The sequence below is a fragment of the Anabrus simplex genome, chromosome 3 (genome assembly GCF_040414725.1).
Source record: "Anabrus simplex isolate iqAnaSimp1 chromosome 3, ASM4041472v1, whole genome shotgun sequence".
In the NCBI taxonomy this organism is placed as follows: Eukaryota; Metazoa; Arthropoda; class Insecta; order Orthoptera; family Tettigoniidae; genus Anabrus; species Anabrus simplex.
The window spans coordinates 52100860-52172948 of record NC_090267.1 but is presented as its reverse complement, the minus strand read 5'-3'; positions in this window follow the sequence as shown (position 1 = coordinate 52172948).

The following is a 72089-nucleotide window of genomic DNA, read 5'->3' as shown; positions in this document are numbered from 1 at the left end:
AGTACTTGTGTACCATTGTTTCCAGTGGAGGTTGAGATGCTGGAGATGCCCTGATTGTGGACGTATTATGAGAGAACGCTGTGAAATATTACGAAGTGCAGTACATTCGTTTACAGTGTGGCATGTTATTGTGCCATTTATGTAAGAATATTTAGGTTTTGATTTGCTGTAAAATGTAAAAAGAGAATTTCCTATAACCTTGCTCGCTTTATAGATTAGTCCATAGTTATCTTCTATAAATATCGTGAACTTAAGAAGTGGAAATATTTTACAAAACTGAACTTTCTTTCAAATCCAACTCAGGTTGGGTATTTCTTTTTGTAGGCCTACCTATATTGTAGGCAAAAATTAATATATTTCTGGGTATTGCCTTTCTAGCTGGCTAGACTCTCAGGTGACTGGTTCACTTGGAAGGACGTGGATTCAATTCTTCCTTGGCAATTGAGAAATTTAGAAACAAATCTTCCACTTCTGGACAGGCACATGACCGTGGAGTTCTAAGTCTTCAACAGAAATGAGTACCCGCGGGGGGGGGGGGGAGGTATCAACTTAGTACATAGAACTAACCGCACCATAGCGCCGATGATACGGATAATGGTTATCTTCACTTCCATACCTGTAATGGTTACGGTAGTTTTAAAGAGGTGCCTTTGAGTTTCTACTAGTCCTTTAAAAAATCACCTTGTAGTGGTTTTGTTATAAACATAAATTGACGTGCGTTTATTGTTGCCAGATCCTCCGTTTATTAATTGCGCGGTTTGGGCAATTCTTTTTTATTTGTTCTTGTTTCGAAGCGAATATAACTGAGAAAGAGTACACGAAGACAAAATATCTTAGCAGGAAGAGTTAAGAAAATCATTGTCATGCTGTCCGCTTCATGTTTTAACGAAAGCATCAGTGACGCCGCTGTTGCCACGGATGATTTAGTGCTGCACAGTTTAAAAAGTCGCAGCTTAAATGTGAATCAGTTGTCAGCATATAGTGTATGCCAATTTAAACTTCGGGGAAAAGCATTCAGTGTCTCAGTTATTGTCAAGTAAAAATGAGACTATCATGAAGGCAAATTTGTTGTGATATCCTAATTCGGGGCCTCTTAGGGTGCATGCGCCGATGCATTGCGGGGCGCAAGCTGCATGAGGACGACTTCGCTAGAAGTGCAGATCCCCCCACTCTTCGTGTTTGAGCAATTGCGCTGTCTCTCTTTCCGTACGCCTGTCTCGCTCGCTCCACCTGTTTCCCCCTTCGTCACTTGCTCTGCAGCGCTCCACCATCCGAGCCGAATTGAGCCGAGCTTAGCCGAGTAGGACCGATGCACGGTGCACAGAACCTCTGCGCCTCGTTTTGCACGCGTGAGATTTTGGGCGTTTGAGAGGCCCTGTCCTAATTCATAACTTCTTCACACTCTAGGTGCAAAAAAAGAGGGCCTCCGCTTCTTAATTATAGATTAGTAACTACTTGCGTTACGTGAACTGTGGCTATAGAAATACACTTGCGAATCCCTGACTTCATGAAATACAGTTAGCCTTACGGTTAGGTGCCCGCAGCTTGCATTCGGGTGATAGTGGGTTCCAACCCCACTGTCGGGAGCCCTGATATTGGTTTTCCGTGGTTTCCCCATTTTCATACCAGGCAAATGCTGGGGCTGTACCTTAAGACCGCGGCCTCTCACTTCCAACCCCTGTTCCTTTCTTATCCCATCGTCGCCATAAGAACTATGTGGCGGTGCGACTTAAAGCCACTTGCTATACATTATTGCCAGCTTACACTACTGTAGAGACCACGCTGGACGGAAATATTCAGTAACGTCAAGACGGCGGACAGGCACAACATGCATTCGGGTCAGTTTATATTGCAAATATTTGTTTCTAGGTTGTTGTGTTCTACTTATATTTTTCTCATGTCTTCCTTTTCGACTGCATTCATTACATTATTGTTTCAATAATGCATCCTAAAATATTGTAAATAAATGCTAGAATACACATACGCACAGCATCCACCACAACAGTCTTGCGAAATGAGTACCCTTTCTAATGCTACATTTATGTAATTTCTACTATTTCGTGTTATGAAAGAACGTAAAAGAACTTGTGTTTCACTTCTAGTCTCGGATCTGAAGAGGATGATGCAATGCAGTTCGCTGCTGACATCTTGAATATTGACCTGGAGAACATTGTCTTTAAAAAGTTACAATCATTTCTTATTCTCAGTCTCTGTTAAAAAAATACGGGAGTTGCAGCAATGTTTTGAATTTGTGAATTTATATTGGGCTGAAATTTTAAGGCATACTCTTATCATGATGAAATATTAAATGGCGCATTCAGCTTGTTTGTACTTCATGCAAGGCTTAATGATATCGGGGCCTGGCTTATCTTTTGCGCCATCTGCTGGAACGAGATATTGCAGATGTTAATCAAAGAACATCTAGCTTGTTTCAGGTTATATTTTGACGAATTGTTACATACGAAGTAAAACATATGATGTAGGTTAATACATTTTAGTTGTAGGCTATATAAAGTGCTTTTGTGTTATTTCTATCACCAAATAACATACCAGATGGATCTATTCAACTCCAACTGTAATTAGACAAATGAAGAATTGTCAGTAATAATAAAGTAGAATCATCATCATACACTAAAGACTAAGCGTTGTCGCTGCAAACATTCTCCTTTCAATCCTGCTGTTCTTTTCATTTCCTTGTAGTTTTTACGTCCCATCAGGTTTGTCTCATCCTCTAAGTATGTCTTCATTGGTCTTCCTGTTCCTTTCTGTCATAGTATTTTCCTTCAAATACGTTTACTAGGAAGTCATTATGTCTCAGTATATGATCCACAAGTTTTATCTTCTTTGTATATCCTTTATCAGTCTCCAAATCCACATTTCAGTTTTTTCCAATAGTTCAGCTCTCACAACCGTAAAGTAGCACACTCCAGACAAAGGATTTTACAAAAGCCTTTCTTGTTTTAAACTTATATGGGTATTTGTTAAAAAGTAGGCTACGCCTTTATTTATTTTGAAAATCTAGTAGCCCTGCCTGCCTTATACTTGGACCCTAAAATGCCTCGAATGTTTCGTTTTTCTTGCTCTTTCTTTCATGCGTTGAATATGCTGTTTTTTGTGCCTCGTATTATGATGGTATTTAGGGGATTCCATCTTGATTACAAAATGACAGGGCAGTCCTCTTTGGGTTATCAAGAGGGGTGCAAAGACATCTGCATATAAATTATAATTATACGTTGGACCTCATGGAAATGAACCAGGCTCTGTCCTCAGACACGCTACCTAAGAATTCCGAGTGCGTCCCAGGGATTATAACAAGCATATCTGGATACGCGTAGTCGGGTTGGTAATGGGTCCAGCGATTACGTAGTAGAGGATCTAAGGAAGATTTATTTTATAAATAAGATCCTTCTATGGAAATTTCTCCAGAGCACAACTGCTGAGTTGGCTTCATGTGTTTTAATCGTTGGTTTGTTAAGAAGGAAGCCATACTTTCCATTGTCGACTCAATTAATGTAACTTAAAAGCTTATTAGTAGGGCTCGGATGTTCAAGACCTATAAATTGCCCAGAGAAGACCTATAAAATCTAAAAATGTATAAAAAAAGACATAAAATTGTCAAAAAGGACTTTAAAATGCTATCCAAATCTATATAGACCTATATAAAATAAGAGTTTTGTCTGTACATTGCTCAGAATTTAAAAAGGATGGTATTTCTGTATCAGTCATGTCCACAGTAACAAGGAAATGCACTTTTAAAATTTCCGTAATTTCTGTCTATGTATCTGTATGTCTGTACACGTATCACGAGAAAACGGCTGAAGAGAATTTAATGAAAATCGGTATGCAAAGTCGTGGAATAAGTCGCTACAATCGAGGCCATAAATAATTGTATTCGCGCTGAGGAAAATGGTAGTTTAGGGGAAGGCCTACAATTTAATTCTCAAATATTTATGTTATTAGTCGTCCTATCTTCATGAAAATCGGTATTTAATGTCGGGGAATAAGTCGCTCTAATCTAGGCCATAAATAATTTTATTCACGCTGAGTGAAATGATAGTTTAGGGAAGACCTAAAATTGAATTCTCAAATATGTGTTATTAGTAGTAGTATCGATAAATACCACATAACTAGAGTTATATAGTATTAAATATCAGATGATTTATGTCTGATACATTGTTACCATACCGGCTATGATCACAGAGAGATTCATGGATTCGGTTTTTTGTTACTAAGTCCATATCACCGCCGAGTCGCGAGAAAATGGGTGTATGTAAATTCGGAGAATAAGGTACTACAGTTCACGCTATGGAACTTTGGACTGTTAGATCGGCACCGTAGTACTGTTCGTTAAAAGTGAGAAAATGTGCGGATTTTCATTTGATCGAGTATTTTATATAACATTGCTTTTAATCGCTGCATTGCTGTCGTTTTTGTAATGACCTATGTCGACTTCAATTAGGAAAACCACAAGGTCAGTCTTTCTAAGTATCCCCATATGTTCAGTTTGGACACCCCTTGGGGGGGGAGGGTGCCGGTTGCGGTGCCAGTACCGGTGCGCTATGCCGCGCTCCTCACCTGGCCTGTTTGTGAAAATAAATATAAAAAGAATAAAAATATATAAAAGTTGATAATGGTAATAATAATAATAATAATAATAAAAATGGTGAAGGTTGTTACTGTCAAGTGGGTGCTGTTGTGTGGAAATATGGTGAAAAACGTGACATTATTCATTTCGTGCCATGGCTGGATGTTAAATAGATTTCTGAATTTGCTTTTGAGCCAGCGGCAAGGGCAAATATGGGTGGTCACCCATCCATGTTTTGACCACGCCCGGTGTTGCTTTGGTTGACCGGGCTTTGCCGCTGGATTGTTCGCAGGAATATCTCTATATTCCCGAGTATCCGTTGTTTTTGATACTTGAATTCAGAAAATACTTGAATTTAGAAAATACAGCATGTTGTATTGCAGCTTTTAGTTAGTTATTTCCGCCTCGGCTACCGGTGTTTCCAGTGCTTCGTTATTGTGGTGGTTCTGATTTATTGTGGATGTTTGAGCTGGCTATTGGGAAGGCTAGGCCGTTGAGCTGGCTGTTGGGGAGGCTAGGCCGTTGCATTAGGAAGTGAGACATTATTACTTGTTTCTTACACTGTACTTGGCTGGGTGGGTTCTGGGGTACTTGGGTTCGGGGGTCCTGGTATGAGTTGTGCTTGTGTGAGGTGGGTCTGGAGTAGTTTCAATAATGACTGTAATAGTGTGTTTGTGTCTGTGGTAGGCAGGTTGGATGAGGTAGTGTCTGTAGTAGGCAGGTTGGATGAGGTAATGACTGGTCTTGGGTTCGGTTGCGGGGGCTGTAGAGGTGGTAGGCTGAGTAGTGGTGTTGGTTTTGCTTGTAAGTGTCGTGACTGCTTGTAGTGTGCTTTAATTGCTTTTTTGATGAAAGGGCAGCCAGGAAACGAAGCGGCATGACTGCCTTGGCAGTTGGCACACTTCGCCTGGGCCTTCGGTACCTTACAATCTGTGTGGCGGTGATTACCACCACACCTATTGCAGCGGGTATCTGCAGTGCATGTAGCTGCTACGTGATTTAATTTTAAGCACTGTGTGATGAGGGTTCGGTTCTGTGAGTGTGTTTTAAGGGCAGGTTTTTTACGCCTGCGCACTGTCTGTGCGTGAGAGTCGGTGGTGGTTGCTGGCTGGTTGGTTTGTGAGTAGGTGGACTTGGCAGGTGGTGGTGGGAGCGGAGGCGGGGGAAGGGAGTGGGTTGGTTTGTACTTCTGTTGATTCGGTGGGTGGCAGTGGATTGGTTTGAGTTTCGGTGGTTCTGGTTGATGGTGGAGGGTTGATTTTGATAGGTGCTGGTTCGGAAGATGGTGGCTGGTTTGTGGTGCTGTTAAGTGGATTGATTACAATTGGAGAGGGTATTCCGGAACTTGAAAGACGGTTTAGGATGGTATTGAGGAATATGTTCTTGAGTGGAGTTATGATTAGCAGGTTGTTGTGTGTTTCTTCTATTATTGCAATATGGCGGTGGATGATTGGTTTGATGGATTCTATGACTAGGCGGCGAGTGATGGGGACTGGTCCTGGGTTGAAGAGTGGAAGGATGATAGATTTACATTTTGGAGAGATCGGGAAAGGGTAGTCAAACTGTTGGTAGTGGTACGGATTTTCATAGTTTTCTTCTTCTTCTTCAGTGGATGCAGTATGGTGAGTGGATTCGGTATAGTGAGAGGATCTGTATGGGTCCTGGCTACTCGATCCACCAGGATTGTCCATACTTGCTTGGGATGGTGGGGTTCTGGGTTCGGTACCAAGTGAACTTGCTAGTTCGCACAGGGTTTGGTAGGTGTCTGAACCTGAGGGAAAGAGGTTCATGTTACTGAGGTTACTTGGTTCTGGGGTGTTGTGAAGCACTGGAAACGGTCAAACTCTATTGAGGACCTGCGTCTTACTTGGCGTACTCAGTGGGGACTAGTCGCACCAGGTGTAATTTTTAATTGGATCGCGCCAAGACAAGGCGCGAACTAAGTACCACACTGAGTACTAGACAAATTGCTCGTGTGCCCGCACAAGGTTTGGCAGGCTGGCTGGTATGGCTAGCAGTGTAGGCAGTATGGAGTGCTGCCTATTCTTGGCCGACAGTTGTCGATTGTTGCTTTTGAATAGGCTGGTGCTGGTAGCCTATTCTCTTAATGCAGGGGCTCGTTGGTGGTTGAGCGTTGCTTGGCTGGCACGGAGTACCTCGTATTCGCAGATAGCGGCTGTGTGACTAGTGTTCTGGGTGCTAGTCTCTTGATGGCCGGAGCTTGGTGCTATCAGGTCTGTTGTGTTGTGTTGTGTTGTGTTTTTCTAAGTATCCCGTAGCGAAGCACGGGTACATCAGCTAGTTTATTCATAATTTTAGTTTTAATTACATATTTAATGAAGGAATATAGTGTTCAGAAATGCAAACTTCTGATGGTATGCAACGTACAGTGCGAAAATATGAATGAAATGCTTCTTCTATCAGACATATATTTAAAATTAAAATGAAAATCCACACCCTGTTTCCTGTCATTCGACTGGGTCAGGAATGGAATGGATGAAGCTCCCATCTAGCGGCGAGGATAGGAATTGTGCCGGTTGCCGAAGCCTGTCGCATTCCTCTGGGGCAATGATTAATGAATAACAGATGAAATGAAATGGTATTGAATTGTGTTGCTGGAATGAAAGATGACAGGGAAACCCGGAGTACCCGGAGAAAAACCTGTCCCGCTTCCGCTTTGTCCAGCATAAATCTCGCATGGAGTGACCGGTGTTTGAACCACGGAACCCAGCGGTGATAGGCCGGCGTGCTGCCGCCTGAGCCACGGAGGCTTTTACACACATATTTAGATTAACGTGAAAAAAAATCCGTGTTTGTTAAAAAGTACGTGCGGAATTTAGAATGACATTTTTTCCACTTACAATGAATTCAGCGAACCCGCAGTGGACATCCTGGAATTGGCTTGTCAGTATATCACAATAGTCATCTCCAGGTTCTTAGGTGTAAAGATCGTCGGTTTTCAGACAGCACGTTGCGAAACATCGAGAAACGGGCTCACTCTTGAAGCAAGTGAGATCTTCCTCTTCAAATACATATCAATGACTTTTCCTTTCAATATTTCACTTATCTTGCACGTAATTTGATACCCCTGTTTATTTCAAGCACTTTCGTTTTATTTAATTTAATGTCATTTTCTCTCTTTTCAGATATGGTTCAAATATGTGCATTTACTAGAGAAAATTTTAAGAGGTGTTGGATGAGCTAATGATTCGATTTGAGGCCACAGTCGAAAGAAGGTGTAAAAAAAAGCCGTTAAGACCTTAAAAAAGCCAGAAAGGACATATAAGCAAAAAAAAAAAAAAACACCGAAAAAGGCAAAGAAAAGTACAAATAAAACCCACCATTTTCCGACCTACAGTAACCCAGAAATGAACATATATTATGTTGGGCCTCTTCTTCGGACACTCGAGAAAAAACTATTTTTCCTCAACGTCCGACCCCTAGGTACTTATTAGTCTGTCGAAAACACTACTGAATTTTTGAAATAAGGAGTTACATTCCTGTGATTTAGATTCCACATGAAACTGGAGGCCCTGCTGTTCTTGGTTTTCCGTGGTTTCCCATTTTCACACCAGGCAGATGCCGGGGCTGTTCCTTCATTAATGGCACGGCCGATTCCTTCCCACTCCTAGGCCTTTCCCATCACATCGTCGCCATAAGACCTATCTGTGTCGGTGCGACGTAAAGCAAGTTGTAGGTTCTTATCGCGTTATCGACAGTCATGTATATCTACAAACTACTTTGCTTTGAAATTGAAAATCTTGTTAATGTAGTGCTAATTGAAGTAACTCAAGAGTGCGATGCATCTTAAAAATTATACAAAATATTACAAGAAGATGATTTTTAGAAAAGAAATGGAACGTGAAGAGATTTCAGAACTTATTGATCTTACCGCTATAATACCTCAGAAATGGAGAATTCGAATACAGTTTGACAGCAGAAGAGGAAGAAATTTTGTCAGTAGTGATGCGCAGCCTGAGACGGGGTCTCGAGATATCTCGAGACTATCGCCAGCACCCGTTTCTCACGAGAAATTTCGAGAAATTTCGAGAGTTGTCCCCACATTCTGCGGCGAGCAGCGTGTCGTAGACCTACAGGTAGAGAGAGCTGGTCGTTGTTGGTGGCTAGTATGTGAATAGCCAACTACGGGCCTTCTCCATTCCGTAAATACATTTCAGCAAGCGACTAGGCCATTCATTTCTATCGAGGTCTATTATTGACGTAGTATAACATAAAAATAAAGGATACGCGTTCAGGTATTGTATGCAGCGGTAAGTACAGAAACTGACGGCTACTGTAGGTATAGGCCTACATCGTTATCACTCATAATTTATCAGAGCTCGCATTCAATATCCATTTGACCAGTGCTTGCGTTTACCGACATTATGGTGACAAAGGAAATACTTCCTTACAATGTTATAAGAGTATTCGGGTACTTCTGTATAGAAGCTTTATCTGTCCCTGTAAAAATTAAGAGGGGAATTCCTCAAGGCAGTATTATTGGACCTTTATGTTTTCTTATATATATAAATCAGAGATAAGGCTTTTCGCAGATGATGTTATTCTGTACAGAGTAATAAATAAGTTACAAGATTGTGAGCAACTGAAAAATGACCTCGATAATGTTGTGTGATGGACAGTAGGCAATGGTATGATGATAAACGGGGATAAAAGTCAGGTTGTGAGTTTCACAAATAAGAAAAATCCTCTCAGTTTTAATTACTGCGTTGATGGGGTGAAAGTTCCCTTTGGGGATCATTGTAAATACCTAGGTATTAATATAAGGAAAGATCTTAATTGGGGTAATCACATAAATATGATTGTAAATAAAGGGTACAGATCTCTGCACATAGTTATGAGAGTATTTAGGGGTTGTAGTAAGGATGTAAAAGAGAGCATATTTGTCTCTGGTGAGACCCCAACTAGAGTATGATTCCAGTGTATGGGACCCTTACTAGGATTACTTGGACCGGGCGAGTTGGCCGTGCGTGTAGAGGCGCGCGGCTGTGAGCTTGCATCCGGGAGATAGTAGGTTCGAATCCCACTATCGGCAGCCCTGAAGATGGTTTTCCGTGGTTTCCCATTTTCACACCAGGCAAATGCTGGGGCTGTACCTTAATTAAGGCCACGGCCGCTTCCTTCCAACTCCTAGGCCTTTCCTATCCCATCGTCGCCATAAGACCTATCTGTGTCGGTGCGACGTAAAGCCCCTAACAAAAAAAAAAAAAGGATTACTTGATTCAGTAACTGGAAAAAATCCAAAGAAAAGCAGCTCGATTTGTTCTGGGCGATTTCCGACAAAAGAGTAGCATTACAAAAATGTTGCAAAGTTTGGGCTGGGAGGACTCGGAAGAAAGGAGACGAGCTGCTCGACTAAGTTGTATGTTCCGAGCTATCAGTGGAGAGATGGCGTGGGAGGACATCAGTAAACGAATAAGTTTGGATAGTGTCTTTAAAAGTAGGAAAGATCACAATATGAAGATAAAGTTGGAATTCAAAAGGTCAAATTGGGGCAAATATTCGTTTATAGGAAGGAGAGTTAGAGATTGGAATAACTTACCAAGAGAGATGTTCAATAAATTTCCAATGTCTTTGCAATCATTTAAGAAAAGGCTAGGAAAACAACAGATAGGGAATCGCCACCTGGGCGACTGCCCTAAATGCAGATCAGTAGTGATTGAGTGATTGACGACGGTGTAATGTGTAATTGTGTCTAATTGTACGTGACAACTTTAAGACGATGTCCAAAACGCATTGTACTGTTACGTATTTTGAAGAGATGCCACATAGTACAGCCCGCTGTGTTGTTCGTTCAAAACACTTAAAATACGCCAGTTATACAATTTATAAAACTATAACAACCTGTTAAAACACACTGTTAAACATTTTCATTCTTGAAAAACTATCACCAGAGTCCATCAAATCACACTTTTTTTAAAAATTGAAAAAGTTGTTTAAACATGTAGAAACATTTATTCAAATTATATTTACGAGTATATCCTTTAAGACTTGAAAGTCAGAGCTTATCCTTTATCAAGTGCTCAGCAGTACGCCCTCTCTCCTTGCTTGTCCAACGAAGAGTGCAAGGTGGTGTAATGTGCGATCATTGGCGTGAGGCCGCTGCCTACGCCGAGAAATCGGCATCAAACACAACCGCACTGCGGGTTTCAGTCGGTGTCACCGTAGCGTACTTGCTATGGCGCGATACTGTTAACTCGGAGGTCCGTGTTCAAATCTCTTCCTTGGAAAAGTTGTTTATTCTTCGACTCAAGCCGGCCTTCGGGCGCTTGACGATTGGCAACACCGCCTCGCATAGCCCATTTGAATTCGCCCGCGAAGCGATCTGATTGGCTAACTTCAGTAGCTGATAAAATTATAACGGCGCAAAATATTGAATAATTTCTTTCAAATTATTTATTAATATGGCCAACTTTCTAAAACACACGTTGTTTTCGACCACCATCTATATAAAGCAACTTGGTGAGCTCATTGCGGGGTGGGTAACTTGTATCTCTATGGACCAGAGATGTCTGTCATAATCCCAGCAACTCCTGCTGTGCAGGCTTTAGTAAAGTATAATAAATTCTTTTAACTTTCACTTGGAGAAGTTCACACGTAGCTAGATGCGCGCTACACTTTCCTTTCTGGCCGCATGAGAGCGCTCTTATGTTAATCACGGTAAGTGCGGTTTGGTGTAGTCAACTTTCCATTTCTCATGCTGCTAAATTAAACCAGCAGTTACGAGAGAAAAATGCGAAGTCTCTGCCATATTGTGGCGCTACATGTCCTCACGTAGACCACGGCACGGCCCACGACAGCAGCGGATCACGACCCAGATACTGCGGCCGGGAAGTGGGCCAGAAATTGTAATGCTCTCATCACTTCTACAACATGACCAGTCGTTTTCTTGGAAGATGAGTTTGTACACACATGAAATACGCATTGATATGTTTTGGCCCTGATTATGATTGATGTTGATACAATAATAATACAAATATCGAAATAGCCCCTCGTCACTTGAAGACAGAGCATGGTTAGGATAGAAAGAGTTCACACAAGCAGCTCGGAGAAATCGTACAGCTGGAAACTAGCGAGAGGGAAGCAAACTGCACCAGGCGAGAGAAGATGGCCACTGCTTTTCGTAGGACACATGCTCTGTAGAAGAGGGAAGCCATCTCAAGGCGAGCTAAAGTAAGACACTACAATACAGTAATCAAAACAGAGTGTACCGGGCGAGTTGGCCGTGCGGTTAGAGGCGCGCGGCTGTCAGCTTGCATCCAGGAGGTAGTGGGTTCGAATTACACTGTCGGCAGCTCTGAAGATGGTTTTCCGTGGTTTGCCATTTTCACACCAAACAAATGCTGGGGCTGTACCCTGATTAAGGCCACGGCCGCTTCCTTCCAACTCCTAGGCCTTTCCTATCCCATCGTCGCCATAAGACCTATCTGTGTCGGTGCGACGTAAAGCCACAAGCAAAAAAAAGTGTGTCTGTAAGCTAGTGAATGCCTCCGAATGACGGGAATGTCGGCACTAAGAAAAGCCGAGAAATTTGAGAGGAAGATCCTCCGCAAGAGAATGAGTCAAAAATCGTGGATGGCCAGTATAGGTTACGAGAAAGGGAAAACATAAACCAAGAAAGGGACTGATTGAGTCAATGAAGAAAAGAAGACTCAAATGTTACGGATATCTCTTTAGAATGGACGAGAAGAGGCTGACAAAACAGATTTTTAGAACACCCGACAGTAGACCTAAAGTTTGCCACAGATGGTTCAGGGAGGTAAGAAAGGATCTTGAGCAGTGTGGATTAAATCGGGAAGACATCCTAAGCCGAACAAAGTATTGATCAGTGATCGACAGCTTCAGAGGATTCCATGACGAACAGAAAATGAATTAAGGGATGGACAGAGGAAATAAGATACGCTGCCAGAGAAAGAATGCAAAGATTTTGGGCTGCAAAGTCCGGCCCCGCGGTGTAGGGGCAACGTGTCCGCCTGTCACCCGGCGGCCTCGGGTTCGATTCCCGGCTGGATCAGGTTTTTTAAAATTGTAAATGATCAATATCCCTGGCCTGGGTACTGGGCGTTTGTGTCGTCCTTAACGTTCTTTTCCTCATATTCAACACTCTACACTTCCTCCATTCCACTTACACGCAGGTTCATATCACATGGTGCAAGTAGGGGCAAAAGATCTCTATAGGTCGACGCCCCGAACAAATAGCATTTTAACAAACAATAGGGCTGCAAAGAAGGCTTCCAGTAATGTGTGATTGTTGCTTAACGGGGTCTCAAATGGCCGTAAACGAATATTATAAGAAGAATAAGTATAGCTAACTTTGGCAGAAGTAAGGAGGACGTAAAATGCAGACTAGCACAAGCGAGGCCCTTCTTAAGAAAAAAGAAGGAAAAAACTCACTTCGTACATTAATAAAGGAATTAGATGTTCTGAAGACTTTCATCTGGAAAGTGGCATTGTATGGAAATGAAACGTGGATAATAACTCAGAAAGAAAGAGAATAGATGCTGTATATTCTATTCCATTCCATTCTCAGATATAGTAAGTCGGACTTGGCTAGGAGACACTAGGTCGCTTCTCTGCCCGACATCTTTCAAGTGGTGTTGGCACAATACCACATTCCATTATTTATTTTATTTATTTTATTTATTTTATTTATTTATTTATTTATTTATTTATTTATTTATTTATTTATTTATTTGTTTTGCTGGTGCCACGAATCTACTACGCTGGCGTAGCAGGGGGAGAGGTGATACTCCCACGTGGCGCATCCCAGGTGGCGGATAGGGGCGTCCTAACCGGCTTGCCGGCGGACTTGAGGGAAATAAAATACCTCTCGCGGACCAAACACACAACCCGCTGTGGGCGGGGGACGCAAACGAAGAATACACCCACGCTATCCCCTGCCTGTCGTAAGAGGCGACTGAAAGGGGCGACCAAGGGATGATTGTATTAGAACCATGCAACTACTTGTGATTAGTACCACTTTAGGAGCGACACCATGGTTCGGGCTTGCCTATGATTAGTATCCACTACACGAGGAACACCACGGGATAGTGCGGGTCCCTGTGGTTAGTACACGTATGTGATGAACACCATAGGTTTGCATTGCCTGTAAATGGCGCCGCACTGTGGGAAACACCATAGGTCTGTATTCCATGTGCGAATTTCATTACCTGCGAGTATTACCATACTGTGTGGAATGCCGCGAGTCTACGCTACTTTTGATTAGTCCTCACGTTTTGAATTCTGGTCAGTGGAGGATTTTGGACTTTTAATGTGTCATTCCATTTCGTTTCATTTCATGCCATCATCATTTTGCTGATGTTTTAACTTCGCGCTAACTCGGGTAGATTTTCGGTGGTGATGCGATAGGAAAGGGCTAGGATTGGGAAGGAAGCGGCCGCGCACTTATTAAGGTACAGCCCCTATTATTAGGATGGTATAAAATGGGAGACCACGGAAATCTCTCTTCAGGCCTGCTATTGGTGGGGTTCGAACCCACCATCTCTCGAATGCAAGCTTACGGCTGCACGGGCCACAGTCAACTCGCTCAGTGCATGCCATTAGTGTTTAGGCCCCACTAGGGTAGATTAAGGGTAAACTGAATTAGTAACAGGAATTTCCTACCTAATTTGTACGACCCCACACATTTCAAAGGGCGGGAGTTTGCTAGAGTTATGATATAATGTGAAGCAGTTTGCCAGTCATCGCACTGTCATTACTTTCATACTTGTGGAGTTTAAATTTAGAAAAGCTCCTCCATTAGTGGGAGAAGACACATCTCATCTGTCAGGAGAGGAAATGGAGAGGGCGGGCCCGTCTACGGGGCGATATATTGCACAGGGGAAGAGCAGCTCCACAATCACATGAGAAAAAAACAAAAAACAAAGAGGCGAGCGAGTTAGCCGTGTGGTTTGGCTCGTGTAGCTGTGAGCTTGCGTTCGGGACATGGAGGGTCCGAATCTCTTTGTCGACAGCCCTCAGTGTAGTTTTCCATGATTTCCCATTTCCACTTCAAGCAAATGATGGAGCTTAATTAAGGCCTCGGCCGCTACCTTCCCCCTTCCATCCCTTTCCCATCCTTAAGTGGCCGAAAAACTTCAGTGTGTTAATGAGATGTTAAACCACTAGCAAAATTTTAAAAAATAAGAAAACAGGCAGACCTTTAACAACATGTACCATTTTGTGAAAGTGGTATGATGATGATGATGTTTTAAAGTGGAAGTACCGTAAATTAAATTAAATGAACGAAGCTGAATTTTCCTTTCACACGCAGTTTCTCTCCAGAGTCTTCCTATATCTCCAGGCTTCAAGTTTCATCTGTGGTAAGCCTTCATCCGTTGATGCCACAGTCGTGGTTCATCATGAACAAGTTAAGTGAGAAGATCTCGGTCAGTTTTGCTTTCACACGCTGTTTTCTGGTGTGAACGAAATTCACTCAGTCAGGCGAAAGATTAGGCTGCTGTCTTGCATGATCGAAACGGGAGAGTCTGACGTCCAATGTAGGTGCAGCCTAAATGAGGTTATTTCCAAAAGGTACCAAATACAATAGTAACATTTTATAGGAAAGAGGAAGGACACTCAGTGTACAGTTTGAACTGAAGATTTACTTTAGCACTTTCATTATGTTCAGATGGAATGAATGCATGATACAAAGTATTTTTGTCAAAAATTTTGCACATTAAGAAATAGTCAAGAAAAAATGTACCCTTTGACACTGAAAATCTAAATACTTCCATCCGAAAGACATACATTTCACTGTAGTCATTACAAAATTGACCGTATTTAAAAATGCAATTATCAAAATTATTTGTAATGAAAGCACAGATAAGCTGTTAATTCCCGGTACTGTTAAATGAAATCATCGAATACAACAATGTAAATTAAACGAAGTATTCTGTTTCTGCTGGTCACGTGCCCTGGAAACGGCTGCTCATTGGCTGCATGGATACCGTATGTTTTGTTCAGTTCACCCTGTGAGATTTGGTACTTACCAATACAGCAAAACACAGCCAGCCAAACACCCGTTTCATGTTTCATGCTCTGAGCAGCAAAGACTCCAGAGAGCCCAGTCACCGAGCGTGCCCCCTGTTAGCCGCTAGGTCGCCCACGTCTCCGGTCAACTTGCTGTTTCTGCGGTACGCTAGTGCCGCACCCTGCCGCCAGGAGCGCTTCACCGGACTACCTGCCAGCGCGAGCCCCGGCTCGCTCTCCCGTATATTCAGTTTGGACACCCCTTAAGGGAGTGCCGTTTTGCGGTGCCAGTACCGGTGCGCTATGCCGCGCTCCTCACCTGGCCTGTTGTAGAAAATAAGTATAAAAAGAATAAAATATATTTGGGTGATAATAATAATAATAATAATAATAAAATGGTGGAAGTTTAACTGTATAGTGTGTGCGGTTTTGTGGTATTATGGTGAAATTCAACCTTATTCTTTGCGTGCCATGGCTGGATGTTATTAAAAGTTTCTAAATTGCTTTTTGGGCCAGCGGCAAGGGCTAGGCCTGGGTGGTCACCCATCCAAACGTTAGCCACGCCCGATGTTGCTTGGTTAACCGGGCCTTGCCGCTGGATTATTTTGCTAGAATACGTTTGTATTCATGAGTATTCGGTGTTTGTAATACTATTAATTTAGAAATACAGCATATGTATTTGCAGCTTAGTTAAAGTCCCGCCTCGGCGTCGGTTATGTTTCCAGTGCTTTTTGGTTGTGGTAGTCTGACTTTTGGTGGTGGTGGTGGTTTTAATTGGGTATTTTGGCTGTATTATGGTATGGGTGGGCTTGGTAGGCTAGAAGGTCGCTTTTTAGGAAGTGAGAGATTTCATGGTTCTTGCTCTTGTCTTGGTGGGGAAAATGACTTGGTGGGGGCGGTTACTGGGGGGTGGTGTGGTTTTGCGGGGTGGGCGTGGGTAGTGATCCGGCCTGGGTTGAAATGAGGTTGAGTAGGAAGAGCTGTAGGAGTGCGGTTATGTCTGGAGTGGGCGGTGCTGGGTGGGTAGTCATGGGTCCTGGGTTCGTGTGCTTAGGTGGTGGGGTCGGTTGGATGAGTGGTGGGGGTGGTTGAGTGGTAGGATGCAAGTGTCTGGAACGTCTGTAGTGTGCTTTAATTGCGCGCTTGATGTAAGGGCAGCCAGGAAACGAGGCGGCATGACTGCCTTGGCAGTTGGCACACCTCGCCTGCTCTCGTGGTACCTCGCAATCTGTGTGATGGTGAGAACCGCCACACCTATTGCATCTGGTAGGTTTAGCGCAGGAATTTGCTACGTGGTTTAATTCCAGGCAATTAAAGCACTGTGTGATGAGGGATGAGTGTGTAGGTGCCTGGGTTCGGTGGTGAGGTGGTGCTGTGTGAGCTGGTTTTCTGCGTTTGTTTTTTGTTTGTGTGTGAGTGTCTTTGAGTGTCGGCTGTGGATTTGTTTGGGATTCTGTGGATTGGGTAGGCGGTGGTGGTGGCGGTGATGGAACTGGTTCGGTTTGGACGGGTGGTTCGGGGTCGGTTATGGTACTGACGTCTTGTGTTTCTGGATAGGATGCGGGGGTGTAATTAGGGTTTGATGTACAGTGGATGGGGTTAATCATGATGGGTGGCGGGAGTCCTGAGTTCTGGATGGTTTTCATGATAATGGAGGTGAATTTATTTTTGATAGGAGTGATCAGGAGAAGGTTGTTATGAGTTTCTTCTGCCACTGCTATGTAGTCTTCTAGGATGGGTTTGATGGATTGTAATACGGCTTTTCTGGTAAGTGGTACTGGTCCGGCTGTTTGGAGTGGGATTATAAGGACGTCGCATTTTTCAGAGGTAGGAAATGGGGAATCAAAACGTATGTAATGGAACGGGATTTCGTAATCTTCTTCGGTGATGAGAGTTTCAGTTTTTGGATTGCTAGGAGATTTCCAGGACCAGTTGCTGTAGTCAAAGCTGGAGTCTGTAGACATGGCTGGATGGGAGGGGCCGGGGTTCTGGCTACTCAATCCACCAGAATTGACCCGGCTCAGGGTTAGGGAATGTGCTTGGTGGGTTCTGGGGTGCTATAAAGCACTGGAAACGGTCAAACTCTTTCGAGGACCGGCGCGCTGTTTAGGTGCTCACTCAGTGGGCACGGTCGGAACAAGTGTAGGTTTACCGTGTCGCAACGGGACGAGTTCCGAACCAGTGACCACACTGAGGGCTCTGACAAATTGCTCAGTACTGGGTTACTTGGTTCTGCCTATTCTTGACTGGCAGTTGGCGATTGTTGGTTCGAACAGGCTGTATGGCAGGTGGCCTGTTCTCGATGAGCTAGGGGCTCTCTGGTGGCTGGGCTTCGTTGCTTGGCTGGTACTGGGTACCGTAGTTATCGCAGTAAACAGTTAGTGGGCTAGCTTTCAGGGTGCTAGTCTCTCTGGAACTTGGTGTTGGGAGCGTCTGCACAGTGCGAGCGCTGGACTGCGAATGTGTGTTGGCACCGCAAAACGGCACTCCCTTAAGGGGTGTCCAAACTGAATATATGGGAGAGCGAGCCGGGGCTCGCGCTGGCAGGTAGTCCGGTGAAGCGCTCCTGGCGGCAGGGTGCGGCACTAGCGTACCGCAGAAACAGCAAGTTGACCGGAGACGTGGGCGACCTAGCGGCTAACAGGGGGCACGCTCGGTGACTGGGCTCTCTGGAGTCTTTGCTGCTCAGAGCATGAAACATGAAACGGGTGTTTGGCTGGCTGTGTTTTGCTGTATTGGTAAGTACCAAATCTCACAGGGTGAACTGAACAAAACATACGGTATCCATGCAGCCAATGAGCAGCCGTTTCCAGGGCACGTGACCAGCAGAAACAGAGAGCGAGCCGGGGCTCGCGCTGGCAGGTAGTCCGGTGAAGCGCTCCTGGCGGCAGGGTGCGGCACTAGCGTACCGCAGAAACAGCAAGTTGACCGGAGACGTGGGCGACCTAGCGGCTAACAGGGGGCACGCTCGGTGACTGGGCTCTCTGGAGTCTTTGCTGCTCAGAGCATGAAACATGAAACGGGTGTTTGGCTGGCTGTGTTTTGCTGTATTGGTAAGTACCAAATCTCACAGGGTGAACTGAACAAAACATACGGTATCCATGCAGCCAATGAGCAGCCGTTTCCAGGGCACGTGACCAGCAGAAACAGAATACTTCGTTTAATTTACATTGTTGTATTCGATGATTTCATTTAACAGTACCGGGAATTCTTAAAATAATCCTTCCATAACAAGACACATCCCGACACAGGAAAAATAAATAACTCTAAGCAGAACAAATTCACGAAGGATAAGGACCGTTTTTCCTCCAAACCGAGAACACAGCCTGAGACGGGGTGGGAATCACACTCAGATGCACTTTTATATTAAAACATTTTCCATACAATTACAGTGTCAAGACCACCTGACACACGGGATTACTTCAAATCCCGTGCGCGCTACAGTGACAAGGCCAGCTGTATGCTTGACGTTAAAAATTTCCGTTAAGCAACACTGGGCACGTACAGTCATGGACAGACAACCATCCTGACCTCACCTGTCACTGAAACCTATCACATAGGAAAATTAATAGAACAGCCATGGTCATGGAGAGTCAATCACGCTCCCCAAATACGCAACAATAATAATACCGCCATAGAAATGCCAGCTCAACAATTACACCGATTATTAATATTATTATTATTATTATTATTATTAATATCAAAAACAATATTTATCATTCTTATACTTATTTCCCACTACAGCCCAGATAAGGATCGCAATGGCGAAACCGGCACTGGGACAAAAAGTAAATTACAGGATATTTGGTGCGGTCCCCCATATTGGCACCAGCTACTCACCAGTCCACTCGTCCAGCCCAGCCCAGCCGACCGCCTGCTAGCCCACAGGGCCTGGGTTCCACGAAAGAGCAACTTGTCAGTCCTAAAAGAGCTATTTTGTCTTGCGCTCGGTGTGTGCCTGTTCGTGACTTGTCCCGGCGCGACCCGGTTAACAACTACACCTGGCACGACTGGTACCCCCCGAGTGCACCCAGCCCTGGTCCTCCACGGAGTTTGACCACTAGTGCTAGCTCCTGTCTTTCCTTCCTTCCAACCTCTGCTTTCCAAATTTTCTCTTTCCAACCTTTTTCTCTTCTTTTGTCTTCAAGAATATGGATTTCCCCGGTGGACCGAGCAGCTGGGGCCCATATTCCAACTTCAACCTTCCGCTCAATATTCAGTTTCTGAACTCTGATCCTTGCCCCACCTCCAACTATCTGGTCATAGACCCCCCCACCCCTCCCAACCTCGCAAAGCATGAAAATCCTGAGGCAGCGAATAGCAATCGCCCTTCGCTCCTCCACCAACCTGATACACAGAATTGATGAAGATGAAACCTCTCATTTAATTTTCGTTCTCCCCATAGTCCAGGCCTCTATTCCTATCCTCTCCAAGCGTCTTGCTGGTAAGGGTATCCCCCTCACTCCTGTTGATCAGTTACCTGGACTTGAAGAACAACTGACGGAGGCGCTCTACCTCGAAGAAGAAGAAGAAGAAGAAGAAGGAGAAGGAGAAGAGTACATCGTAGATGCAGATCCACCCCCCTACGAAAATCCCTTCCATTACACCAGGAAGAATACCTCCTCCCCAATCAGTCCAAATAATAGCATTCTGATCATTCCTCTCAGCAATCCAGGGCCCATCCCTCTTACGAGAAGAGCAATTGTCGAGGAACTTGAACCCATATTAAGCAGCCACATCGCAGTCGTCGAGGAGACGCATAATAACCTCCTCCTCATCACCCCACTCAGCAACAAGCACATCCCCACCATACTTCAGAAACTCAAACCGGCCAATATACCTTCTCCGATTTTAGTCAACCCAGTCATCATGTCAGCTCAACCTACTACATCCAACTGCAGTATTCTACCTCCTGACGCAGAAAACCAATCTGATGCCACCCCCAGCACCCCCCAGCCTATTTCTGAATCAAAGGAAATTCAAACGGATCCAGAGCTCCAGCACTTTCTCACCCCTCCCACCTCACCTGTACCTCCCCCAGCCCCTGATTTTGATACAGTCTCCATGGTTGTCCAGTCTTCTCCTACACTCACTTCCAGCGCCACCCAGACCCGCCGCAGGAAACGAAGAAGAAGAAGAAGAAGATGTCGGACCCCTGCTTCGAAGCCCACTTCGAACCCTGACACTGCACCCCTGCCTAAACCCACCCTCGGCCCTCACCCCTCCCTGGTCGTCCAATGTTTTAATTGCCTGCAGCTTTATCACACAGCTGCCATATGCACTAACCCCACCAAGTGCAATAGGTGCGGCGGTCCCCACCACCACAAGGACTGCGAGAAACCACGCGGCCAGCCGAGATGTGCAAATTGTGACGGAAAACATGCAGCCTCGTTCCCGGGATGCCCTTACCTCAAGAAGGCCATCAAGCAACACTACCGCCACTCCAGGCACCTGCAACAACCAAGTTCTCCACCACCACATCTCAACTTTCCCCCTCCGTCCCCCCTACCAGCCTACCAAGTAAATCAAGTTACCCCCTCTCTTATCTATCTCTTACTAAATCTTCTCTCTACTCAAGTCCCCGCCATGCCCAGTCAGCAACTCATTGTCCCCTAACTAACTACTCCCGGCAACATGCCTCGCCTTGCCATACTCTTCTCCTCTAATATCATGCTTCTCCTCATACACCAGTGAAAATGAACATCATGTCTCCCTGCCTCTGCCCACTAGCACTAGTTTATTTGATTTGTAATAGCTCAGTGATGAGGGGTTTTCAGCTCTGACGTGGCGGACTTGCTCCGCCATAGACAGATAGATTTTGCCCCGCTAGCGCTACGTCATGATTTTTTCCCCACGTCGAAGATACAGATGAGTAGAGTGGCCGAAGTGCGCCACGGCACTCCCAAGTACTTGAGAACAACAACAACAACAAAAAAACCAATACAGCGCGTCCAGAACAAAGCTTTACGCATGATATCTGGCGCGCAGTGGTTTGAACTGAATCGGGCCATACACGATGATCTACGCATAGAATAAATTTACACCAGAATCCAGAAGACATCTAGGAAATTCTATTCTGATGTAAAATGTCAGTCTCTATGAACTCATCTCCTCATTGGGAAACTACACTACTGAAGGCCTAAGGTACAAGATGCCCAGATCCCTAACTCAGCTAAATACACACCCTTCGGAGTTCAATTCATACTCTGGCCAGCTCGATTCCGTTCGAAAAGCACACCACTTTCAAACCCATCTAGGCAGCGTAGCTAAAATCTGTTATAAATTGCTAGAGGCACGATTTTTTCGCATCAATTTATGTTCGACTTCGCGAATTCGCTTTAATCCTTTCCTAAGGTTATTCTTAAAAAGTTTAATTCGTGAGATTTGTGAAATATGTATGTGAAAGATAATTAAAGAAAAGCAATATTGATTATCATTCATTATTCATTAAATGTAATCTTGATTAGAACTACAATATAGCCATAATGAAGATTACATAAAAAATTATCCTTTCGCCCTACATGATCATAGCTTTCACCCTATATTGTCATACCATTAAGGGATTTTATAGCATATCAAAACGAAGGGGTATTTCTTTCCAAATGAGAAATCCTTATTCTGTCTTCTGTGTCTCTTCACACACGTGATATTGGAATACAATTTCAAGATCGTTTTCCTTGAATTTCGCTGCATTTTCGCGCTTATCGCAAAATAAGTAAATTTCGCTTTAACCTGGCCTGGTCGCCTTAATTCGCTGTAATTCTCGAAAGCAAAAGCACTAATTTCTTAACCAGAATCATATAATTCGTGAAGAGATTTCAAAATCGCTTCAAAATACATTTTGTCGCGTTTATCGTTAATGCGAAAAAACCATGCCTCTATAAATTGCACTCAAGGCCCCATGGGCCGAAGAGCTAAAATTTCTCAACCCATCGAAACTAGTCTGTCTGTTCTGTCTGTCTGTCTGTCTGTCTGTCTGTCTGTCTGTCTTGGAGTGGTGCCTTCTGCCCAGGTGGCAGATACCCTATTTGTTGTTTTCGTAGCCTTTTCTTCAATGAACCCCTGTGGGTGGGGTACGCAGATGAAGAATACACCCACGGTATCCCCTGCCTGTCGGAAGAGGCGACTAAAAGGGGTGACCAAGGGGGAGGCCCAGGCAATATTATTTTCTAGAAGAAGGCCTAGACTTGGTCTTTTTACTATCAGCAATATCCCACTGTCCTGGACCTATCAAATTAAATATCGCGGCCTAACAATGGACAAAAGTCGAACATGAAGCGGGGACATAGAACAGGCCCTGCACCAAGCATGGGCACGTGCGGCTAACCTAAAACCTCTTTTTATAATAAATATATCTGTATCTCCATCAAGATAAATGCGTATTTAGCATGTTTTAGGCCCATACAGGTCTATGGCTATGAGGCCTAGTGCTATATTCCCAAAACTCCTTTCAAAATTAGAAAATTTCCAAAGCAAACTAGTAAGAAAACTGATAGAACTCCTCATCTTGAGTCTAATTGAAAGATACGATCCGTCGTTCGTATTCAGACTATTAAAAATTAGATAAACGAGATACCGAAGATGACAAAGGTTAGAATACTCTTATCTCAGTCTAACGACCCGGCATCTCCATTCCTGAACAGGTCATAAGGACCAAGAAGCTGAACACACCCCTTAAACATCTCGGCCCTTGGTTCCTGGTTTAAGATATCTTTTGCGGCCTTTTCCAAATTACAGCGTCACATCTCACTAAATAATCAGTCAATCACTACTGACCGCATTTAGGGCAGTCGCCCAGGTGGCAGATACCCTATCTGTTGTTTTCGTAGCCTTTTCTTCAATGAACCTCTGTGGGTGGGGTACGCAGGTGAATACACCCACGGTATCCCCTGCCTCGTAAGAGGCGACTAAAAGGGGTGACCAAGGGATGATCAAATTAGAACCATGAGACTACTTGTAATTAGTACCATCACGCAGGGAACGCCTTGGGTCGCTTTCACTTGCGCGTAGTACCACTATGTTACGTACACGATAGGTTTGTGACTAGTAGCGACAGTGTGTGCTTCCGGCTGGGTTTTACAGTACCTGTGATTAGTTCCACTATATGAGCGACACCATGGGTGAGCGACACCATGGATCTGCCTTGCCTATGATTAGTACCCACTATGTGAGGTACACCACAGGATAGCACGAGTCCCTGTGGTTAGTACACTTACACGCGGAACACCATAGGTTTGCGTTGCCTGTAAATGGCGCCGCAATGTGATAAACACCATAGGTCTGTGTTACATGTGCGCATTACATTACCTGTGAGTAGTACCATAATGTGTGTAATACCGCAAGTCTACGCTACTTTTGATTAGTACCGCAACATGACAAATACCATGGTTCTACTTTACTAGCGATAAGTACCATTATGAGGAACCGATGACCTGGATTTTGGACCTCTTTAGACTACAAGAATCATCGATTCAGTATTGTGCTTTAGAAGCAGTCCCCTGGTCAGTAATACTATTGTTTAACGCTAGTTTCTGGAATGTGAGACATTGCGGGTCGGATGCACGGATTGTTTTAAATTCATATCCATCCATTCATTCTTCGTCCACACGTTTTGAATTCTGGTCAGTGGATGATTTTGGACTTTTAAATTGTCATGACATTTTGTCTCATTTCGTACCGTTAGGGGCCGATGACCTAGATGTTAGGCCACTTTAAACAACAATCATCATCATCATCATAATTTCTTCAATGATTGCAAAGAAATGAGAAATTTATTGACGTCTGCCTTGGCAAATAATTCTAATCCCTAACCCCGTTCCTATAAACGAATATTTGACCCAATTTGCCCTCTTGAATTCGAAATTTATCTTCATATTGTGATCATTCCTACTTTTAAAGACACCCCCCAAACTTATTCGTCTACAAATGTCGTTCCACGCTATCTCTCCACTAACAGCTCGGAACGGTGTCGTCCCATTTGCGATCAGTACCATTAGCGATCACTCAGATAGAATACAAGACTAATTTATTTTTGACGGGTTAAGCATTGTCCCATTTGCGATCACTCTTATAAACAGTCAGGTTGCTGTGGGGGAATTCCCTACTGAAGGACTGGTACAGGAAGACATCCCTCAAGTAACTGGCGATACTACATACTAGGATTCTTACGAATTGCATGTTGAAACTCATTAAATTGCTTATATTTACCGTTTGAGACTGATGCGTTAATATCGGGACTGACAGAGAACAAACAGGACTCAAAGGAACATTTTATTTAGAGTTACTAGATGGTTGTGGGTGTAAAGACGGTTAAATGAAGTGTAGGACAAAAGATTGGCGTATTGAAATCGTTGAATTTTACACTTTCCAATTTCAAAACAAAGGATTTTGCTGTAACACTTTTGCTTCTTCGATAGTGCTACCCTTTTTGAGGCAATTGTAGCTCATCTCAAGCTTAACAGTTAACCTACACTTTCTTATACAATAGAGGACACTATTAAATTACTGCTTACCGGGCGAGTGAGCTTGCATCCGGGAGACAGTGGGTTCGAACCCCACTGTCGGCAGCCCTGAAGATGGTTTGCCGTGGTTTCCCATTTTCACACCAGGCAAATGCTGGGGCTGTACCTTAATTAAGGCCACGGCCACTTCCTTAACATTCCTAGGCCTTTGCTATACCATCGTCGCCATAAGACCTATCTGTGTCGGTGCGACGTAAAACAAATAGAAAAAAAAATACTACTTACATAATGCTCAAACTGTTCAAACATCAAACTGACACGTTATGTAAGCAGCTGCTCAAAATAAAATCAGCCTACTTTCATCTATCTATATGTATGTCTACCCCTCGTTTCTTGATACCGGGTCGGGATGAGATAAGATTAATTTATACGGGATGTTTCTACGGCTGGGTGCCCTTCCTGGTACCTCCGTTGAAGAGCTAATGAAGATGAAAAGTGTTATGGTGTTATGTGTTCCTAGCCCTTTCCTATTTCATTGTCGCAATAAGACCTATCTGTGTCGGTGCGATGTAAAGCCAGCAATAAAAAAACCCGTGTCACCAAATATCCCTGACTTTTTCGTAAATTTCTGTAAGAGTATTCATTATATAAAGCACAAGGCTTGCCTTTATTCGTCTCAGTGACCTGCATGTCGTAAGTAAGTACGCAGATAACAACATAACCAAAGCTTCATCAACGATTGGTGTCTACAGCTGGAATAATTACAGTATGCTAAAAACTATAGAGTAATATTATCTAAAAAAACCTTCAAGAGGGAGGTTGTGTGGAGTACGCGCTAATTAGCAGTCCCCCTGCTGCACGGACATTGGAAAACCCTGATAGACTGCTGATAATTTTACAGTGGTCGCAAATGGGACACGAACTGGTCTTTCTTCACATTCTTGTTTTCCACTGTAATGGGAGTGATCGCAAATGGGACAACTTTTGCTGCGATCGCAAATGGGACTGATCGCAAGTGGGACACAACCCTCGGAACGTACCACTTAGTCGAGGTGCTCGTCTCCTTTCTCCCAAGTCTTCCCAGTCCAAACCTTCAACATTTTTGTAACGCTACTCTTTTGTCGGAAATCACCCAGAACAAATCGAGCTTTTTATTTATTTTGATTGTTTCCAGTTCTTGAGTAAATTAATCCTGGTCAGTGTCCGATACACTGGAATCATACTCTAGTTGGGGTCTTACCAGAGACGTATGTGCCGTCTCCTTTACATCCTTACTACAACCCCTAAATACCCTTATAACCATGTGCAGAGATCTGTATCCTTCATTTACAATAACTCAAAATTAAACGTTGAAAAGAGCAGTTTGTTCACAGAGGTATCGCCCCTCACATTCAACAAATTCCAAATCATTCCTTTACCGGGCGAGTTGGCCGTGCGCGTAGAGGCGCGCGGCTGTGAGCTTGCATCCGGGAGATAGTAGGTTCGAATCCCACTATCGGCAGCCCTGAAAATGGTTTGCCGTGGTTTCCCATTTTCACACCAGGCAAATGCTGGGGCTGTACCTTACCACTTCCTTCCAACTCCTAGGTCTTTCCTATCCCATCGTCGCTATAAGACCTATCTGTGTCGGCGCGACGTAAAGCCCCTAGCAAGAAGAAATCATTCCTTTTTCTAAAATAACAGCGAAGAATGGGGAGTCTTCTGTGGCTTGAAGGAAATTACGTTCCCCCCCCCCCCTTCATGTCAGATCGTTTTCTCTCCCAATTTAGCGGTAAAATAGAGATTTTCCGATTCAACGGGTAATCCTATGAAACAGATGGGTAAGAGGGCATAGTCTTAGCCCTGGGACTGTCCATTTATTTCCCCCCCCCCCACACACACACAGAGAGAGAGAGAGAGAGAGAGAGAGAGAGAGAGAGAGAGAGAGAGAGAGAGAGAGAGAAGGTAATAAACATGATTTTTCAGCGCCCTATTTGACATGGATTTGGGCCGTTTAAACGATTTATTTTTCTTTCATATTACGGAGCTTCCTACCAACGTAAGTTTTCTATCATCTTATCGATATTTTTATGGTATCTTTTGGAAATAAGCTTCAGAAATATGAACAATGATGTTGGAATAGAACAAGACTAGATTGTGAGGCGTCCATAGGAAAGATGAAAAACAGGGGCTAACAGAAGTGGGAGCGTTTCCAGACTCGGATGAAGCCCGGTTTCTCACATGTGTGTCCCTTGTGGTAAAATGGAATATTCTTATTTCTCCCAAACGATCACTCTGTAATTTTAGAACGTACTTTCGCGAGACTGCGATGTGTCGGAGGTGTAACGACTATGGGAGGACTGCACAAACATCACCTGAATCAACAGTTTCAGAGCCTGTCTCCTTCTGAGCAGACACACGCGCGAGGATTAGCCTTATACACAATTTCGAACAGACTATTTGTTAACAAGGAATATTTATATTTAAAAATAGGTTATAAGAGATATAATACTTTATTATCCTCCGTATAGTCCGCCTCCGTAGAGTAACTGTTAGTGTTATTAGATGCCGTCCTCGGAGGCCCGAGTTCGATTCCCGGTACTGCCAGAAATTTAAGACTGACAGGAGGGCTGGTATGTGGTTAAAATGTACATGCAGCTCACCTCCATTGGGAGTGTGCCTCAAAAGAGCTGCACCACCTCAGGATGAGGACACAAGTTTTGTCCGGCTCCATGGCTAAGTGGTTAGCGTGCTGACCTTTGGTCACAGGGGACCCGGCTTCGATTCCCGGCAGGGTCGGGATTTTTAACCATAATTGGTTAATTCCCCTGGCACGGGGACTGTGTGTGTGTGTGTGTGTGTGTGCCGTCTTCATCACAATATCACGACGCGCAGGTTGCCCACGGGAGTCAAATCAAACCAAACCAAAAGACCTGCATCAGGCCTCTCCGGAGGCCACACGGCATTTCATGTAGACTCTGTGGTGCAGTAGGTTAGTCGTCCTATTACCAAGATAGAGAATTCGACTCCAGATGAGGTGAGTGGCATCCGAGGGTGTTTAAATGCTACCACTTGACGCTGTTTGTTCCGGCATGAACCTCTGCGAGACAAACTTCGACATGCCAGCGTGCCATAAACGACGGAACAATATTACCGTGAGAAAACGTGAAAATAAAATAAACAATATACATCCTTTATTGAAACACAACGGAAAAAGGATCGCCCGAATGGGCATTAATTCGTACTGTATTCACTAAAAGATTTTGTTATTTCGTGGAACGTTGTTAGATAATACTTAGTACACCTTTGATAACATAGTACACATACACATTTGTCTCTGGGCTGTAGAATGATCTGATTGAACATATCTTATAGTTGAAACAGTGAGTGACGAGTCTCGTTATTATGTGCCTTTGATCATGATTATCGTTGGTCCACCTTCTGTCCATCATGGCGTCAGTAATATGTCTTGATCGACCTCTCTGCCCCTTTGCTTGTCTCCGCTCTTGTGTAGATGGTCCTGATATGATTTCATCATATGGTCTTCAGTGTAGAAGGATTCTTTGGCTAGATCGTAAACTAATCTTGTAGGCGCCATTTTTCCAACTCTTAGGGCACATTTTTAAGAAACGCGACTTGACTCTCTCTATTCTTTCGAGATCATTGATTGTGAGGTGATCCAATATTATTTATATACCATATGTTACAGTAGGCGTATGGAACAGTGTCAAAACTATTGTGAGAGATATGGCTGTTCGATTTATCTTGTGTAGATGCCTCTGATGGTTCTTGCTGACCTCTCTTGTATATAGTAGCTGAATGACTTAGCAGTCTTGTCCAATAACAAACAGGAAGCCATTGTATCCATTGAAAAACTCCATGAAATTTCATCCAGAACACGACTTCAGATCTCATATCAGAAAATTCGTTACATAGAAGGATCTCTTCGGTACCTAGATAGACAACCATTGAAAACCCAATATGGCAAAATATCCCAAGTGTCGAAATTTAAATACCTGGGAAAAGTCATCCAACCTTCTGGAGTCAATCGTGAAACTAAGAAAGAAAGGGTTTCTAAATTACAAAGAGCATACTGACTCATTTGGAGCAGTTATAATAAAAAAAAATCTATATCCCGAGATGCAAAATTAAGACATTATAACACTGTAATCAAAACTGAAGCACTATATGCATCTGAAACACTGATCATATGGGGCAGACCATTGATTAACGATGTAGAAAAGCAAGAAAGAAGTTAAGAATTTTTTTGAACACAAGTCAGTACAGAGGGAATTTGTATTATAAGGAAATCTCATAACCTGTATCAACACTTAGCATGAAACGAGGAGGGTTGAGCAGTAATGCTCGAAGGGATTAGACATTTTTCCTTCTTCCCTTACTTTCGTAGATTTTTTTGTGATAATGCCACTTTTCCGTAATAATTTTATGATTCGCCTTTCTAACAGACCATATTGGTTTCATTCTTTCACTGTGTGTCTGTTTTCTTTTCTCTGATCACTTAGTTCCCGATCTTTTAGGGACTTCATTCTATGGCTTTACTACCCATCTATTTATCTTCTGACGGTAAATGTTTCTGTCCAGTATTTCTGATGTTTCTGTCTGGGCCTTTTCCAGATTAGTTTTAACATCTTGTATCCATGGTACGTTCTTCAGTTTTTCAATATATATCAAAATCTTGTGGGTTAGCGTTGAAGACGATAATCTGTGAACGTGTCCATAGAATTTCAGTCTTCGTTTCCTGATGTCTGTGGCAAGCTTAGACAGTCTTTCCGTAGCTTTGCGTGATTTGAGCCGCCTCCTGTTTTCTCTGGACACAGAATTTTCCTCAAGATCTGCCTTTCCTCCTTCAAGATTTTTTTTTCAGATCACCTTTATTATTAAGTACCAAGATTTTACTTGCATACAGCACTTCAGGTTTAATCACCGTATTATAATGTTTGATTTTTGTATGTATGGACATGCCTTTCTTTTTGTAGATGTCACGGGTTCTCCAATTGGCTCTTTAGAGTTTTCGTAATCGAACTTTCTGTGCTTCCTTTTCCAATCCTGTTGTGTCTAGGATCTCACCGAGATATTTAGAATATGGAACTCATTTGATGATGATAATAATAATAATAATATAAATTTCTGTACCGGTGCATACTGAATTTACATATCGATTCTGTAAAGTCGAATTAAATTTAAATACAGCAACAGAAACAATAGACCTTTTACCATGTAAACAGTAATATGAGTCACGTTCTGCCTTTTGACTCCTAAAAGTCGGGCTGAGTGGCTCAGACGGTTAAGGCGCTGGCCTTCTAACCCCAACTTGGCAGGTTCGATCCTGGCTCAGTCCGGTAGTATTTGAAGGTGCTCAAATACGACAGCCTCGTGTCAGTAGATTTACTGGCACGTAAAAGAACTCCTGCGGTACAAAATACCGGCACCTCGGCGTCTCCGAAGACCGTAAAAGTAGTTAGTGGGACGTAAAGCAAATAACATTGACTCCTAAAATGACCATTTACTTAATATCCGAAATCGTGTAAACCCCTTTTATTTCAGTTATCGGAGGTTTTACTATATAATAATAATAATAATAATAATAATGCCTAACAGTTAGAATATTGGTTTGACAATCATGTTGTTTCGTTCCTTGAAAGAACAGACACCACCGGTTGTAACATTTGGTACGTTGGTGCTATACTACACGAAAAAATACTTTCAGCAGGTCTATTGTTAAAGCAATGGTCGAGGAAGAAGCCGTGACCAAGAGACGGATGTTTAATAGGAGCGTTGCTAAGCCCTTCAGAGGAGACAAGTGTCGTAACTGTGACCCAGTTAAAGCATTCAAATGGATTATTAAGCCAGCTCTGGTCTTTCAGTGTGTGTAAGATGCCATCTCGCATCGTCACCGTCATTCATACGGCTCCTTTGTGTATGCGGGTCATATGTAGCACGTGCATTCAAAGAAATGCATTCAGTGATACGAAATCCTCGATCTTCTACAACCTAGCTCACAGATGAAAACCTGAAATTACTCTCCATCAAAGGAATCGCTCAAGTCTGTAGTCAGGAATACTAGTAGCTCTCTATCAGTAAAATAAAGTGTATGTTGATGACGAGCAGTCAGCAGACCTCGTCATCCGTTTTATGAGGGATAGTGGTCTGTTTTATCGTATACAAAACTTGTATGTTCTATCAGTTTTTATTTTATTGTTTACTGCGGTTTAGTTTGTGTTTGTGTATTAAATTTTTCATCATTCGTTTTAAATTCTAGTCAGTGGATGCATTTTAAAATTTTAATTATGTTATTTCGTTCCATCTCGTACCATTATGGCCCGATGACCTCGATGTTAGGCCCCATTAAACAACGTTCATCATCATCAAAATGTATGTCTTCCGGTTATCTTGGAAGTACGTCATTTAATGACGATTGGTAGATACGTCCAAATTTCTGTTTATATCTTACATCGGCATCTGTTAGGTCAACTTAAAATTCAGGCTACGTTTCGCAAATGTTGTCGTAGGACCGGGCAGAATCTTTGTATGTTGTGTTTCGATGAGACAAACAAATTTGATCATGTTTTAAGATCCTATCAGGATATTTGTATCTAGAACTAGGCTTCTATCAGTTTCCAAAGCCTGTAAAAAAAAAAAACACTTAAGCATACCTTCCTATCGCTTTGTAATCGACAAGGCCGTCACTAAAGCGCGGTTCTTCCTCGTCTCCTGTATACTCTTTCGAAATTCCTCCGACTTCACTTTATTTTATAAATAATAGCCTAGTGAAGAGGAAGTTTCTTCTCTGATATGGGGGTAAAATACCGCCTCCATGAGAGATCATTTTATTCCCCGTCAGTGAGTAAAACGGAGATTTTCCGACTCATCCGGTATTTCTCTGAAACAGATCAGCAAAAGGGCATAGTTTTCGTCCTTGGACTCTCATGAACTAGATGAAAAAAAAAAAAAAAAGCTGGCAAGGCAACTGCGACCAAAGAGTTACACTTACCATACCTCTCCGCCTACAGTCAACGTATATGGACGTTCATACAACAGTTAACAAGTTTTAATAATAGTAATATAATAATAGGCCTAATAATAATGCTATTTGCTTTACGTCCCACAACTACTTTTACGGTTTCCGGAGACGCCGAGGTGCCGGAATTTAGTCCCGCAGGAGTTCTTTTACTTGCCAGCAAATCTACCGACACGAGGCTGTCGTACTTGAGCACCTTCAAATACTACCGGACTGAGCCAGGATCGAACCTGCCAAGTTGGGGTCTTAAGACCAGCGCTTCAACCGTCTGAGCCACTCAGCCCGGCTTTTAACAAGTTTTAATACGCATTTTTTATCACATCAAATCATAGGTAAACATTCTGTTGGATACTTCAACGAAAAATATATATTGTACAATGCGAAGGTGTAGTACCAGCCTGGTGGCAGGAATGAGTAGTCGGGCGGGGAGTACTACGTACAAAAATGAATATAACATTTCAATTTATTCCCCTCAAGGCATTGACAGTAATATCGGAAAGGTGAACATTAACTGTAAAATTGAAGTATTTGGAGTATTTTGAACTTAGTGTTCTACTGCTCGTTCATAATCAAGTAACTCCGCAACTTATCACTCGGTTGCTGTGGAATGCTATACGGGTTTCTGACGTCGTGCGAAATCGAGTGCTCGTATGCGATTTCACAGAAATACAGACACCGCTCGCGCACGAGACTACCAAACCAAACCAAACCCCATGGCACTACAGCCCTTGAAGGGCCTTGGCCTTCCAAGCGACCGCTGCTCAGCCCGAAGGCCTGCACATTACGAGGTGGCGTGTGGTCAGCACGACGAATCCTCTCGGTCGTTATTCTTGGCTTTCTAGACCGCGGCCGCTATCTCACCGTCAGATAGCTCCTCAATTCTAATCACGTAGGCTGAGTTGACCTCGAACTAGCCCTCAGGTCCAGTTAAAAATCCCTGACCTGGCCGGGAATCGAACCCGGGGCCTCCGGATAAGAGGCAGGCACGCTACCCCTACACCACGGGGCCGGCCGCATGAGACGACGTCAAGAAAAATTGATTGACACGTCTGTCATCGAAATACATCCACTCAATCCGAAGTTACAGCCGAATTTAAAACAATAAGGCGATGAAATTGGCACCTCTTTTCCTCGCTGCGCTGTGATGAAGTTATAAAGGGATGACTGTTACCTCGTGGATGTTCTCTACCTAGTTCTAGGTTGTAAGGAAGATTATGAGGGGGAAAGATGCTCATCACGATATCAACCTTTACAAGATCGAAGCGCATTCGAACTACAATGTAATTCGAAATAACTCTCGTGTGTCTAGCAACGTAATGTTCTGCAGCCTATAGCCTACATTTCGTACCACCGGACTTTTCGTACCACTTGACCAGCTGATAACCTGCGAAGTGTCAGTTAGTGACTTTAAAATATTTAGAAGAGGACATTCCGTACCACTTGAAAGAGTGGGGAATATTGCGAAGTAAAAACGATATCCTAATGCATTTATCCATTTGTGTATTCATTGTCCACTACTGGCGCAGAAGCCTCCGCACGGTGTGACCAGTACCGATGTTAACTTTCCGTCGGGCTCAACTCTTCAGAGCTATAACGAAGATTTTGGTGGTAACTCTCACTCCATAGTAAACTAGACTCAAGATAAGGTGACTGTTAGAAATATAATTCATTCCAGAACGTACGGAGTCAAAGAGAAAGATTTTGAATACTTACCTAGACAGACAGATAGACAGACAGACCACGCTTCGCCGCTTCGTGAAGAATAGGCTAAACGGCCGGGATATTGAAGTTACTTCGAGATACTGAAAATTCGAGTAATGGAGGTTCGAGATTTCGAGGTTCGACTGTATGTCTTAAATACATCTTATCACTGGGTGTTAGCTGCCTCTGTGGATCAGTGGTAGAGTGTCGGCCTCCGGATCCCAAGATAGCAGGTTCAAATCCGGCAGAGGTAGTTGGATTTTTGAAGGGCGGAAAAAAGTCCATTCCACACTATATGCCGTACGATGTCGGCAGGTAAAAGATCTCTGGTGACACATTTGGTGTTTAGCCGACAAAATTCATTAAATCTCAGCCATAGACGCCCAAGAGAGTTTCAGTTAACTCGGTCTGCCATCTGGTGGGCCTAGAGTAAAACGGAACGTCGAAATTGACGAGCAGACAGGCAAATGGCGTCAAACTGAAATGTCTGAACACGGTAGCTGAGGCCATACGGTTATTATTATTACTGGGGGTTGTACGGAAATTTGCACCACGAAATGTGTGAAGCGCCCCCCTGTGGGTGGGGGGCAGTAGAATAACACCCACTGCCTGTCGTAAGAGGCGACTAAAAGAAGCCCCAAGGGCTCTGAACTTGTGTTTAGTACCACTTTAGGAGCGACACCATGGTTCTGGCTTGCCTATGATTAGTACCCACTATATGAGGAACACCACGGGATAGTGTGGGTCCCTGTGGTTAGTACACGTATGTAATGAACACCATAGGTTTGCGTTGCCTGTAAATGATGCCGCAATGTGCGAAACACCATAGGTCTGTATTACATGTGCGAATTTCATTACCTGTGAGTCGTACCATAATGTGTGGAATACCGCGGGTCTACGTTACTTTTGATTAGTACCACAACATAACAAATACCATGGTTCTACTTTCATAGCCATATGTGCCATTATGGGGGGGCCGATGACTTGGATTTTGGACTCCTTTAGACTAAAAGCATCATCGATTCAGTATTATGCTATAGAAGCAGTCCCTTGGTCAGTAATACTACGAGGTTTGTCCGGAAAATACGTATAAATCCGTCGGGGTGACGTATCACGTATCGTGGAGGCGCCGCCAGGTGGCACTGCTGTTGTCGCCAATCTTCTCAACGCTCAGTTCGAGTTTTTTTTTTTTTTTTTTTTATTCGCCTTTTCAAAAGTACAAAGTTACAAAGTACAAATCACATTGCAAATTAATTTTTTAAAATGACAGTTTAAAGAAAGGGACTGACCTGAAACCCAAAAGCACACCTGTAGAATTGTATACGAGTGTTGAGTCTAATAGAAACACTAAACTGCACGTTATAATTTAAGGAAAGAATCCAAAATTAGAATAACACTCTTTTAAAAAAACTACAGAGTCATCTCACTGTTATCAGTTCTCAGTACCTCACCGGATAACATAACAGAAAATACATTTAAAAATGAAATAGATGTTTCGCAAATTTCTCTATGTTGCGGTTTTTTACCAGTTCCCAACGAGCAGTCTTGATTGATCTGATAAAGTCCACCAAAGTCCATCCACTCTTATCGTATGCCGTCAAATTCCAATGCACTGCCGCCGCTAGCAACCATGTTACAGCATTCACTGCTGATTTTTCCTCCAGTTGAAATTCGCCAATCATTAACTGCTCAGTCGATAAAGAAGACAGACCTCCGTGTATTTTCCGCACTGTATTGACAGTCCATGTCCAGACAAGTCGCGCTTCTCGACAAGATGTAACTCGGTGCACTGTGGTATCAACCTCGCCGCAATGTCCACACTTATTATCTTCAGACAAGTTGTGACGAAATCGTTTTGTTGCTGTTGGAACGATGTCATTAATTAACGAGTAGACTGATGACCTCCACGGGGTGGGTACTTGTTGATTGTTAGCGTTTGACCATACCATTTTCCATTTTCTTTGAGGAAATTTTTGTTCTACCGGTACTGGTCGAGTCGGAGAGCTCTGCGTGTCAGTAGCAGTGTGCGGCCGCTTGTTGAAAGTTACCCGTTTTCACCTGCCGTCGGTATGGAGCTCTCTCTGATTGAGGAACAGCGCATCAACATCAAGTCTCAGAGCTCGTGTGGCCCGAGTTCGACCGGATTTGGCACAAGGGGGCAGGTGGATCCTTCATCACGACAATGCGCCCGCTTACACGTCGCTCGTTGTGCGTGAGTTTTTGGCCCGAAGCTCAATCACCGTGACAGACCACCCGCCTTATTCACCCGATTTAGCCCCTTGTGACTTCTTCCTGTTCCCGAAATGCAAAATGGTGCTTCGGGGGCGGCACTTGGGTGATGTGGAAGCCATCAAGGGAGAAACGACACGGCAACTGAACAGCATCACAACTGAAGACTTTCAACAATGTTATCAACAGTGGAAACGGCGTTGGCAGAAGTGCATCTTGTCTCAGGGAGAGTACTTTGAAGGAGACCATATTGTAATACCTGAATAATTGTCAAATAAAGTTATTATTCAACTTTTATACTATTTTCCGGACAAACCTCGTATTGTTTTACGTCAGTCTCTGTGAATGTGAGGCATTGCGGATCGGATCCACTGATTGTTTTAAATTCATATCCATCCACTCATTCTTCGTCCTCGCGTTTTGAAATCTGGTCAGTGGAGGATTTTGGACTTTTAATTTGTCATTCCATTTCGTCTCATTTCGTACTATTAGGGCCGATGACCTTGATGTCAGGCCCCTTTAAAGAACAAGCATCATCAACGTCGGTCGTTCCGATCAGTCTGTACAAGATCTATGTCAACACTTTTTCAAACGAACCTTAAAAGACTAGTCTTCTTTTACTGAGCAGAACATTCCTTGCACCGCCACTTCCAACGCTCTTCCTCATACTGATGTATGTGTAGAATTCTTTTCTCGCGGATTCACATAACCCGCTCATACTTTTATTTCCTTTACATGCTTTTTTTTTTCCTTTGTTTTGTGACACACTTGCTTAGAGCATTAACTGTTTTCGAGTCTCCAGCGACCTCAAGTGCTATTGATTTTGCAACTCACAGACATGCCATTTGGTGATTATAAGAATTACTAGAAAACAAGATACTCCCGCTGGCTTTTGATTACATGATAACAGTTATAATTGTGGTTTGAAATATATCTGAAATGAATATATAGTAGGAACACGAATATCTCTAACGTTGCAGTATATTAGAATCTCCCAAGTGATTTTCTGTTCCCCCTTGGACGTTTGGACATATAGTCAATGGTGATATTCAAACAATTTGACAGTCGGTTCTGTAACACACCATATCTACCTACGTGATATTACAGTTTAAAAAAAAACCGAAAGCGAATGGCCCAGGACGACCAAGGCCTATACCAAGTGACCGCTGTTCACCCCGAAAGCTTGCGTCTATACTGGGATTACAATACATCACGCTCACGTTATCTTATGAGCACAATGCCATCGGCAAAACGCAGGTGGTTCAAATATAACCTGTTAATTTTTAATCCTTTATTATCCCAATGAAGGGTTTTGAATACATCTTCCAAGTCAAGGATAAACAACTTTGGGGAGATTGTGTCACCTTTGTCGAACTCCTTTGCCAAGTAGAATTTTATTGGTGATGAGGTCTTCGTCCACTTGACTACCATTGTTGCTTGATCATAAATGTTTTCCAGGAGCTTTATATACATTGAGTTTATCATGGTATTTTGAAGTGCCTTCATGATTGCCCAAATCTCCACTGAGTCAAAAGCTTTTTTATAATCATTGGAGGCCAGATGAATCTTGATGTACTAAAAATCGCTGAGTGGTAGACCAAAACACTAAATCTTCTTTTTCTTCAACGTTTGTCCCTCCTGCTGGTGGGATCCGTGACATGGATTCGTCGTCTCCATTTAGTTCCGTCCTGGGCCATGTCAGGGAGAAACAAAGTTTCTCCGTGGGAGCTCTTGTTGCCTTATTTTTTAATTCGCCTATAAAATAGAGTTGGATGCCTCCGGGGCTCAGGCGGCAACGCGCTGGCCTCTCACCGCTGGGTTCCGTGGTTCAAATCCCGGTCACTGCATGTGAGATTTGTGCTGGACAACGCGGAGGCGAGACAGACTTTTCTCCGGGTACTCCAGTTTTCCCTGTCATCTTTCATTCCAGCAACACACTCCAATATTTCATTTCATCTATCAGTCATTAATCATTGCTGCATAGGAGTGCGGCAGGCTTTGGCAACCGGCACAGTTCCTATCCTCGCCGCTAGATGAGGACTTCATTCCATTCCTGACCCGGTCGAATGACTGGAAACAGGCTGAGGATTAGCATTTTATAAAATAGAGGCGATGACATACATTCTTCTTTATCACTTTTACACACAACAGAGGGTGTGCTTTACGTTTGCTGCTGTTTTTAATATTTGAGTATTATAAAAACAGAAGTGACCATTATGTGTGTGCCCAATCCTTGTCCCATTTCTCGACGGGCTTGGGTATGAAGTGAGATGAGTCTTCATATCGAGTTTTTATGAGAGGATGCCCTTCCTTACAACCTCATCAGCGGAGTTATCGAGATGAACTGAGTGACGTGAAAGCTTATATGATAGTAGGAAGGGACAGACTGAAGCCTGGTGCCGGTACATAACTACTTGTGTCGAATGTCACCAAGGGGTCTGCTCAAAGCTTAACGTCGCCATTCAACGGACGAATCGCCGTCAGCAGCGTCATATGCCACTCTTGAATCCAGGCCTTTGGCACTCAATCTAGTGGTTGTAAAATGTATATCACCACCTCTCCTACCCTGCCGGACAACATTCTATGGTGATTTTTTAAAATCAGTGGGGCTCCAACCGGCTCACCATTGTGTCAGACCATGTCATCCTGGCGTCTTAATCATTACCGCCACTGGGTTGGTACAGATGTGACCAGTATGTATTTCTATATTTTGGGTTTCACACATTGAAAAGAATGTATTATTATTATTATTATTATTATTATTATTATTATTATTATTATTTCTACAGTATTTAAAACCAGCATGTGCTTAAAAATTCCAAATACTAAATGTTCTTCTTTATCTCGTTATCGTACGTCTACATTTATTGAATAAGAACATTTGGACGCGAGTATTTATTTATTTTTGCTTTCAGAGACAGCCACGTAGTAGGCAACATAAACCGTGCCTGCTGCACTGCTGTGCTTTGTCTGTACTCGCTGAACGTGCAATTGTTGTCTCTTGTCTGAACCTTCAGACTTGCCCTGTATGCGTTCTGGTGGCCTGTGAGATTGCCATAACGGATGTACTGGATGCAACCTACACGGCCCACACCGCGTAGCAAACTCGCTCTGAGGTTAGAAATTCTTCCTCCATGAGCAACGACAATGGGTCAATCAGTCACCACTGATCTGCATTTAGGGCAGTCGCCCAGGTGGAAAATTCCCTGTCTGTCGTTTTCGTAGCTTTTTCTTAAATGATTGCGAAGAAATTGGAAATTTATTGAGCATTTCCCTGGTAAGTTATTCCAGTCTCTAACTCCCCTTCCTGTGAACGGATATTTGCCCCAATTCGTCCTCTTGAACTCCAACTTTATCTTCGTATTGTGATCTTTCCTACTCAGACTTATTCGTCTACTAATGTCGTTCCACGCAGTCTGTCCCCTTACAGCTCGGAACATCCCACTTAGTCGAGCTGTTCGTCTCCTTTCTCCCAAGTCTTCCCAGCCCCAAACTTCGCAAAATTTTTGTAACGCTACTCCTTTGTCGGAATTTTTTTTCCAGTTCTGAAATGTGCTTCTATCGTATTAAGGTTGACATCGTGATGACAGGCAACGAACAATCTGGTTTTTCTCCCAGTTCGTTAAAAAATGAATACGTTCAGAGCCTGAAGTATGTGTGCTTTCTGACTCAGTTTTGTGAGTGATGGACCAAACGAACTTATTCACAAGACAAGCAGCCTAACACGAGGAATGATAGCTAGCGTCCACGTAATTTACTTCATCATGTAAAATCATTAATGCTTTCCGTTTCTAGAAACAAGTAATTCTGGTTAATGACCCATACACTAGAACCATACTATAGTTGGGGTCGTACAACAGACTTTACATCCTTACTACAACCCCTAAATATCCTCCTCCTAATCATGTGCAGATGTATGTACCCTTTCATTACACTCCCGTTTATGCGATTACCCCACAGATCTTTCCTTATAATAACACCTGCATTAGATACTTAGTGATCCCTATAAGGAACTTTCACCCCATCAACGCAGTAATTAAAATTGAAAGGACTTTTTCTGTTAGTGAAACTCACAACCTGACTTTTAACCCCGTTTATCATTATGCCATTGCTTGCTGTCCATCTTACAACATTGTCAATATCTCTTTGCAGTTGCTCACAATCTTATAACGTATTTATTACCTTATCCAGTTTAACCATAACCCCATGGCATTACAGCCCTTGAAGGGCCTTGGCCTACCAGGTGACCGCTGCTCAGCACGAAGGCCTGCAAATTACGAGGTGTCGTGTGGTCACCACGACGAATCCTCTCGGCCGTTATTCTTAGCTTTCTAGAACGGGGCCGCTATTTCACCGTCAGATAGCTCCTCGATTCTAATCACGTAGGTTGAGTGGACCTCGAACCAGCCCTTAGGTCCAGGTAAAAATCCCTGCCCTTGCCGGGAATCGAACTCGGAGTCTCCGGATAAGAGGCAGGCACGCTACCCCTACATCTTTTCTCTGATTTCAGTTCTTTACTCATATAATCTTATATATATTAGAAAACGTAAAGGTCCAATAATACTGCCTTCTTAGTGATTACATGATCAGATAATGCTTCATCTACTCTTATAATCTGAGTTCTCACTGCCTCTTCCCTTGATTGGAAGTATGGAAAGTAGCTCGACGTAATAAAATGAAGGCAGTGCTCTATTCAGCACGAGGGCCCGTGCTGTCATGGATGCCGCGTTTAATCTTGCTCACCTGCATGCCCTTTAAATACAACTCTCTTGATAGTTAGTTGAGATATTTGTTCCTGTTTTCAAATCCTACAGCCGATATTCTTCGTGTGAAATTTTCTAATTTCTTTCACTCTAGGTGACAGTAGCCAAATAAGATGACAATACCTGTCGTCATCATCATCATAATCATCATCATCATCATCATCGTGGAAGTGTGAGGCGTGGTGTAAGATGGCCGCGCCCCAAGTGACGAGAAGGCCGATAAAGCTGGCGAAGGCGGCAGCTGTGTAGGTGGGGGGCGACCGCCATCTTGGACCAGATCAATAACATCGCCCTGCTGCCTGCACGAGAACCAAACCTACAAGCACTTCCTTAAGAGTCCACATGATCCTCCCACATTACAAGAAGTAGTATGACAACTCGTAAATGTTTCAACGAATTTTCTGGTTTATATTTCTGGGCATGTGAGATGGTGTGGTGGTGTTGTTTATTGTTTTAAAAGGAAGTACAACTGGGCAACAATTCTCTATTAACACTAAGCAGAGGAAAATAAATGGAAAAGTTTCGACACTTCGAAAAATGAAGATATCGGCCAAAGGAAGTCAAGGGTCACAAAAGGGTATGAAAACGAGACTCCCTAGGAGTTACAAACCTAATACGTTGGTGTTCGGAAAAGATTAGTTGATCAAGAGGAGTCGGATAGGACAGAAAATGTGAGGAGCATGACACAAGTAAACGATATGTCAGAACTCAGCTAAGGGCCCCGTAGTGGCTTACCCTCCCAAGCCCCTGGAGCCAATTTCATCCGCCTCTTACAACAGGCAAGAGATACCGCCCCCACCCACGAGGAGAGAGATGATGATGTTGGGCAATTGATTTTGTTAGCAGGGAGATTCTCGTCAGTGATCTATTCACAAGAGCTAAGTGAGGCCTAGATGTGTGAAGATTGATACTGTTGATGTTCGACTCTCGGATCAGTAGACTCCTTGGTGTTATTCGGCAGGTGTAGGCTATGTGCTGCCAGCAGGTTTCACCCACTCGCCTTGCTATCATACATCACGTCCTTACTTTAATCTCATTAACTCGTCTAAGGTTGACGTCGAGAAGGGCATCCAGTCTTAAAAACTCGCTGCAGAGATTCATCTCACTTCATACCCGACCCCGTAGAGAAACGGAATAAGGATTGGACTTCCGCCCTGCATTTGCACTTCCTTCATCTGCATCCGCGAATGTTTATCCGCGAATATTGTAAATATTTAACTACAGTATATTGCAGCCAAGGTATTGAAATGGATAGATCTGTTAACGTAATACAATAGACCTGACTTTTGGCACCAGACCTACAGTCACAGCGTTATGAGGGATTTTCTCTTGCGACAACTACCGACGTATTGACCTTTGTTCCTTTTCCATTAATTGCGAGTAGGAGCCAGTTAGTCTTACGTCGGATGTACGAAATTTATGGTCTCAAGGCTCTTTATATATCACCATTCACTCACACCAGTGTCAAGGATCGCCTAACCACAAACACAAATAAGAATATCCTGAGTGAAAATCAATAAACTTCATTATTTAGAGATTATCAGCAAAATTATTCGCTGTGCCATACAGTTAGCATCCGCCAAGACACTAACTTTGCGGATATCCGTGCAGGGCTCTAAATATAGGCACACATACTGTGTGTGTATGTCCATAAGGATACTGAATTTTACAGAAACGCTATTAGACGTAATGTTACAATTAATATGTATATTATTAATGTGCACAAATAAGGAACTGTTTGGACACGATTAAAACTTGCATTTTGTGGGAGAAAATGCAAAGGTTCCATAGGATGATCATTACACAAAATGGACTACGTTAACAAGTAGTGGTGGTTGTGCGCAATGCTTAACACGTCTTTGATAATGAATATTATGGTAATGTTGAATGTATTTCGGGGGATACCTTCAAAAATGGTGTCATATTTTCGCCTTTAGGAAATTCAAATGATCATAAATATCTCTCTCGATAAATGATACTCGAGTTCATAACAATTAATTTGTTTGCATCTAACGAATCGTTTTCCAGAGATACGTGTATGGAGTTTGGAGTAGACAAGTGTAGGACTCAGAGCAACGAAACGGGGAGACTGACTCAGGGCCAATGAAACTACCACGAATGAAATATGAGGTCTGTTTAATAAAGGAGCCTTCTATTATGTCCCTTAGTCATGGCCATCAAACCGTATTTCCAGTCTCCGCGGTTGCTAAGCAACATCGTTTCACACAGGTGGCGATTATTGTTGTGAGAGGAAGTATAACTAGACAGCCATCCTCTATATAACACTAATCAGAGATAAAATAGGGAAGGGATCCGACAATTCGAAAAATGAAGGTATCGGCCAAAGAAAGACAAAGACCACAAAGGGCGTGAAAATGAGACACCTTAGTCCTCGCAAACCTAATAGCGTCGGGGTCGGAAAAGAACAAGAGTTGACCAAGGGTGGTCGGATGGGGTAGGTGAAAGTGAGGAGCCTGGCACAAGTAGAAGTAATGCCAGGTCTAAACCAAGGGCCCCGTGGTCCCTAACACACGCTTCAAAGTTCAGAGCCCTTGGGGCTCCTTTTAGTCGCCTCTTACGACAGGCATTGGGTGTTATTCTACTGCCCCCCACCCACAGGGGAGCGCTTCACACATTTCGTGACGCAAATTTCCGTACAACCCCCGTGATCGCTTCACACATTTCGTGACGCAAATTTCCGTACAACCCCCGTGATAAGACTATTTAAGACACACAGTCGAACTTCGATATCTCGAACCTCCATTACTCGAATTTTCAGTATCTCGAAGTAACTTCAATATCCCGGCCGTTTAGCCTATTCTTCACGAAGCGGCGAAGCGTGGTCTGTCTGTCTAGGTAAGTATTCAACATCTTTCTCTTTGACTCCGTACGTTCTGGAATGAATTACATTTCTAACAGTCACCTTATCCTGAGTCTAGTTTACTATGGAGTGAGAGTTACCACCAAAATCTTCGTTATAGCTCTGAAGACGATTCTGGTTCAGGTCCGATAACCACTCGGCAAATTATGAGTATTACATGTCCTAACATCCCCCAAATTGGATTATATGTCTTGCTCTTTAATCTAGCAATCTGTATCCTCGTACCCCTAGCTTCCAGGGAATCCAAAAATAAATTTTAAATGCCAGCATTTAAGAGTTATCCTCATTATCTTCATCGCGTCCAATGAAGGCCTCCAAACATCAACACCTACATGATGAAGTCAATTACTTGGACGCCTAGTTACGAATATTTACCAGTCCTCGTGTTAGGCTGACTGTCCTGTGACTAAGCTCGTTTGGTCCTTCATTCGACAAACTGATAGCAGTTGCGTCAGAAAGCACACACTTCAGCTTCTGAACGTGTTCATTTTGTAACGAACGGGGATAAGCACCCGACTGTTCGTTGCCCGTCATCACGATATCAACCTTTACAAGATCGAAGCACATTCGAACTACGATGTAATTCGAAATAACTCTCGAGTGTCTAGCAGCGTAATGTTCTGCAGCCTATCCACTTCGGTTCTAGGGCATTTCGTACCACTGGACATTTCGTTCCACTTGACCGGCTGATCATCTGCGAAGTATCAGTTAATGACTTTAAAATATTTAGGAGAGGACATTCCGTACCACTTGAAAGAGTGGGGAATATTGCGAAGTAAAAATGATATACTAATGCATGTATCCATTTGTATATCCGTTGTCCACTACTGGCGCAGAAGCCTCCGCACGGTGTGACCACTACTAATGTTAACTTTCCGTCGGGCGTAACTGATCTGATGGCCACACGTGTTAATTCTTACCTCGTATGTGTTCGTCATTCGCGGGGACCTAGCTACTTCCACTTTTAAGTAATTTCCTGTTTCCGCGTGGCCTTGAAGCACGTATCGTCCAGTTCATCAGAATCTTTTGGTTTACTTAGTTAATATTCTTTGTGCTCATCAGGCACATTGCGCCCGAACACGATGTGTATTTCTATTGTTTCGTTTCAGGATTTATACTTCAAAAAATCGACTTTCTTATGATAATGTTTACGTAAACATGAGTGATAAGTATAAAGGACAATTATTAAAATAATATACAGTAGAAGTATTCTTCAGCAAATGTTCAATAAATTACCAATTTCTTTGCGATCATTTAAGAAAAGGCTAGAAAAACGACAGATAGGGAATCTGCCACCTGGGCGACGATGGTTACCGAACGATGTAACTTTTCAATGCTCAAATTACCATAATTTTATTGCTAAAATGATAGCCCGCCTGGTGGCCATGATAGTTATGGCCTCAATCTCTGTGACCCTTCATTGTGGTTAACCCGTTCGAGTCCCGTTCGTGGAAAATAATTTTCTATGAGAATATTGACCAGCAGGGTAGGAGAGGTGGTAGTATACAACTTCTCATCACTGAGTTCCGTGCCAAAAGTCTGGATTCAATTCCTCACCTCTCCGTAGTGTTCATATGGAGTGAGGGCATAATGAAGCTGATCATTGTGATTCGTCCGTCGGATGGAGATGTTAAACCTTGTTCAGACCACCCGACAAGATAAACTATGTGCCGGCACAGGGTTTCAACCGTTCCCTACCTCATTGTGATCTCAACCCAGACTTGCGAGCCGCCCATGGGCATAAAATAGAAAAACCTGCACTAGGCGAACCGAACAAGTCCTCGGACACTCCCGGCACTAAAAGCCATACGATAAATGAATAATTCAAAATGTAAGTATCATCTTGCTGCTGCTTCTTCTTCTTCCCGATTGCCCTGTCTAGGAGCAGGTCCTCTTAATCAAATCCTAATCGTTCGAGGGCATCATTGGGAACGACATGTCCTGGGCTGAGGTAGAAGCTCGTTTGGGACACAGGTTGTTCACTACTGGATACAACATGGCCGTAACAGGACATACCAGCCTCTCGCATTTTCTCTTGTATGATCGTGACCCCAAAACAGCCCGAACATCTTCATTCTTAATGTGGACTAGTCTCGTGTGGTCCAGCACCCATCGGAGCATGGGCATTTCCGTGGCATGCAGAGCTTGCTCATGTTTGACGGTGGCTAGCCAGCATTCGAATCAGCTCACGACATTCTAGTAGGCCTTGGTTTTTCGATGGGTGTGTTTTCCGAGGTTGCAGATGACTCCAGTGACCTGCCTCCACTTTATCAGGCCACACTGACACGAGCATCGATATCAGGAAGGGCGTCACCATCCTTACAGGTGAGGGAGCCGAGATATTAAGACTGGCCAGCTTTGTTTATATCCTGGCCGCCAATATGGATGACTGCGATGCAGTCCACACTCCATGTAGGCGTACTGTTTTCTTGATGTTAAGCACCAGCCCATGTTTCATAAGCCTGCAGCCTATTCACTGTCCCACCACCCAGACCCCCCCGCTCTCACCGAGAAGATCGACACCTCTTCCGTATGGCATTGCACGACAGATCTGCGGCCTCGTCAGTTCTGACGCAACAGTGGAACAGTGTAACACATCGCACACTATCAGGAGTGACAGTCCGTCGCCGTTTATTACGGTCTGAGTTACCGGCGCATCGTCCACTTCTTCCCCTAACTTTGACTAATGTGCATAAACATGCTAGACTGCAATTGTGTATGGAACGACGTCATTGGGGACAGGAATGGCAGCAGATAGTGTTTTCGGACGAATCCAGGTTCTGTTTGTTTGAAAAGGATGGCCGCATTTTGGTTCGCCGCAGACAGGGGAAGAGGGATCACATTGACTGCATTCGTGCAAGACATACAGCGCCAACTCGAGCTCTTATGGTGTGGGGTGCTATTGGCGAGTTGGCCGTGTAGCTGTGACCACGTGTCGGAAGATAGTGGGTTCGAACCCCACTGCTGGTAGCGCTGAAGATGGTTTTCCGTGGTTTCCAGTGTTCACACTAGGTAAATCCTGGAACTGTACCTTAATGAAATCCACGGTCGCTTCCTCCCACTCCTAGCCCTTTCGTATCCCATCGTCGTCATAAGGCCTGTCTGTATTGGTGCGACGAAAAGCAAATTGTAAAAAAATATTTTTGCGGTCGCTCGCAACACTGTAATGTGTTTACTCTATGCAGTAAACATCATCTGCAAAAGATCTCCGAGTCCAATTCTTTACTCATACCGTTTATAGAAATATATACGAAAAAAAACAACTTAAAGGTACTGTACAGTAACACTGCCTTGCGGGGGGACCCCCCCCTTCTTATTAATCGTTACAAGATGACATAACGCTTCCACTACTCTAATTCTGAGTTCTGTTTTTCTATAAATTTAGCCACCCATTCAACCACTTTCTTGTCTACTTCAGCAACTCGCATTTTCGTCAGGAGTCTCCTATGATCTACCCCTACCCTATCAAAAAGCCTTGCGTAGGTCAATAGCGATACAGTTCATTTGACCTCCTGTAACGTTCACCGATCCAAGCTCCGAAACCATACACGTATCCTACACCTAAAGAAAGCTATGTTGATCAATAGCTCTTCCAAACTGCGACTATCATATAACAGAAATGTAATTTAGAATAATGTATTATAAAATATAATACCTGTAACTCAAGCAGCAATCTAACCAGTTACTAGGAGTAGTAACCCCGCGTAACGAGAGATGGCGACACAATGACCCACATCGCCAAAACACTGAATCCCGCAAACATCGAGCTTTGTGTAGCAGCGCGCTCGGTTTTGATTTTTAATTAAGGGTTTGTTTGTTTTGGCGAGTCGTGCCCACGCTCAATTTCCTACTGGAGAGAGCTTGTGGATACTTGTACTGCCACAGAACCGCAAACAAATACTCACCTCTAGCATCGCTCAGAGAAAGAATTTGTGCAAGCCCGCAGCCAGGATTTCACTTGCCAAGAATGGACGATATTAACGGTGGGTTTTACTGTTCAGTTTACAGAGGCGTACTAGTTATAATTTTTAACTGGGTACTAATTCTACACGTATCTGCTAAGCTGTTGCACAAGAAAGCGTAACTAAAATAACCACTAGTATCGAATTTTCCACCAGTTTGAAACAGGGATTACAACATATATAGTTTTAAATATGATTTGGCTGGACCTCCATTTCATTTTATTCCAAATCAGGTAAATCATCTGCTTGGATAGTTTATAAACGAACATGTTACCGTCGTTCTAGATTAAAGCAGATCAAGAAAATGAGATAAATTAAACAAAATAACATTTTATCTTGGAAAAAGGGGGCTTTTGACATGAAAGCTACATATGCCAAAGAAACAAACTGTTCCTATTTTTATAGATACGTATTTTAATACTGTGTTCTCTTCTCATGCCAGTGAGTCAACAAAATCTCCCGCACTCTGTGACCATACCCCACAAAACAATTACATTAGCTTACGTAGATACCAATGGCGTAGGCGTGTTGAATCACTAGATCCCGTGAAATTTTCGAGTTAAACAACGTTGATCGTGGTGACCACTTGGACAGATATCCAACTCGCCAACTAGAGAAAGAGCGGAAAGGAACTTGCCATTCTATAGCAAATGAAGTGCCTAACTGGTGACCCGCTGGTCTAGCGTAGGGGTATACGATAGAGAAGACCTACAGAAGTACGCAGAATCCGAACCACAGAGATGCGACTTGTGATGTAAAAAAAAAAAAAACCACAATATGCAATGACTAAGACTAGGATTCCAACTGCGAGCGTGTAGGTGAGAAGGAAGAGACGATCTGCTGTGTTCGCACGAATTTCCGACACTGGGTACTCTCACAGCTAACAGTACTTCAAGGGAAGTTAAATCGCAATGCTTTTCTATTATGTTATCATGATGTTACATTTTTACATTTTCACTTTGTACTTACGGTCCACAGTCCACTCAGTTAACCCATTCACGTCCCTGCGCATATACACGGTACGTTACCCCCCACCCCTTCCCCCATGGCGCAACTGTTCCGAAGGGCCATAGCCTACGAAGCGACCGCTGCTCAGCCCGAAGGCCTGCAGATTGAGAGATGTCGTGTGGTCAGCACGACGGATCCTCTCGGCCGTTATTCTTGCCTTTCTAGAGCGGGGCCGCCATCTCACCGTCAGATAGCTTCTCAATTGTAATCACATAGGCTGAGTTGACCTGGAACCAGCCCTCAGATGCAGGTAAAAATCCCTGACTTGCCCGGGAATCGAACCTGGGGCCTACGGGTAAGAGGCAGGCACACTACCCCTACGCTACGATACTGTTGTTTGTTTACACTTGGATGTATCCCTTACTATTCTGGGCTAAAGTAGTTCTGTATTGCTTCATCACTGAGTATTTTCGGTGTTCAATAATAATTATCGAATAAATGGGGAGTTTGGTAACTTATAACCCCTCTCGTGAAAGATAAATCCCCCATAAAGCTAAACCAGTCGAAATTTGGAATTATTTCTAACTCGCCAAAAGCCTTTTTTGTAGACTCACCTGATCACTGGCCGAAGTGAAATATCAAACGAAACGAATGCAAATTTCTTGGACGCAGCTGTCATTTCTTCACAAAATGTGAAGTGTTCCTTTGTTTTAATAAAGACAGGAACGGGTACACGCTTTCTACCAACAGCCTGGAGTGACTAGGCTGGTATTTTCTTTCTCCTGAAGGACAGAACCTCTTTAAAAAAAAAAAAAAAAAAAAAAAAAAACAGACATCAAGAAAGTTGCTGAGCCGTGTGTTCATATACACTTCTGTCAGTGCATGCAGATAATTTGTAGCAAATAAATAGAAATGAAAGAGTATTTGTTTACCGGTTCTTTCACCTAAGAGTCGTCAGGCGCTTTTAAATCTGGTGTTTCGGAATATCAGCAGAATCCAGTACCTGGAACATTGCGTTCTTGAATAGCACAGTGTCCTAATATTCGCCTGCGGCTTCATCCTGTGCATCCTAGACAAAAAATGGGGAAAATGTTGGTGGCAGAACTTTATGCTAAGAGTGTTATTAACCTGGGTAAGTTTTGGAGTGGGAATCTGTCTGGAATTTACGTCATCAAATTCCCGACATCATAGTAACCATGGCAACTAGTGTTCGTCTTTGAATATTGGGTTTAGCGGCGTCATCTTCTCACTGGAAGCTATCTTCCTGTATCTCTTATCAAGTGAAAATACTTGAACTGGCCGGAATACGAATCCAGGACTTTGGAATTGGACTGGCACGCTACCTGTACACCACCGGACCGGATGATGATGATGATAATAATAATAATAATAATAATAATAATAATAATAATAATAATAATAATAATAGTAATAATAATAAGATTAGAGTCGCGCAGTTGTGAGCTTGCATTCGCGAGATAGTGATTTCGAATCCGACCGTCGACAGTCCTGAAGATGGTTTTCCGTGGTTTCCCATTTCCACACCAGGCAAATTGTAACGCCACGGCCGCTACCTTCCCAGTCCTAGCCCTTTCCCATCCTTCCGTCCCCGAAACACTTCGACGCGTTAGTGCGACGTTAAAGAAGCAGCAAGAAGTAGAGGATTAATGTTATATTTTCGAGGTTCAGAATGTGTTTCATTTTCTCACAATTCATATGCCTTACCATTCTTTCGTGGACACACTTATGTTTCTTTCAGTTAATCGTAACTCACTTTTCTCCCCTGTGGATGGAGTCACTCTGTACACTCTGCATGTCGTAAAAGGCTACTAAGAGGAGAACAGCCAAATAATATATACTCGCTCTCTCGTATTCCAAGCTCAAACACCTATCCATGATGCTATGCTTTTCCGTGTAGCGCAGAAAATGGTAAGAGTGCTTAATTTCTCTATCGGAGTAGTTTAATAATCGTAAACACATTGCGAATAGTTACGCAGTATTGATAAAACAGTAACATCTGAGCTTAATACCTCGGTGGTTGATATTTGGGATAACTGAAGGTTCCTTTAAGAAGGAGCGAGTGAAGTCTGATATTAAAACGTAATTAAAAAAAAAATAACGTGTCTCACTGCCTACAGCCCTGAAGATGGTTTTCCGTGATTTCCTATTTTCACACCACGCAAATACTGGGGCTGTTCCTAAATTAAGGCCACGGCCGCTTCCTTCCCGCTCCTAGCCCTTTCCTGTCCCATTGTCGCCATAAGATCTGTGTCGTTCCGACGTAAAACAACTTGTAAAAAAAAATTGACGTGAGTGTGTCGTTTCATTCTTATAAATCAACATATTCTCTACGCATTTTTTGTTTTGTTTAACAGAACAGAGAAACTTTTTAGAGTGCCCGAGTGTATGTGTTACCCTGGGAGTTGTGTGCGTGTGGACAGGCCCACGAGGTGTAGCGAAGGCCAGAGGTCACATTCAGTGGAGAGCCTCTCATTGGTATCTAACAATAGCTCATAAAAACGACTGGCCTTCAATCTTTGTGACCTTTGTATGGCTGGGCGTGGCGAGCGCGATCGAGTTAATAAGCCGGGTATTATCGAACCCGGGACACATTCTGGATCTTTAATGATATGCTCATTACGGACAGCTCACGCGAAGAGAAGTTACAGATTGTCGAATAAATCGAAAATAGTCAGCCTGAACTATTCTTACCTTGAACCTGCTGCCCAAGTCTTGTAGAACTTCGCTTCACTTGATCATCGTAAAAGAAGTGATCGGTATCTTCAATAAAGACAGATAAGGTGAAGAGGTTTGGTCTGGTGAAAGAGATGATGGAAGTTCCTGCATCTGTAAAATATAATCTTTTTTTAAAAAAGATAACATTTTGGCATTCTGTAACTTAATCCTTTATAATATTAGCGGAATCCATTACGTTGATACATCCCATTTTTAAATAGCACAGTGCCCAAATATTTCCGTTTTCGGCCTCACCCTGTACATCTTAGGCAAAAAAAAATAAAAAATAAAAAAATAATTAAATTTCCCGTTGGGGAAATCAAATGATCGTAAATATGCCATTCAGTATAATGTGTGAATTAATGTTACCTAGCGACCGTGCAGGCTGACATCAGGTAATGATGGATGGCCATGATCTACAGATCCATGGCCTGTGTAGCTCTCAAGGTAATGTTGCTAGGTAACGTCACCTCACACATTGTTTTACACGACACTATTACGTTGCACAAATGTCCGTATGACCCCCAGCTCCGAGACATATTTATGTCAAAATAGACACATATTGGTGGCAAAACTTCACGCGAGAAGTTTTCTGCATAGAAACGTGATAGTGATACATTAGAGAATGTTGTATTGGCTGACCCAAAGCCTTCTGTAACTTACAAGCCGCGAGATTCGTGGAACTGACCGGATTTAGACAGGACTGAATAGATTGCAGATCAAATTTCGAAAGTAAATAACAAAATTTCAGATGTCAGTTCCGCGACAGAATTTATATTGCTTGAGATTGGAGAGTACGATCTTTGTTTATGTGAGGCAGAGGGGTGGCTTAAGAAAAACAGCCCGCGTGTTTATATTATTTACTGAATAATATTGTTTAATTGAATTTGATCACAAGAGTAAATATCTGGATATACCTTGTGACCTTTGCACTTTCTGGAGAGTAAGACAGTGGAGTTGTTCTTCTGAGGAAGCTGTCTCGTGACGGAAGTCTCGAAGGAGCAAGTCGGTGTCGATAAAGAGGGTGACTATTGTCGTGCTATTTCGTTCTCTCTACATCGGCAGCCACTCTCCTACGGATGTGAGGTGGAGCTATGCCAGCTGTAAATAGTTTGCTTGCAGGAGTTGGTCGCAGACATCCAGTTAGTTACTATTCTCAGTTTCGTCGGGGGCAGTATATACTTGTTTGACACAGGCGCTGCATATTCTTCCGTAAATATTGACAGCGATGCTGTTGAAATCCTCGTCCTGGCAATCGAACCCAAGATCCTCGGAACTGAAGGGAGTGACATTAACCATTCAGCCTAGTAGCCGGACTGAAAGCTTAAATCCTACTTTGGCTAAAATGAATATTCATTAAGTGCTCTAAATCACTAACAGGACGGTTTGCAACAAGACGGTCTACTGTACTCGCACCGCGCGACTAGCTTCCCTGACCTAGTTGGCTCGCAGTCCCAGACATGTGAAGCTATTGTTAGTCGTGCTCTGGAATTTATACTTGTCTACCATTATGTCATGACTGTTGTTGATGGCTCAGCAGATCGTGACACTGCACATGCACTTCAGTTTTGTGATTAATGAACATTGCAAGAAAGTATGGAGACTGTAATAAAGTGATGGTGAGAAAGATTCCTGAGGATTTGCAGAAGCAGGCTGCTGGTTTTGTTGGATTCGGTCTGCATTGCGGATAGTGTACTGCACGCGAACACAACAGCTCGCACTGTCGGATTTCCCAAGCTTTAGATGCCTTTAATTATCTGTTCCTTTGGTGGAGTTGGTTAGTGGTGATAATTGTTTTAAGAGGAAGTACAACTGGTCAACCGTCCTCTCTTAACACTAATCTGAAGGGGAAAAATAAGAGGTCTGATCCTTCGAAGAATGGTGACGGGAAGGGACACATGTAACTTAAATGCCGCGTTGCAATCTCAGATGTGATGTGAAATTCACTAATGAAAATTAAAAGCATAAATTGAATGTGAACTCCGCAGTAGAAACAATAATCTTATTTAACTTTTAAGAGTACACTGCCTAGGAGTGAGGTGTTTCAACTAGAGTCTCATGTAGTAGCTGAGTCTGGCATTACTTCCATGTTCAGTACTTGCGCCACGGTACAGACGTTCTTTTATCCTTGTGCTTCGTTATATATCTTAAAGACGGGAAATGACCAGCCCGTAACAGATGAGATAGATTTCGCAAATCTAATACCGTTAGGGGTCAGGAAAGATTTGACACAAAGAACGCGAGGGGCCAGGTACAAGAAAGTGGTGGTGGTGGTGGTTATTGTTTTAAGTGGAAAAACAACTAAATAACCATCCTCTCTTACCCCCTGTGGGACACAGATGAATACACCTACGGTTTCCCCTGTCTGTCATAAGAGGCGAATAAAAGGGAACCGTGAGACAATCTGTGATGAATACCATTACGCGATGAACACCCGATATGGGCTTTACGTGCGAATAATAATACTACTACATGTGCCTGGCTGTGCTCCCTCTTAGAGCAATACTCACTACTACCTGAGGAACTCGTACTGCTACTGCCTCCAGCCGGGTCTGTGATTAGTATCATTGGGGGAGGATTACTATGGGAGTAGTACCATTATGAGGAACACCATGGGTATGTGTTGCCTGTAGGTGGTGCCATAATGTGTGATACACCGCTTGTCTACATTGGCTATGATTAGTACCACTGTGTGAGCAACGCCATGAGTATACGTGACCTGTGATTAGTACCACTGTGTGAGCAACGCTATGAGTATACGTGACCTGTGATTAGTACCACTATGTGAGCAACCCCATGAGTATACGTGACCTGTGATTAGTACCACTATGTGAGCAACGCCATGAGTATACGTGACCTGTGATTAGTACCACTATGTGAGCAACGCCATGAGTATACGTGACCTGTGATTAGTACCACTGTGTGAACAACGCCATGAGTATACGTGACCTGTGATTAGTACCACTGTGTTAACAACGCCATGAGTATACGTGACCTGTGATTAGTACCACTGTGTGAGCAACGCCATGAGTATACGTGACCTGTGATTAGTACCACTATGTGAGCAACGCCATGAGTATACGTGACCTGTGATTAGTACCACTATACGAGGAACACCATGATTCTTCGTTACCTGTGATTAGTACTGCTCTAGGAGAAACATCATGGTTCTGATTTACCATTAATCACTGTAGTACTATTATGAGGGGGCGGTGACCTGGATTTTGGACACCTTTGGACATCAAGCATCATCCCATGTAATAAGGCATTGTGAATCGGATCCACCGATAGTTTTGGATTCGTGGTCATTTTTTCATAATCATTCCTTTTTTATCCTAATCAGTGGATATATTTTGAAGTTTTAATTATCGTTTAATTTCGTAGCACCTTCTATCATTAGGAGCCGATGACCTAGCTGTTCGGCGCCTTTAAACGATCATCACCACCATCCTCTCTAAGCACGAATCAGGCGCTGTTAGGTAGTGGCAAATCACCAGAGTACCGAGCAAGTGGCCGTGCGGTTAGAGTCGCGCAGCTGTGGTTTCGAACCTCACTGTCGACAGCCCTGAAGATTGTTTCCCATTTTCACACCAGGGGCTGTACCTTCATGAAAGCCACGGCCGCTACCTTCCCGATCTCCCACCCTTCCGTCGCCGAAAACCTTCGATGTGTTGGTGCGACGTTAACAAATAGTAACAACAACAAAAAACCAGTAGCGATGAAATTAAGGCATTTTTGTTGGAGAAGGACGAACTTCAATGGCGGGAAAAATTTCATGCAAAGGAATGTCCTCTTCAACATGGTACACGATTTAGTTTTCTTTCCATACTGGACAAGGTGTTTTTTTTTCTAGGGGCTTTACGTCGCACCGACACAGATAGGTCTTATGGCGACGATGGTATAGGAAAGGCCTAGGAGTTGGAAGGAAGCGGCCGTGGCCTTAATTAAGGTACAGCCCCAGCATTTGCCTGGTGTGAAAATGGGAAACCACGGAAAACCATTTTCAGGGCTGCCGACAGTGGGATTCGAACCTACTATCTCCCGGATGCAAGCTCACAGCCGTGCGCCTCTACGCGCACGGCCAACTCGCCCGGTGGACAAGGTGTTTTAATCCACCGCTCGTCAGCATGTCGTACAGGAATGTATAAGCAACAACAAGCAGCATGAATCAAAAGAAGAGACACACTTAGAGAAATCTTGCAACCAGAGAATGTACACTGTAATATTATAGACAACGCACTAAGGAATATGTCGCTCGTGGGTTTCAATAGTGGCACAACTCGAAATAAAAAGAAACCACTTTTCCCTTTGCGAAAATCAAATGATCGTAAATATGTCTTCCGGTCGTGGCCATCTATCAACAAGTTGTACTTCCTCTTAAAACAGTATAATCACCAATCACCACCACCATCCATCAACAGCTGCTAATTTGAAATGGCAACCAGCCATAAGACATAGCCTGCACGGTTGCTAAGTAACATTGTCTGACCATCCATCCATACCTGCCTGCACGGTTGCTATGGTTACACTTCCGTCACACACTTTGTCGCGTCACGTTACACAAATTTTCGAATGACCCCCAGCCGTAAGACATAATTATGCCAAAATACGAATTTGGAATTAATGCGCTCTTCAGCGTTGCAGATTTTATCTTCCTCCCAGCAGCAACAGCGGCATATCTTTTAGTTCAATATTCCACGAACGAATGGCAGAACTGCTTTGTTGTTTACATTGGCTGCAATACCGCTTCTCACTTTGCACCTGGAGCTCGGCAGTCGCGGAGCGCGTTCTGTTCGTCAATAATAGCACAGTGTAAGTTGTGCCAGTGTTGCAGAATATGATTATTGTCTGAGGTCCGTCAGAAACTTAAAACTCATTTATCTCAGAACTTCTTTCCTCAGTTGTCCCACTATTGTAGCCCATGAGCGACGTACCGGTATCTTCTCTTGTCCACTAGTGTTATCAGTTTTATCTGTTGTTTCTTTCTGTATCGTGGTTTATCGTATCACGAACTCAGACAGGTTTCAGGATTATTGTGTAAATGCTTCAGAAGCATGTCAGCATTTTTATTTGCGAGACACAATGAGTCTACTTTATCTGTATTTAGTACCACTGTAGGAGGAATACCATGGTTTTGTTTTACCAGTATGAAGGGTTGGATGCAAGAACCAGGCAGCTCCAGTTTTTTCTAATTTTTCAGGAGCAAAAAAAAAAAAAAAAAAAAAAAAAAAAAAAAAAAAACTGTAGAAAATAATTATGAATGATGGTATAAGTATTTATTTTCTGTCAGTATGTTAATTATGACCTTGATACATTTAGTCTGTATTGTAGCAGAATTTTCTATTTTCTTGTCTTTTATAGCAATAAATTAGTTTTGGAGCCACCTGGTTCTTGCATAGAAAATGTTTAATTCAATGATTTCTGTGGTTTCACTTACCAGAAACTGTATTTTTGCAAAATAAATGACAGTATATCAATATGCAAACACTTCATAATAAGTCACAGAAATTTTACGAACCTTGAATATTAAGTGTATCCACTATTACAGTATGACAGTTGATGTTATTCACTTCTAGATGAGGTGTTCACATTATTTTCTCTTGAATGGCTGGTTATGTTGTTGTAATACCATTTGTCAGTGGGAGGTACATAGCGTTCGGCCAGTGCCATTACATCCCGAAATTTTGCTTCCTTGATGTGCAGGGCTTCTGGATACAGTTTCTGATTCGCGTGAGGAAACTTTGGAGTACTGTTCTTTTTCAAGAGAGGAAACTCTTGTAGAGAAAAACCTGATGCATTCATTGAACATTTAACAGTTCCACAAAATTCTTCACTATGAATGAACAACCGATATTTTGAAATGGAGAACTTCTCTTTACCTACACCACTAACATTCTTCTTGAAGTATTCTTCAAAAGAACGTTTATAGTCTAGAAGGCTGTCTCTCTCAATTTGTTTGACAACAAATTTTGAGCTTGACCCTCTTATGAGGTTCACATAGTCATTAGGAACATACAGTCTTTCTCTCTTCCGTTTTTCTTTTTCTAATATTCCAAAGCTTCGGCACCAGTGACGATGCACTGAACTAAAATCGATAGAAGAACCAGATGGCTCCTAGAGCTGCGTTGTTCTTGCATTAAAATCATGATGAATGCTATCTCCATGTGGCTCCTTTCCTTTTCTATCGCCAATGGAAGTCATTGGAGTTGCATGATTTTTGCATAGAAATGTGCGCCTATTTGGCCTATTTGTTTACATTCGATTTATATGAAAAAGTCAATTTTGACGAAAAGTGGAGCTGCCTGGTTCTTGCATCCAACCTTTCATATTAGTACCATTATGAGGGGCCGGTGACCTGGATTTTGGACCCCTTTAGACAGTATTCCGGTAATTAAGTCATTATGAATTGGATCCACTGATTGGTTTCTTTATTTTTTTTTTCACGATCATGTTTGCATCGTAATTAGTTTTAGATTCTAGTCAGTGGATACTTTTTGAAGTTTAAATTTTCATTTCGTTGCATCCCGTACCATTAGAGAGCGATGCTCTAGGTGTTAGGTCCCTTTAAACAACAATCACCATCATCGACACGTTTATTCGCCGTAGTATTTTACAGTACACTAGGTATGAAAGGATTATATACACACATCAGTACAGGAGCAATTCGAATTCAGACTGTAATGTATCCGCGTTCTCTGTCAGTTTAACATTTCAAATAATAGGCCTATTCCTTATTTGCGATTTTTATTTTTGATTCTTTTAACTCATACTGCTATACGGAGTGAACATCTAGACTACTGTATTAATAATAATAATAATAATAATAATAATAATAATAATAATAATAATAATAATAATAATCCTCCGTGGCTCAGGCGGCAGCGCGTGGGCCTCTCACCGGTGGGTTCCGTGGTTCAAATCCCGGTCACTCCATGTGAGATTTGTGCTGGACAAAGTGGAGACGGGACAGGTTTTTCTTCCGGTACTCTGGTTTTCCCTGTCATCTTTTATTCCAGCAACACGCTCAGCTATCATTTCATTTCACCTGTCAGTCATTAAATCATTGCCCCAGAGGAGTGCGACATATTTCGGCAGCCGGCACAATTCCTATCCTCGCCGCAAGATGGGGGCTTCATTCATTCCATCCCTGACCCGGTCACTGACTGGAAAACAGGTGGTACGTTTTCATTCAATAATAATAATAATACCTCCGTCTGTGTATCGGTGGTTGAGCACCGGATCCCAACATCGCGGATTCCAGCCCGACAGAGGTTGTATGTAGGATCAGGAGATAGTCCGTTCGACACTCCATGTCATACATATCGACATGTTAAAGATATCGGGTGACGCATTTGGTGTTTATCGAGAAAATTAATTAAAACACAGGCCGAAACCATAGCTGTTGTGGGGCGGGGTCACCATTTCACACAAACTTCGGGAGACTAATCTACGTCAAGAATGAACAGATATCTGTCGGAGGGTTTGGGCTATTGGCCGTTATTCCACGAGAAAGTAGCTGTTTAAATTTACACTTGCATGGCTGTTGGCAATATTTGTGTGAATATCTGAAACACAAGTGTCCACGACCCCACTTCGACGCGGGCGTTTCGGGGTCGAGGTGCGCCACGGCCTGATTTGCTTTCTTCTCCCTTTTTAAGGGTAGATTGTTAAAATCAATCAAAAGCATTTATGTTGACAATTGGGCTGCAGTGAGAATTGATGATAGAATAGTTCTTTGTTGTTCATAGTTTATATGGAACATTTGCTGAAAGGTAATGTTAAGTGGCAGAGAGGATTCATATAGGGGGAAATGTAGTAAGCAGTCTGGCCTATGTCGACGACTTTGTCTTAAACGTTGCGATATACCTTGATGCATTACGTGGGGCATTGATATTAAAATTGGTGGTAGGATGACCGGATTATCACTTGTTACATTTATACTTTCGTATAAACATTTGACATCATACATCTGCTTTCGAAATTCAAATTTCTTCTTATCAAAATTCAGTAGCAATTCCTCGAAATGTGCAATGAGGGGGGTTTGTTCCTCTGCCACAGAAAGTTTGTGAGGTTTTGAACGACCTGTGAATATCAGTGAATGTATTAATCCAATTCCGGAACATTCTCTATACCATTTGGTAATCATTCATCCTATATTACTGAAAGATTTTTTTTTTTTCTTCGAACTCTGGGTAAGAAGACAGACAAAAGTCTGAGTGGAGGTGTTAATAATAATATAATTGCATAGAAGAATACAGCAAATATGTTAAATATAGTGGAACCGAAATACGGAACACACAAGGTAAGTTATCCATGCGCGTTTCACCATCTAAGTCAGATCATGCTTGGGCATACACAGTCCTAAAGTTGACAGTATAATTATATTATTTCTGGCTGTAGCTGAACAAGATTTGCACTGGAATACTTAATTCAAGCAGTCGACCAATCAGACACTTAATAGCATAATCGTCAACGGATATAAACGAATATCCAGTTCCAAGTTTTAGTGGCGATAAGCTCGACCGCTGTATGATACGCGAGCTGTAAATCACGGCAGCACGCGGACGCACGGATACTCTGGTAATTACGTATAATTTGTCCTCGTCCGTATCGCCGACTATGATTACAAATGAGCTGAGAGGGAGGGGAGGATAAAACTCCTCCATAATAATTAAATTTCACAACTCCCAATACCAATACGGAAACTGAAAACGGGGTTCGCTGGATCACAAAAATAGCCTGTAATTAACTTCAGTGCATTGGCACCACGCACTGAACGGATGTAAAATCTTCGCCGAACAAATGTTTCGTTCCTGCGGGTTACCTCACATTTTTCATAATTAGGGCCCGGATGTTTATGCACTAATAGGTTACTGTAGAATGCAAACTTACTGAAGCGAGTAATAAGTAGAGTCTACCCGCACGACGGTAATGCTATGAGGTTTGCATAAACTTTCGGGGTTCGGCCCATTAGAACCCCTTAGAAAATATATATGTTACTCCCACTGCATTACACGTTAGTGCGGGCTAGTCGACATTTCCTACTAGGTAATATTCTTACTACGTAATTTGTTAATAGGAAATGTCGACTAGCCCGCTCTAACGTAATGTAGTGGGAGTAACATAAATTCTAGGGGTTCTAATGGGCTGAACCCCTAATGTTTATGCAAACCTCATAGCATTACCGTCGTGCGGGTAGACTCTACTTATTAATCGCTTCAGTAAGTTTGCATTCTAACCTATTACTTCAAAAACATTCGGGCCCTGTTCATAATACAGTACTCTGATTAACGAAAATACAGATTTCGTAAAGTGTGATTTAATGTCTAAATAAGGGAACGGTTCGGCTTCGTGGCTCCGATGTGTAGCTGTTAGCTTGCTTTCGGGAGATAGTTAGAAATCCACCGTTACAGCCCTGAATATGGCTTTCTGTAGTTCGAAGTTCCTAGCAGGGAACCTTGATTTAATTTCACCGATTAAGACTATCAAATACACAAAAATTCTGAAGTATTAAATTGTAAAATAACCAGTATTTCGCCCCTGTACCCTGCTCCAGCCTCACTTTTTCCCTCATGTCCAAGGTTGTCCTTATCCTCGATGTAATCTAGTGCAGAGAGTCTAGTATAGTCACCCTGCTTATATGATCCAGCTAATTCTGTCTCTTGTATCTTACGGGATCTAGAACAGGACTTACTATCAGATTGTGCCTAATAGTTTCATTCCTGATTCACTCTGATCCAGTCCAGCATCTGGTTGAACTTGCATAGGCCTAGCTCATTTCACAGTTCAGTGAGTTGTGACGTTTGTGAAGGAAATGTCATGTCAGGCAAGAGCACACGTATGCGAGATTGAATGCATTAGATGTTACGTATGTTTGTTTCGACATACGTGCTCGAGCAATTACTTTTTCACTCATGAAACTTCCTATGTCAAATCAAAAAGTTCACTGTTATTATTTAATTTACGTCCCACTAACTACTTTTACCGTTTTCGAAGTTCATTGTTCAATCACAACCTAATATGTTTTCTTGAATTAAATATTTCCCACCGAGCGAGTTGGCCGTGCGGCTACGGTCGCAGAGCTGTGAGCTTGCATTCGGGAGTGGGTTCGAACCCCACTGTCTGCAACCCTGAAGATGGTTTTCCGTGGTTTCCCACGTTCACACCAGGAAAATGCCGTGCCTGAATAAGACCTATCTGTGTTGGTGCGAAATAAACCCTATAGTGTACAAATAAATAGATTTCCCAGTCATTAGGTGTACATCCCAATATTAAAAAGTTGATAGAGAAGAGAGAAACGGAAAGTTTCATGACGTGATCTTGCTGCTTTATGATCCAAACTGTTATGAATAATAATAATAATTGTACCAGGCGGTACACCTCTACGACGCAAGTTCAAATCTTGCGCCAATAGGGAACATGCATGATCCGGGGTTTTAATTAAAAATATGCTAATCTGATTCAAAATTGCATGCAGAATTCAAAAATGTGATCAGAATGTACAAATAATAACTCCAAACATAATAAAAATCTACGAAAATGTCACGTCACGCAAGTACGCGATCTCATTGGCCTGACGTCATCGTACAGGTTGACTGAATTAGCAGACGAAATAACACATAGTGTGCTGTGAGAAGCAGGATACACTTCGCGTATTTCTCTTTACGTTAGTGTCTAGTATGGTTAAATTCGAGGTCTATACATTGGATAATAATCTGAGTGGCATATTTTAGACTTAAAATGAATCCTGCGCAGACAGTGAGGCAGAAAACTTATAAATGGTGTAGAGTTCCGATGTGCAATAGAACATCGCATACCATACCAAACAAATTGTTTATAAACGTTCCAAAGACGCTAAAACTAGGGAGAAATGGATTTTGGCGAGCTGGAGAAATGCTGGTGATATATCGGAAAAGTCTACGGTTTATTTTTTTGAAGATTTTAACGTAAGATGAATTTGTTTGAATTTTCAAATCACTTTTCCATGTCAGCTGTTCTAGTCGTAAAACTTTAAATTTTAATGTATGATGTTTTATTTAAATGCTTCAATTACATCTTGGAATATGAAAGTAATAAACAGTGCATTAAATAATGCTGATTATTAAAGTATTCTCCAAACCTAACCTATGTTTTGGGTGATCCATGTCAAGATAATAAATCAAAGGGGTTATGAACCATTTTGACAGCTCTAATTCTACCAATATATCTTGGCATGGGACAGTTATGTATGTCTTTATTGAAGAGCTTAATTGGTAAAGAAATTTAGGCTATATCAAAATACTCTATAATGAAACAAAGAATAGGCGTGTACATCATGAAAGGAAACAACATGAATTTAACAAATGTATAACTCTACACAAAACCAATGCTTGTCTGTTGGGGTCTTATAAGTTAACAATGCTCAATTATAATAATTATCATAATATTAATGAAATAAATAACATAATTGCACACAGGTGAAAATAGTGATGTAGGTGTTTAAATTATTATCCAACTTAGCCTAAGTTTTAGGTTATACAAGCCAAGTCAATAAACCGAAGGGTAAAAATACCGCGCGAGTTGGCCGTGCGGTTAGGAGCGCGCAGCTGTGAGCTCGCATCCGGGAGATAGTGGGTTTTGAACCCCACTGCCGGCAGCCCTGAAGATGGCTTTCCGTGGTTTCCCATTTTCACACCAGGCAAATGCTGAGGCTGTGCCTAAGGCCACGGCCGCTTTGTTCCCATTCCTAGGCCTTTCCTGTCCCATCGTCGCCATAAGACCTATATGTGACGGTGTGACGTAAAGCAAACAGCAAAAAAAAAAGAAAGTCACAGCACCCAAAGACATTCCTGTATTGAGCGACTAAAATATCACTTTTCTTTCCTGATATGCTCAGCTTGTTAAAAGCCAAATGTAATTAATGTTACTGGCTTCACGCCCCGCTAACTGCTTCTACGATTTTCGGAGACGCCGATGTGCAGGAATTTAGTCCTGCAGGAGTTATTTTACGTGCCAGTAAATCTACCGACACGAGGCTGACGTATTTGAGCACCTTCAACTACCACCGGACTGAACCAGGATCGAACCTGCCCAGTTGGGGTCAGAAGGCCAGCACATCAACAGTCTGAACCACTCAGCCCGACTTGTGAAAACTAGATGAAGTCATATTTATCTTTATCATGTTTAACTTTTTCCCTCCACAAATATATTTAATTCTCTTTCATAGGCCCCGGAAGTCGGTAGGCCAGTTGTCCCAACCATAAATATATATTTTTTGGGGAATGATAGATTATAGCCCTATAGTACTATGATCTTTCTTTCTTTCCTTCTTTCTTTCTTGCTTAATCAGTTTATCCTTCAGGGTTGGTTTTCTCTCGGACTCAGCGAGGGATTTCACCTCTACCACTTCAAAGGCAGTGTCCTGGAACGTGAGACTTTGAGTATGGTGATGAAACTGGTGAGGAGGGCCATTACCTCGCCCAGGCGGCCTCACCTGTTATGCTCAACAGGGGCCTTGTTGGAGGATGGGAGGATCGGAAGGGATAGACAAGGAAGAGGGAAGGAAACGGCCGTGGCCTTAGGTGCCTGGAGGAGAAGTAGGAAAATACGAAAAACCACTTCGAGGATGGCTGATGTGGGATTCGAAACCCTTCTACTCAGTTGACCTCCCGAGGCTGAGTAGACCCCGTTCCAGCCCTCGTACTATTTGTTTTCAACTTTCATGACAGAGCCGGGAATCGAAACCGGGCCTCCGCGAGTGGCACACATTAACCACTACACCACAGAAGCGGACTAGTACTATAATGCTACCTATATGTTTATGTTAGTGCTGAAAGCCGATTTCTTACTTTACTAATGCTGAAAGCCCGAAAATGTAATGTTACTCTTTAATAGGGGAATCAGTCTAGAAGGAAATGTTGAAAGTGATGTGATATCTATCCAGGTTCGTTGTTATCCTAATACTATGGGTTACTGTACATTGCACGTATATAAAAGACGCCACTTACAAACTTGCTTGTTATCCGCGAATTTCTGCCGCCACAAAAGTCACTATTTTTCAAGAATGATGACATTTACACATGATAGATTGTCTGATTGTGCTGTTTTGAAACTTTCTTCTGTCATTTTGAAGTTATTCGCTATCATGAATAATAAACAATCGCCTTTAACAACGGCTGATGCACAACGGCTGGTAGAGCTCCATGCGGTACTGGATCGTGACGTCACAGCGCGCCGCTTACGTCAGAGGCCGTTTCACTCGCCTTACGGAAAGGCACTATTAAATATTTTTTTTATGGTAGAAAACAAGGCAACATACCACAATGTAATACGTTTACGTACTATTTCATTGGTGTACTTTTCAAAAAAAATATTTTTGAAAATGATGCATGTTCCCAATTGAAACTCCTCTACAGGAGAAGCTCGGAACTTTAAAAACTGAACTAACTGTACTGTTTATCAGAAGATGTCACTGGGTGTTTTTGATTTGCTTTTGTTTTTTATTAATCAACAAGTGTGGACAGACTCTAACAGAGGTCTCTACCTAGAACTATGATAACGCACTCTGGTGTAAAGGAATGTACCTTCTGGGAGAAATGTTGTATTCATAAGTTTTGTCTTTACTAAATTTTGTTCTGCGGTTTGTGGGTTGGCAACATTAATCCTTTCTTTCCGCCTGTTTTGAATTTAGCCAATCAGTAATTTCTGTAATGAATTTTCCTCCAATCATTGCTTTCTTCTTCGAATTTCCATGTGTAATTATTAGTCAACCAATAAAAATTGAGGGGGTGTGTCTACTCATTCTTGAAAGGTCTTGAATTTTCCACGAGGGTATAAGAACTGCTGATTTTCTTGTCTCCGGGCCACTCGTATAACATCTAACTCAGTGTGTGAATATGTAGCAGGGGGCGGGAAGCGCCTTGTTCTTCAGACAGCAGTTCTTCAACAAGGTAATGGCCTTTTAACATCTTTATTTCTTGCTAGCTCAGCAGTCGAACTCTCGGGGAGGGTTCGAAACCTTTAATATGTAACCCATCTCTTTAAAATGTAAATTCCTTTTCAGTCTATGTAAAAACTACAAATCTCTTTTACTGTAAAGCGGGGATAGAGAGTGCTTTACCCTCTCGAGCTCCCCTTCATATTTGAAATTGAAGTGACTACGTTTTCATAACCGTTTCTTCTCTTCCTTAATGTATTAGTTTTCTCATACGAGTCACCTCCCTAGCTTGGGATTAGCCCCTGTGTATCGGCCTAGAGCCACTTAGGTTTTAAAATGTGTATTTAGGAGTGCAAGCTCACGCCTCCAGTCCTTTCTGTACTTTGGGCCAGTAACTTAACCTGATGTTTTGTTTCCTTCATGCGAAGGCCCTGTAGGTTGGGTATTAAATACCCCTGTTTCTTTGTGTGCCTTGAGGGCAGATAGAAGTGAAGTTTGTTGTGGCCTTTGATAGGCTTGTAAAATTGAGAGCAGGTCCGCTCTTTCTGGTATTATTAAGCGGGAGCAAGAGCTCCAGGTAATTAAGGGTTTTCTGCCCTTTGGTATTTTGTGATTGTGAGCTGAGAGCTCAAGGATTGATGAATTTGGGCGCGTAGCCCAGAATTTGTAAAGACCACTTAACTGGTGCTTTTCTTGTAAAGCGGCATTGTACCTGATTTTCTTTGTTATTTCCCCTAGTGGAAACTGGTTAAATTTTTCTCTAATCTTGGACTTCTTGATTGTGTACCTGAATTAACTTGTTATTTGTTGTACGCTCAAAATTCTATGTTACCATTGTTAAGTTTTGAAAATATAACCTTTATTGAAATTTTAATTCATCGTTCGAACTTGTAGTTAGACCCATTCCAGCCCGCACCTTCTTTCACCTCTGACTTCCACGGTGCAGTAAAGCTAATGCAGTGAGCTCGCAGTTGCGATCAACAGTATTCTGTAAGAAGGAAGTCAGTTTCCAGACGAAACTATCGTTACATCGGTCTGTTTTCAGACCAACTTTGCTTTACGGGAGCGAAAGCTGGGTGGACTCAGGATATCTTGTAAGTTAGAAGTAACAGACATGAAAGTAGCAAGAATGATTGCTGGTACAAACAGGTGGGAACAGTGGCAGGATGGTACTCGGAATGAGGAGATAAAGGCTAATTTAGGAATGAACTCGATGGATGAAGCTGTACGCATAAACCGGCTTCGGTGGTGGGGTCATGTGAGGCGAATGGAGGAGGATAGGTTACCTAGGAGAATAATGGACTCTGCTATGGAGGGTAAGAGAAGTAGAGGTAGACCAAGACGACGATGGTTAGACTCGGTTTCTAACGATTTAAAGATAAGAGGTAAAGAACTAAATGAGGCCACAACACTAGTTGAAAATCGAGGATTCTGGCGACGTTTAGTAAATTCACAGAGGCTTGCTGACTGAACGCTGAAAGGCATAACAGTCTATAATGTTTATGTATGTATGTATGTATGTATGTATGTATGTATGTATGTATGTATGCGGTCGAATGATGCAGTCAGGCGTGAGTTTTGAGTTCAATAAGAGGGGAGAGATTACGTAATTCGAGCCTAAATTGAATGCGGAGAAGTACCTAACGAGTGATGCTATCGATAAAACGTCACGCAGTGAGATGGGCAAAGAGTTTTTCGACACAAATATATTATGTAACCCTCCCCCCCCCCCAAGGCACTACAGCCCTTGAAGGGCCTTGGCCTACCAAGCGACCGCTGCTCAGCCCTAAGCCCTGCAGATTACGACGTGTCATGTGGTCAGCACGACGAATCCCCCCGGTCGTTATTCCTGGCTTTCGAGACCGGGGCCGCTATTTCACCGTCAGATAGCTCCTCAGTTCTAATCACGTAGGCTGAGTGGACCTCGAACCAGCCCTCAGATCCAAGTAAAAATCCCTGACCTGGCCGGGAATCGAACCCGGGGCCTCCGGCTAAGAGGCAGGCGCGCTACCCCTACACCTCGGGGCCGGCATATTATGTACCATTCATCGTTATTATTCATTTTCCTTAAATTTGGATTAGAAGAAATTTCGGGTGAATTTTTTTTCCTGGTTTTCTGGTGTGTTGCAAAGAAATCGGGAGATCTTCTGAAATTTCGGGAGACCTGGCAACACTGCTTCCTCCTGAGCTTCTCATTATTTGTTTTTCAATGCTGCAGCGATTAGAGTCCTTACTTGATTGTGTGGAGCGTTTCAGAGCAATAAACCACGGCCACGTTCAGCAAAGGATTCCCATCCCAGGACCGGACTGACCGGGAATTACTCTTACTTTCGCAACATTTCTCTGGAAGGATTTTGTTATACGTTAATTTTCTCATAATATCCTGTAAAGCAAAACATTAATTATGTTAAGGAAAAGACATATTTCTTTCCTGAGCTCATTTTACAGGAAATCTGAAAAATAACTGTTAATCACGGGTCCCTGGCTGCGTTTGAAGTAATTTCTTTCATATAAATGCATATAGCGGCCATATTTATTGTCTTGCTCATATTTTGCTCATATTTGTGATACTGTATAAGGGCATATTTGGTGAGGAATTTTGTTTAAATTGAGGCGACGTTTTTAAGAAGGTACATGTTATCTGCGTCGAGCTCCACCACACACACGATTACTGTAGTAGATGTATAGGGGCTGCCTGGCCGAGGTGGTAAAGGCGTGCTCGGTTCGCCCGGAAGGACGTGGGTTCGAATCCCCGTCAGGAAGTCGTAAAATTTAAGAAATGAGATTTCCACTTCCGGAGGTGCATATGGTCCTGAGGTTCACTCAGCCTATACCAAAAATGAGTACCAGGTTAATTCCTGGGGGCAAAAGCGGCTGGGCGTTGAGCTAAGCACTTTACCCCACCACACCCCATCAAGTACCGAGGTTACGGATAGTGGAAGCCTTGACCTTCCACCCCTCCAAGGGCCTTCATGGCCTGTACGGAGGTGACTTTGCTTTGCTTTGCTTTGCTTTGCTTTATAGTAGATGTATTTTCTTTTCCCCGAAACAGATAGGTAGCAGAGAAGAGAAAGAGTTGCTGTACGAAAGTACGCCGACAAATACCAAAAAGCATGTTAATACTTCGGGTTTAAAAAAAAAAGTGGAACAGAGTGAGAATTGCGCTGCAGTGCTTTCTATAGCTCCGTCAGTTCTTATGCTTAAGCCTAAACGCTTCTGCTGTATTGTCGCTAATCACTTTTTGGCATGTTTAATGTTGGTAATAATCTAGTAATTGCTTCCATCCCTAAAATGCTTACGGGTACGTCATATTTTACTTTTTTTAGGTCATGTTTAGCTAGTTTTTAGAGCATATTTGCTTTCATATTCTGTACTTCTTTAGGTCATAAACTTCCGAACCGTAGTAGCCTATAATCGATAAACAAATGTTGTAATTCAGATAGTTAAGACACAATTCCCAGAATAAATTGTGTTATTAATATCGTGTTACTTCGCTCCTAATATTTCCACTGCTATCTAAAAAACTCCTCAAGCCAGTCCATTGCCAGGAGGTCGAGAGATGAGTCATAGGGTTGCTTCCTGTGCTCGTCTGGTGTGTTGATATTCTCCTTTTCTTTACCTCCAAGAACCCATATTTCTCTCCATGGAGAAGTGTTGGAAGCGCTTGCGTTTTATAAAATCGTATTTGTTTTTCATATATAGTTATATTCTTAAATGCCCAACATTAATCCATAGATCTTGGCAGTATCTTACGGTTTCTCTATATGTTCTTGTTGCAGGTAAGTGACAACCCTGTTGGCATTGTACTGTGTGTTCGATACCCAGTGAAAGTATTTCTTTTACTAAAACTGTACACCTACTCCATGGACAGTCGTTGCTGCCTTTTGATATACGGTAAGTGAGCTCTTAGGCTGTCACTTTATTTCTCTAGGAGATGCCGACGATTTTTAAAGTTAATTGCAAAAATTTTGAAGTTGTTGTTAGGTGATTATTGTTTCAAGGCGAAGTTCAAACGGGCTTTAAAAAATAAGCTACCGGTGACAAGAGCTGGTTGACATACTCTGTGCGTTAGATCCTCATATTTCAAGAACATATCTGGAATAGTTGCTGATTTATTGAATATTTTTGAAGTGTATAGTGAAAACCACGGAATGATGCCGATGCGTCTAGTTGCCAATAGTGTTTTATCTTACAAAATGTTTGTAGAACCTCCTTTTGTTGGCCACAGCAGCCCCTTGATGAGTCGGTCTCATTGGTTTGAAGTAGGTACATTTCGGCTCACAAATACTAACCTTTGCACGCACACACACACACACACACGCGCGCGGTGGTGCGAGGTTGCCGTATCAGTACCGGCTGTTTAGTCATATGGATCTATCTCGGGGCCTTATGACTCAAAGACCAGTACGCTGACTTTTCAGCCAAGGAAGATTTAGATAATGATGATTTCTTATAATAGTTTCATTTCTTTGACAACAAACAGTTTGTAGCAAACAGTTGTCACTGAAATGTAACGTAATTTAATGAACTTGTTTTTGTTTACCGGTAATATAAAGGAATAAATCTATTGCAGATAGAATGTTCAATTTTATAACCTAATATTTAAAGGGGGCCTACATCTTCGAACATAGAAAAATGAGGTGTAAGTTATTAAACTTTTATTCCCGCAGCAATAGGAATGAGTACTAGAAGGAAACTTGCAATGACACACACATTATTCCTTAATAATACGCCTACATATTTACAAATCATATAAACCTACGCCATTATATAATTAATTGTTCAAAATGGCGGTGTATCGTGCTCAATATTTTGCCGTTTCCCTGATACTTTCCAAACATATTAATATTTTCTATGATTTTTTTTCTAATTGTGATTAGTAATGTTATAGCTACAACATATACTAGAATCAGTGAAGTCCATCAGGTATAAATATATATTTCATTAAGATATTTTCAAGTAGTCAATTTTTCCATTAATTTTCATTTGAAAATATTTTTTTTCAAACTTAACCAATGAAGATAGCTCAATAATTCTAGTATTTCTTCTTTCTTCTCCATGAAATATACATTCATTCAAAATTTCATCTTAAAATCTCAGAGTTTGCAGGGAAACGGTTGTGAAAAACGAAAGTTCCGTAAAACGAGCAACAAACATACTGATAAATGACGTGCTTGGTTGACAAGAGCTTCACGTTTTTTGGTCATAACTCCGAAAATATTTGAAATATGAACAACAGCTTTGCACCGTTATGAACAGAAAAGTTCAATTTTAAATGAACAAAATTTTCGGTCGGTCAAAAGTGTCTCTCTCCCTCTTAAGCGGTTTGATCCCAATGAATTAATTGATTCATTCTGAATTTTGGTTGAAGTTTCCAACCAATCTAGTTATTAGAATTTGATTCTTTACATACCTCGATCTCGTTTGACTCTGCGAACCTAGGATAAGTCAACACAAGGGAATTACATAAAACTGTGGTCGGGACAGAGGCGATGTAACGTTCAATAACCAAAATGAAGCCCTATTTCTGTATCGGCAAGATTCCATGCACTTACTGTACTTCAGCTAATAACCTGGTGACCTAATAATATTATTTGCTTTACGTCCCACCAACTACTTTCACGGTTTTCGTAGACGCCGGGGTGCCGGAATTTAGTCCCGCAGGAGTTCTTGTATGTGCCAGTAAATCTACCGACACGAGGCTGGACGTATTTCAGCACCTTCAAATACCACCGAACTGAGCCAGGATCCAACCTGCCAAGTTGGAGTCAGAAGGTCAGCGCCTCAACCGTCTGAGCCACTCAGCCCGGCTCCTGGCGACCTGCTGAAAATGCTGAAGGGACGCTTTTAGACATTAATACGTTTAATAGCAGGCTATATTTGAAATGTGCCCTAATTCTGGTGCTCACTTCATCTTCATTGTGGAGCAACTAACTGAATAGAAAGCTCATTTAATGCACCCTGCTTGTTGTACGGTTCTTTACGGTGAAACTCATTTCCGGCCGCTCAAATCTTGTAGCTGTCATAGTGCGGTGGCGCTACGTGCACAGTATTGACTGCCGGAGTAACTAGGGCAGTGTCTCCATGGTTACGAAGACTACAGGAATGTGACCACTCATTCGCCTTGCCTCGACTCGTTTCGCATCGCGCTGTTTCTTTCCGTATGTTTTGGGTAGCAGACCAACACTGTTTCTAAATCCGGAAGAGTAATTATTTGCGTGTTCTAACGTTCAGCGACCAGACGAAAACAATTCCACAACATTGGCACGGAATATCACCCTTCTGGACAAATCTCCCCATAGTTAAATATCTAATTCTCACGACCGCAGTGTACTCGAATTAAGCATTCTACGGTCGTACATAGTGCATATCGTTCGCTACCTGCTTGTGCATTTAGCATGTTTCTTAGTTTTTACTCTGTTCCTTATTTCATCAAAGTTTAAACAATAATTGTGGGGGGGGGGGGGGATGGAGACTTTTCACATACTTTGGAATGCTACCCAAGTTGTAAAATGCAGGGTTCTCACTCACACAGATGTTACAGAAAACAGACATAGCTAATAATAATACTAATAATAATAATAATAATAATAATAATAATATTAAAATCAAATTGACAATTGAGCTTCAGTGAGAATTGATGGTAGAAAGAGTTCTTGGTTCAGGGTACTTACAGGGGTTAGACAAGGCTGTAATCTTTCACCTTTGCTGTTCGTAGTTTACATGGATCATCTGCTGATAGGTATAAAATGGCAGAGAGGGATTCAGTTAGGTGGAAATGTAGTAAGCAGTCTGGCCTATGCTGACGACTTGGTCCTAATGGCAGATTGTGCCGAAAGCCTGCAGTATAATATCTTGGAACTTGAAAATAAGTGCAATGAGTATGGTATGAAAATTAGCC